This window comes from Saccoglossus kowalevskii, chromosome 20 (genome assembly GCF_978046115.1).
Source record: "Saccoglossus kowalevskii chromosome 20, keSacKowa6.1, whole genome shotgun sequence".
Taxonomy (NCBI): Eukaryota; Metazoa; Hemichordata; class Enteropneusta; family Harrimaniidae; genus Saccoglossus; species Saccoglossus kowalevskii.
In genome coordinates this window covers 18,909,111-18,978,247 of record NC_140660.1, presented here as the reverse complement: position 1 = coordinate 18,978,247, position 69,137 = coordinate 18,909,111, and the positions used below count along the sequence as shown (strand labels likewise).

The window sequence follows — 69,137 nt, the reverse complement described above, 5'->3', positions numbered from 1 at the left end:
TCACACGCCTTGGTAGTACTGTTTAGAATCAACAACGTAGACATTATAAACATATATTACAGGACTATTATGAATAGATTGTTTACTAATTGTATTTAGTAGTGACAACTTTGTAATGATTTAACCGTGAGACACGTCCATTGTAATCACGTGATCGCTATAGGGATTGCAGCGATTGGCTGGTCGTATATTTACTCTGTCACGGCTTGGAGTTTATGATAGTTTGTAAGACTTTGTAAGAAGGGGAAGCAGAGAGGGGGGCAGCAAGGCGTTATATCAGCTGGTCGTTTGGATGAATAAAACTGAACTATCTGTAACAAATGAATGCGTTTATTTCGCGCGTAAGTGTCATCTGCACGCTCTCCCGTGTCCACGCACCTCGACGTTCTCTTCGCAACAGTAGACTCACTAACACATTTACTCTATAAAAAATCACAGACAAAGTTAGTACATATGTCTATTTAATCCGAATACACAATTAATAAACGTAAACTACCATTCGCAAAATAACTGTTAATACCAATGGTTCACCTGCGGATTACTTAAGTCTTGCCATTTAATTTTCACATACATTTCTATATTGTGAATTGGTGACTGGTTGCGTCATACGATTCAATATCACTGGTCAAGGGGGCACAACATTTGTGCCATTTTTGTGAATAGAAAGTGTTTTAGACATTTCCTTTTTTAAGAGCTGTTTTCGGAGCTATGTATTGTACATCATGAAAAATAGAGTGAAATATAGCTACAGGTCACACTCGATCTGTCAATCAAATCTTATTTTGCCAGTTTATACAATAGTGCATATAATCGTGTCGTGCTGACCGGGTTTCAATAGACATCTGCTGCTCGATTTACGACTTACTGTTTTCCACAATAATGTTATAACCAGACAGACTGTCTGTAGTTTTGTCATACAATTATTTGTTTATCTTTGAAGAAGCTTTTGAAAAATACACTTGAGAGGTAGACTCTAAATGTAGGGAGACTTTCAGATTTTGCTTTATAGAGTGTGTAATCAATCCACTGGTACATTTCAGAACCAGATATGTGCAAAGGCAAATAAACATAAACATCGGACTGGAGTTTATTTATGAAGTTCAATCTATTTATTTGAACAAGCCAAAACAAATACATAATACACACAACTCATGACAAAGATGCAATAATAAACACACAGAAGGTGAGATAACCCAGGAATGTGGGACTTGAGTGAAATTAGAGTGATACTTTTTGTATAGCAGTGAAACAGTGACTGATGGGAGGTATATATTTCAGACAAGGAAGAGAAACAATAAAGCATGTAAAAATTGTATTTTTAGGGATTATTAGTATTAGTCAGTCTGCATGTTTGCGTTATGTCGTCGACACTGAATTATTTTCTTTGTGTGTGTGTGTGTTTGCGTGGATAATATATTCATGAATTTTGATTAGAGTTTTGTCTGGTTACTGGGTTGATCTTGTCTGTCGACACTTCTATTCATAGTGAGTTGAGTTACTGTTGTGTATGGAACACAGTTATTGCTGTGGGGAAAGAGAGTCCTGATAGATATGAAGAGGAGGGGCGATGAGCGATCTCCAGTCGCCAGAAGGCACGGGGTGCATACAGACCCAATATAAGTGAGAAGTGGTCTAGGCTGTAGATATGGATCACACTGTTTTCAAATTTGGCGGGGTTATAGTGGTATTGGTGAACTAAACTACTTGGACAGGGTTTGGTTGGGTGTGCTGAGATACCTTTAAAAAGTTAACCAGGCGATGATTATTACCTACAAGATGGGTACGATCGTATATACAGTGGCAAACAGTTTGGGCGAAGTTAGTTCAGTGAGAGCATTATGTAGTGAGAAGATACACTTTGTAAATTTGCCCTGCTAGTAAGGGAAGCTAGGCATGGCTGAGTAGAGTAAGTATAAAACGCCATATCCCAAAACCGACATGCTCATATATAAAGTTTGCTATTCAATAAACAAGCACACACATATATCTATTATAACATACCACGTATAGCCATACCAGTCAGAACCAGACTGTTAAACAACTGTCAATCATCTTTGTGTCTATTTTTTAAACTTCAATGGTTTCCAAAAGTGATTAAATTCTGATCAGGTGGCCAACTAAAAATAATCAGACAATTATGCAGAGTGAGCTGGTAATGGAGACAGGAACACTCCTCTATCACTCCCAGGAGAATGGACTGACTGAAATGTTTAATAGAACTGGACACTTAGCAACCAATGAACCAAATAAAGGTGTATATTTCACCTTTAGTACACACATATAAATATCAGCACCGGTTTGGAAGCATAGTATCTACTGTATGGGAGACATCCTCGATTATTTATAGATGTTTAGTTAGGAATTCATCCGAATGAGGCATAGGCATATACAACCAATGATTCCCCCATAAAGCACCCTGATTATGCATAACAACTGGCCTCAAAGGAAAACAATAGTGCAATGGTAAATGAGTTTGCATATGAGCAAAAGGTAAATGAATTGATGCTAGTAAAGATGACGGAATATTGGTAGGCGTTTTAAATCCGCATAGTTTGATATAGATTTTCATCCACGTCACGTGACCGAGGTTAAGATGTTAATTACTAATGACTTCCGCACAACTCTGCAGACGATACTGCTCTATCACCTATGCGTCGTTTGGGCTAGGTCAACAATCAAAGTTTGACCCGCGATGATGGGACCCACCCTAGGTAATAATTGGTAAAATACTTTTGTATTCTTCAGAAGTCTGCCATAATTACATGTACAAAAGGGCACCTGATGCAAGAGCTATTGAGTTAGCAATCACACAAACCTTATGCACTCGTACTTTGTCGACCCTGTGCTAAGGTCGAAAACCGGTCATAATCCTCAATTTCTGTCGAAGTGATCCACCTAGAAATGTAAGTCGGGGAAGCTGGTCTATCCTGCTTACCCGACCATAGCACATAAACATGTGCTTGTTGACCTGCCTCAACTCCCTAGTACATCTCTCGTAGCAACTCAAAACTCACTACACACTTGGACTCATATGCTGCAATGGTGGAACCCCTATTTGCAACGACCAGGACATTGACAGGCCGCTGAGATAAACCGTTCGTCGGTGTGAGTCTACTGAAAGCCTCCATGCATGAAAATGGTACACTGCTGAGCTCATTGGCAGTGTGCTGTCCTGTTGGGACAGCAGATCCGGAAATTAGAGATGCACTACCTGTGTTTCAACTAACATTTCCAACAGTAGTGGAAACCAGGTCTTTGTTTGCCAATTGTGTGCCACCAGCATCAAGATTCTTCTATCGAAGTTTCTCCAGTACCTTGTGAATCAGTGGGAAGAGAGGAAAGGCGTACACATCTATGTTCGATAATGTGTCGGCAGGAGTGTCACGTACATCGAGAGCTTTCCAGGGTGTGTCTATCTTGGGACCATCAAACAATCGAAACGGTGTGGAAGGTACCTGGTACGGTACTTGCCACTCCATATTCTGAAAACAAGATTGCTGTGAATGCTTTTTGCTTGATTGTTCCACACCCATGAAATGTGATGTGCAGTTAGCTCCACATTGTATTCCAGGCTACAATGGAAAATTTGCTTCACTGGACATCTGCTGTGTTGTCCAAGTGAAGCAAGACTCTGTGGTCCCGAACTATGGTTAAAAAGTGTATCAGTGCCAGGTGCACTTCTTACAGTTTGAGCCAATTGATATGGTGTCTCTGAATCCAATACAGGGGCCATATTTCCTTGATCATTCATTATGTGCGCACTCCAATCTGTGAGGAAGGAATCCATGATCAGATTCATAGCCAAGGCGAGTGGGTCCAAAGAGACACCCTGCTAGAGGTTGGTAATTGACATCCACCAGGGCAAGACATCCCTCGCTTGGTCCCAGAGAGTTACTCACTTCTTTTTTCCCATAAGTGAGACCGGTGTTGCAGCAAAGTGTGTTGCACTGGGCGGCTGTGCAATTTGTGTAGCAAATTTAATTTGTGTAGCAAAGCTAATTTGTGTAGCAAATCTTGTGTTAGCCTCACTTGCTTGACCAAAATTACCTTGCCTTGGTTGTGTAGCAACCAGTGGTCTTGCAAGGACCGCACGTTTCAACACTCTGGTGAACATGTATGGATCCATGCATAACCCAATGAGGAGCACCATGAATTTGAATACCTGGCCAAAATGGGCGAATAGATCTACTTAAGTCTAGCTAGGCTAGCCAATCGAAATGGTGCACAAAACGAATAAAACTGTCTTTGGAGACTGTATGCGGAAGCAATTGAGGAGCAAATACTGATACCTGTAGCCTTTGGAACGTGTGAGTACGTGAGAACGTGTTGTTTGGTCTTCCACCCTGCGTTTTGCAAACTTTGTAAGCAAACTCTCTACCTCCTGTTGGATTGCTTTCACTTTGAGAGGATCTCCTGGCAGCGATTGCGGTGGAGATAGCAGCGGAATTTTGTAACCATGTGTCACTACCTGGAGTGACAGGTATATGTAATAACAGGTTCTACATTGGGCAATTTCTTCACAACAGGGGCCAGTGGACTCAAGGTTTGTAAGAGTTAAAAACCTCTGACTCTGCCTCCCACCGAAGCTTGCCAATACCACATGTCACATCTGTAAGCATCAAACTTGCTTCCCCCATGACTTGGCTGTTGTAGTTTCTCTGCTTGAGGTATTCCATTAAAGAGGATGGAGGTGGTCCAGTCTGCATCACTGAGGCGGTGGCGTACCTTGTGGTTCAGTTCACAGGCGAAAACACACAATGCCAAAACAGCATCCCACTGCACAGATTTAGCCCCTGTGAAGAGAGTCGGATGACTGCAGGATATCACACATAGCCATGCGATTTCTCGCCAACAACTTTGTCAGCTGGTCTAGAAAGCCGATGCGTTTCACCTCTGAGATTTCAGAGTCCTGGAGACACAATACAATTCCAGTGTGCTGGCCACAAACTCCAAAAAGTTAATTCGTCACAACTCTGCTCTCAGAGCGTGGTGGACTGTTTCTGAATGAGATGCCGAATAACTCCATGGAACAAGGCCATCCCCTTCACCCATCCTGCAGAATCAAAGTTTGTGATACCTGGGTCAGAGGAAGGAAACGAGGGATCAGGTCAGGAAGAGAGGAACCGCGCAAGCCTGTAGAATCAAACATCATTGAATCATCCTTTCACTTTAAGTAATTGAGCAAGGGCAGATTCGATCAAATGTCTGGTAGTCGTGTTGGTTCCCTCTGTGTGACAGTTGGAGTCCATTATTTCAACTTGGTATCCTGTGTGTACTGCTACAATATTGTGTGGCAAGTGATACAGGCTACAACCATCATTCTGTGCATTCCTCTGCAAGCAAGACTCCTCTATTTCTTTGTTGTTGTGTTGCCGAAGCCATTGACAGTCGTCCATTGTCCATATTGTCTTGTCTATTTTAAGTCCGAAATAAACAAGGAACGCATGAGTAGACATACTACAATTTTTGTAATTTTAATCAGCTTCTTTAAGTCATATTTCAAAGCAAATACAAAATTATAGTGAATAGCAAATATTCTGTAATATTTATATGTAAAATGTATGTAAGAAATTGTGTGAATAGGTCATGAATTATTCTTAATATAATTCAGATTTTGTATAAAAATCGATTGGTTTTAGTTTTTATCAGAAAAACGAACGATTTTGACAATGTCAAAAACGCAAAGTCTTTATTGTAGTGTTTAAAACTAGCAATGACACTGTAAGCAGGTAAAACAACGGTGAAGATAGAAATTATGGGTACAAGTTACAAGAAAGTTCAGTCCTATGAGGAAGACGATGATTACAATTATGAAGAAAGTGAGGTCTATTCCGTCATTGCATGGATTGAGCAAACACCCCTGGATTCATCGGTAAATTTCTCCCCATCTGTCGTTAGCCAGAAATATTTCTTCCCTGAGTTTGTGTAGTACTATAGTAATTGTGTATTAATGTACATATATTTCTGTCAATGTGAGATTGACCCCCCCCCCACAAGGCGGTGCCAAGGGTAAATCAAAGAGCACACTAAAGGGGTTGTGTGTGTTAGACTCGTCAAAATTCAATGTTTTCCCTCATTTGTATGAACAGCTTGAAGAACAAACTCACCGTTATTCATTTAGTTTAAGATCTTGGTAGTATGGCGTGTAGTATTAGAATTGGCGTTATTGGCTCTGTAATCCCCTTTAATATATGAGAATTATGTAATGCCCTTATTGAACACAATACTGTTCTTTATTTTAGTCCCCATATACTTTTTTCCATATTTTCAATAACCGACTTCATGAATTCGTTCTTCTGAAATGGGGCATCTAATTAGTGCATTGCGGACCCACATCACATTTGAAATGCCAATCAAACCATTTTTACAATCACAGACAATGGTTGATGTAATCCTGTCATTATGCTGGCTGGGTTTGAAAGCACACCTGCATCCTGATTAACAATTCAGTACACCAATATGTCTACACTAGTGTTAGAACCAGAGGCTGAAAACAAATTTCATTTTCGTCAAACAGTTAGTCGCGTTATAAAATTTACTTTGAGCAGAATCTCATAAGTATATCAATGTCGAGTCTCTTTCATTCTTCATATGATACAATAATTTATTATTTATTTTGTCGTAGAGGTTGTTTTGTACAGTTGAGTGAGAGAGGAATTTCGTATGTTTCAAATGCCTTTGAAATATGAAACTACATAAAGCTATAGGTGCTAGTTAAAACTATGGTAAAGATAGGGTATCCGTATTTGCTGAAGTCTGCCACCAGTTTAGGGCTGTATATTGAAGCCTTAGCTATTGATATGTAAAAAAACAGGTTTGACTGTTTTCTCGTATTCGTATTCCTTTAACGTAACTTTGATTATGTTAAGGTAAATTGTCTTTCTTATTTTTCGAATCCGACGCCCATTGTAAGTTTACAAGTCATCAAACTTGTTATGCCCTTCGAAGTCGGTATGAATGTGTTTGTTATTATTACTTAGCTTTAAATGTTTTTATATTTACTAAACATCATTTTAGGTGATTTCACCTATACCAATGTGTAGGGAATTGACTACTGACAAAAATGGCAAATGACTCAGGTTGCCAACTGTTTTCTTCAGTGATGTGATCAAAAGACATAATTGACCTTTGTTGTTCACTGTTCACTGTTGGTCCTCGTCACAAAATCTAAATACATTTCTGCTTGAATAGACTTGTCACATGCAGACTCATTCTTGCTTTATAGTGAATGGTTGAGTTGAATGAGAACACATAAACAATGTATGGTTTGAAGTTATTGCTTTATACGGTGAAACTATTAGTGCGCAGTCTGTCTGGCAAATCTTAAAAAGCAAAAATAACTTAGTTTAAGGGATGGCAGCAAATTATCGCGATGAATAGACCAAGTACGAGTTAAGGATAATAATTTAACCCCCAGACTGAAAAAAGAAGTCCTGAACAACTCCTGTCAATATATTACCAAGTCAACTAATGAATGAATAGATTCATACCATTCTGTCACAATCCGCATTTAATGAAGGCGCGCCATGCAATAATGTTACCCACCATCAGCATTGTTTGGGCGAGAGGCGTTAGAAAAATGTACATACACTTGATTCAACTAAACACAGGCAGACAGACATTCTCATTTACTGGTGGCAGTGCTCAACCCCTCACTTTTCCATGACTACTGACTATGACAATATATGGAGAAATGAAAGAGATCAGTTTGTTCTAACAATGTCAGAAGGAACGACAACTTTTCCCCATAATCTATTTCTTATTTCTTAATTAATTAAATTATCAGTCAATAGGTTTATTTTATTTCATTTTTTGCTAAATTAGTCATATTTTTATTAACAGTTTTATTTAACAGTAAGTAATTGAGTTTTTATTGTTGTATTTGACATTTCCTTGTTTTGTGAATTATGTTATTCTGTGCTGATTTATTTTCATTTCTAAACTTATTTGTTTATGATGCTGTATATGATTTCATTTATTTTCTTTATTCGTTTGTCGATGAAAGCAAATCATGCCTTAAGTTAGCGAGGAATACATTATCGATAACAAAAATTGAAATATAGAATCGCCGCAGATGTCATGTCAGATGAAGAAACCAGATGTCAACAGTAATGATGATGATTGCAGGGATGGTGACGATGGTCATGACAGTGATTTTGAAAGTGACGCTCATTGTACCAGTGAAAACAATTACATTATCACACTGAATTAGGATCGGGACATTTATTTACAATTATTTTCTCAAATATAAATAGCATTACATGATTTAGTGATACTTTTACTGCGCTAAAGTGTGTCTTTAAAAACTTGTTTGATAGATGGATTAATATCACACTATTTTATTCAAATTGAATACCTGAAATTGAATACCCAAAACCTCTACAATGTATGAGGTCTTAAAACTGACTCTAAGTCTAATTATTTGTGAAATTGCTCATGTTTTACAATCTTTCAAATATTTTAATTTGAAAAACTATTTTATTAACATATGTTGGTACACTAAGATGCCTCAACCCAGTGCAGGGAAACAACAGCTAAAATGTATGAGTAGTCAGAATAAATTAAAACAAAAGAAGTGTTGTGAATATTACTGATGCATGATCCCCCAAAGTATACAGAAACATGGGCAAAAAATAGTTACTCACTAAATTGAAAAATGTCTCAGTATTGTCAGAGAGTAAGTAATTAAGCAAATGAGATATGAATAAATGAATGAATGAATGAATGAATGAATGAATGAATGAATGAGTGAGTCAGTTTACAGTTGCAATTCTTCACACACACAAATTATTTAAAATCGCATATTCAGCGAGTGTCCATACTTCTGACATAAATACTAAACTTATACTTCCACTATCGCCCATTGTAGGTGTATGGGTTTCTGTAAACAATTAACAGGTAAATAATAATATGATCAGAACAGAAGCAATCAGCATGGCGGCGAATGCAATGTTGTATATGATTGGACTACTTTAATCAAAGCCCAATAAATTGTTAATGTTGTTTTGTTCAGAAATACAAGCATACGCACACGACAATTTCCAGAAAATAATTCGACTTCTTAGCTTATTGAAAAAAATATGCCGCAGATAATGCAACATTAATAGTTTAGCTTGACAATAAAACGTCGGTGAATGCAACGTAAAAGATCACACTGTAGGCTATTTTTTCTCACGTCTGGGACTACGGTTTGGTTTTACATATGACGTCATCGGAAGCAAATATTTTGTTAAATGAACGTTCCTCATACTGGGACGTTGTAGCACAGAGGGGATTAGAGATGTCTCTATTTTGATTTTCAGTTTTGAGTTCAAAGTTCAAAAATCACATAACAGGCGTGTTGACGTAAATGTACCATAAAAATAATATTATTTTCCGTGTGTACTTTGTGCATTGCCAAACCAATAAGGCAAAATCGTGTAGTGTTACGTCTAGTCAACACCTGCAGATGAGCATAATATTTTGAGCAAAAAAATAATTCAATCAGTAATTTCGAGGAAATTGGTGGTATATTGTCGGCAACATATTTCAAAAAATGCTTAGACACAATTTGAACAACCAAAATGTTAACACTGATGAAGTGACAGATTTAAATCGTCTTAGTGAAAATACGGGAAAAGATACTTGACTCACTCTTATGTCAATGTATTTCTTATTTCTCTCTAGACATCATGACATACGTATTAGCTTTTTTCCTCAGTAGCGTACGTTACACATGGCAATATTTAGTGCATTTATCAGCTATCTACGGTTTACACCATTACCAGTAGTAGCTACGTAAAAAATGAAAATGAGCATGCGCGACATAATTCAGTTGCGTGTGCACTAGTTTATTTGTCCAATGGGAATGCTCCCAAATGGAGGAATTACAAACACGCGCGTCATCAAAAAATTATCGATAAAATCGAACGAATGGATAAAATCTACCAGTTGCGGATGTTTGTCTGAAGTCTCTGCACAACATTTCCCGTTGAAGAGTATTGTAGGAAAGACAGCAACGATGTTACGTTTATTATTGATTCTTGCGGTTACTAGTTTGACTCTAGCAGTCCCACACGAGGTATGTTCACTCTCATATTAAGTTACCGCTTATTGTGTACATTGTTGTGATCTCTAGTGTTGTGTTTAAGGAACTTTGTCTCGCTTGGCTGATAAAATTTCCACGTAGAGATACAAAGCGCCCAGCTTTATTCATCGAAACCGTCAGCTGAGATAACGCCTCGCTGCCCAATTCCTTTCTTCCTCACTTCTCCCTCCTTCTATTCTACAAAAAAATCTAAGACTTGGCAGAGAAAACGTGCGATAAGCCAATCGCTGCAGCCGTCTCATGGTTAAAGCTTTGCGAAGTTGCCACTACTAAATACATTAGTACAAAATCTATAACATCCTGTAATATATATTTATAATGCCTACCTTATCATTTTAGCTGTTGATTCTGACAATACTGCATTCTCGGGTGAATCACATATGTGTACGTGATGTCACTATACTTTTACCCCCTTACCAACGTCATTTTAGTTCTTTATATATATAGTCCCCTTCCTCTTCTAGACGACTCGACGCTTGGTGTAATCAGAAGGGTGCACATGAGATAATCTTTCACCGTTAAAATTGGTTTTAATTATTCCAGAAAATCAAAATACTCTTTTCGGACATGTAATGACGTTATATACAATCACAAACAATACAATTCTTTCACATTCGATCATGTTATACGTACATGTATTATTTGTTTCATCAAAAGTGCACATGTCATTCTTAATTCAGCTTTGTATCACAACATAAATGTTCGTAGGCCATTACCACATACTTTCGATAAGCTAATGTGCATAATTAAGCTCTACGTTTACTTGGTAGTAAGATAGCATATGTGGGGATACAGCATTATAAAATGTAATTGAATTCAAACATTTTTAATAATTGAAAAAGGGTACATAATACATGTATCGTAGCTGTGCCACTATGTGCATACTGTCCGCTAGAATTAAACTGAAAAAACATTATGGAACTAAAATATAAGCAACAGGGCCTTTTATACAAAAATAATATATATAATACAATATATTGTTCTCTTTAAGTTACATCACGCCATTGTTCAGATCAAACACACGCTTTAACAATTTCTGTTAGTAAGTTCGGGTAAATATGTTTTCAAATGTGACATACTAAAAATGCTGTTTGATGGACGTTAGCTATGCCTTTTATCAAAGCAGATAGAATGAAGGGGACAATACAATACAGTGTCATAATGTTTTTTTGTGAACCTAAGCTCATCTGTGTTAGATTTACAGCTATCGTTCCCATCCTTAGCGGCGGAACTACGTCATAGAACGCTGCACGTTGCTAGGATGCGCACCACTCTACCGTGTGTTTATATGGGCGAGCTGTTGTGGAACGCAACTTTGAAGTAGTCCTTAACAACCAAATTTATGTTTCACATGTAGGGGTAATCTTGTTACTCTCTTCAGGAGAATCTCAACAACTATCCTAATATACATGTTATCGGCCTTTGTTTTCACCGTGGTGGTTGCTAGGCAATGAAAATACCCGAATGTCCGCCCTGAGGATTGGATTAAAAAACTTAAATTCCTTCCTTTTTTTCTTTTCCAGAAATTGATTGAGAAGCGTAAGTAGTCCCTCTCTGTTAGCGAAATAATAAAAGTGTAATGCAAGTTTGTATATCAATTATTATAAACGTGTTCTAAGTTTCGACACTATCTATTCCATCAAGTTATAGAAAGAATACAAATGTGTGCACGGTGTTGGAAAATACAAAGATTTAACTCAACATTACAAAATTACTAACTTTCTGGTTTTAGAGAAAATATAGAATGTATTCATATGTGATAAACATGTAGATAAAATACATCTATCACTCTGAATTACATTGACGATTTCAAATGAAAATTATATTTTCAATGTCACTGTACCAATTTATATAAAGGCAGTTGTATTATTAACGTATATTTAAATTATAAATAATATAAATACTATCAACATATTTATCAGCAGCTACGCCAAATTTGTACTTCATTCAGTTGATAATGTACATCACACACATGGTACACAATGATGTTTTAAACGTGCTTGTTATTTAGGTGACTTGCCCGTATATCACGTTTTGAAAGGACCAATGACCTGGTACGAAGCAAAAGCTAGATGTGAAGCAAATGGATGGGAACTCGCACAACCCAGAAATCAGGCTCAAATGGATGCGATGATGCAATTATATATGATATATGCAGGTATATTTGCAGGCATAGATATATCGTAGTTGTTGCAAGCTCTATACGAATGTTTTAGTCATGAAACAATGGAAACTAATTACAACTTTGTAAATATTTATTTGTATAAAAGGAATTGCCTCATTGTATTTTAATTTTATTAGGTTTTCATTGGATTGGTGTAACCGATGTGGACGAAGAGATGAATTTCGTTTACTGCTCAGATGGCAAAACAATTACCTACAAGAACTGGGATGATGGCGAACCAAATAATGAAAATGGAATCGAGCACTGTGTTGAGGTCTGGTAAGTAAAGTTAGTGTCACTTAAAACACGAGGGGCTTGTATTGCACATGCTTTCACAAATAATCATTTTATAATGCCAACAGACTAAAGACTGCATGGTGATTAGTTGTGACTTACGCAATTATATTTAAGTTAGATCTAATATTTTACAGGAAATTAGCGGGCAAATGGAATGACGTTGATTGTAACATATCTCGAGCTAATGCATTTTGCGAGGGTAAGTATGATTTATAAATCAATCTCCACATAATATTAGTTGCTCTATTCATTGAGTGTGTTGATGCTAACCCATGCCAAATAAAAAAAAATCTTTTCTATATCCCTGATTAGATTGTTCAATCTCTGTCAGTAGCATGCTATATCACGTTTTGTAAACACCCGCACTTACTTTGCTTAACTTTGTAAACATGACTGGTGATTGAAAATAATATCTTGTGTTTTTCACTTGTAATTTAAATCGTGCATGAATGTCTTTATTAGAGCATGGTCCCCACGGTGATCCTCATATGAGGACATTCGATGAGCGTACTTATAATTTCCAAGGAATAGGCTGGTACTATCTTTTCAAGGACTGCAACGACAACCCTCGTTTTGAAGTCACAACCAAGTTTGAACCAAGAGAAGATAGTACACCAGACCAAATCAAAACGCGAACTATTGCAGTCAACGTAACTGTTGGAAATCAATACGCAATTATTGATGGACGTGATGTTACTACAGTAAGTTGTCAGTGTGTAGTATTGTGATAATGCAATCAAAATTGTTTTTTAATTCAGTGATCATAACAAGATGATAAACAATTATTCATTTAACAGGGACGTACAGGTGGACACGTGACTGACGCAAAAGTTATAACAGTCCAGGAAGAAGAGAAGGATATTAAACTGCATTTCACTTCAAAGGACACGACATTCTCTCTCAGATGGACTTTGAGAAAGCACGCATTAGATGTATCCTACTCTGGCACTTTTTACAGCGGAAAGCTATGCGGTCTGATGGGTAATGCAGATGATGATCCCCGCAATGACTTTCAGAAACCTGATGGTACTATTACCAAAAACGCTATTGAATTTGGTGAAAGCTGGAAAGTACTTAACAAAAAGTAAGTTGTATTTTCTTGTACATCACTAAAAAGTGTTGGAACAAAAAACTAGACCTCTCTTATTATTGTATGCTTTGTTTGTATTTGTTTCGTTTCATGTATTTTAAAATGTGTATTGTTCTTATTTTCTGGATATATTTTTGAAGGTGTGGACAAGCAAATTGTTTTGGAAATAAAATACAACATTTCCAATAACATATGTAGCAAGCACATCATCCATGGTGCCAGAGTTCTTTCTTTTAAACCAGGATCATTCCTTCAGATCAAATGTAACATATTGATCTGAATTTTTGATTTTACCATCTCAGGAAATTATTTCAAACCAATATGACATTTGTCATATTATATATGCTGTGTGTCTCTACTGTCTAATATCTTAAAGCAGAAAACAAACTTTGTTTCACCACAATTAATCATCTCCATGTTGCGCATGTAAAATGCACAGTAGAAACTTTTTACGAAATATATAAAATAATTTCTGACCAAAGTGACAATATGATATATGGCTCTCATGAATGATTTAACGATTGACTTGGTAGTTGGCATAGGTGGTCAAAATAATAAAATAATAGTCTGGGCATGTGTCAAACTCGGTATGGGGATGTATTCAAACCACCGTAATGGCAGCCATCTCGTTGATTACGAAATAAATGTTTCGAGCTTGGACCCAAATACTATGAGATGTTACAAAGGTAATTTGTATCTCAGTATTCTGAACTGTATAAGCTAATTCATTTTATCTGTTCATGTTATAGATAAGACTAGGAAGCCAACAACTGACAAATGGATGGGCGTCGTAACAGCTTTATTAGTTTTAACATTTTATGATGGTGGGTTTTTTTTTCGGGAAATTAGTAAATATGTTTTATTGCATCTATTGTGGTTAGTTTAATAAAAAAGTAAGCATAAATGTATCACAAAAATCCCCTGATCATTAACAATGATTTATGTGTAAAGCAGCAGAGTAACAGCAAACGAGATCAATATGATTCGGTCTCCTTCAACAGAGGCAGCATTCAAACTAAATACTATAACTCTAACCGTATTGTGTACACACAAAATGAAAATAACTTGTATTTGTTATATAACTTTGTTTTATTTTCGTTTCGGGTCTGTTTTTGGTCAATTCAAAATTTACCCTGGTGTATTTTATGAATTTGAAGGCTTGAGATACGGATTAGTTATGTAGTTTACATTCTTAACCATGACAGCATTGTAACCAGGTGGATTGATTGAATGGTTTGAAAACCTACCTTCCTTTCGTCTCTAGTAATGCTAAGGACTATTGACTTGCTGCATTTATCCAATCATTTGGGTTTGGGGCAAGACAGATGTCCGAGGGTGAGATTTTGCAAATTGCAGTTCAACATCTTGAATTGGAATATAAGAAATTAGATCAATTTGAATCAATGTTGACCAAAATAGAAATACGTATGATCTTGCCATAATTATGTGTTTAGTTCCCCCGTCCAGAAATTTGAAATGGCCGCCCCAATTTTGGAAAACATTGCTTCAGGGAGTAATTTCGGTAAAGTCCAAAAAAATAATGGCTACACTAACTATCGAGTTATGATTATGAATATGTAAAAAAAGATAGTGTTGAAAGCTTACGAGTTGGTGTCAGAAGCTTATTGTTTGAAGATTTGTAGCTTCAACATAATTTGAGTATGCACATCTGCTTGGTTGTTGGTGTTTTTCTATCAAAATTAGGGGTAAATATGATAGGCTTAGACAACTGCTCATTAGTGTTTTGATACAAAGTATCACTTTGGAGTTAAAATCATATATTGGTGAGCATAGGGAATACAAGAGATAGTCTTTCGCGAGCCTGGCAGACAATGTCCCCCATTCAGGGACGCAACACTAAAGGTCACACATAGACACTCAACTAGAATATGTCAAATAAATGATACTAATCTAATAGGGGTAAAATAAATTACACATCGGTCTACAAGATACATTACTGTAATAATAATAGCCCAGCTCGAAATTGTCTACTCTACCTAGGTCCAAACTCCTAGCTAGATTTCAGTCAAACAGATTAAGGTCGACGAGTTAACAGTTCAATATTTTCAAACGACGAAGCCTCAAGGCATGCATAGTACAACAAACTAACCTAAAGTCACGCTAGACAAAATCTGTGTAGCATCACTGCAGATTGTCCTGTTTCTATCAGTCCTACGTAACATATTGGCAAGGTATTATCTTGAACATGTGCGAACTGTCATGTAGACATTTGCACTGAACCCACGGCACTGGCCTGAAGCTGTGTGTCAACTTACTAACTCGTGTTCACGGCCGTATTGTACAAGCAAACATAAAATAATATTAATTAGCAATGACATTACAAGCTGCCTATCCTAATTCTGCAGCTGGGCAAGCCTCGCTAGCGCACTGGGTATTATCACAATACATTACTATTACAGCAAAAAATAGAATATCACAACAAAATTACATAACGATAATAAACCTGAGATATTGGGTTCTCAGAAAGGTTGATGACTTGGAATGTATTAGCACCCCAAAATTATATCATGAATAAAATTAAAAAAAACGGACGTTGCGTTGGTCAATGTGGCTGATGCTGATGTGGGGAACTCACTAGCATTTTCAGTTTACAACAATTTTGACTCTATTATCAGGTTTAATAACTCTTCTATACTTGCTGAATTGGATACTAAATTTAAACATTTGAAAGTAAAAACAAATTAAAGGGGTGAATTTCCGTATACCCTGGAGCACATCGTTGCTTTTGGTGCTGTTAGATTGTGTAAAGACTTTAGGAGAGTTAATGACGGCACAAAGCGACCCTTTTCCTATCCCGAATATTTGGCCAAGATGAGTTCTTAAAACGTTGCTCAAGTGCAAATCTAACTATTAATTTGTCTGAGAACGATTTTTTAACGCGACACGAAATTGATCATGGGCAAGTGAGCCCCATTCAAGCTAAGGTGGACGCCAATGTAAATAATGCTGCTCCAAGTGACCATAACTCTATTATTGAGAAGGAAGCCTTTTCATTGCTCTCGTCAGTGCAACATAGTTTGTATATAATGTTGCACACCAATATTCTCACTGCTGTTATTGTATTTATCTAATAGAATGTACACGCTTTTAGATGGGAATATATAAACCGTACAAAGTAGTGCCATATTCAATAGAATAAAATAAAAGTACGCATTCACTCAAATTGCCTTCCGTGCACCATGCATTAAGACGGCTCACCACTCACAGGTCACTATTTATATGTGCTGCCGCCTTGCCCATCTCCCTCAGTGACCACTTAACACTGCAGAATTACCAAGCACTACTTTGTATCACAAAAGCAGTCTCATTCATCACTCCAGCCTCAACTAGTGAAATTCCACTAACCTGTAAGTGCAGGCCACTTACCAAACTCATGTTCCAAGTCAGATAATGTTTAAGTTGACTGAAATGAAATAACAAAAATGCTTTGAAACAGCGCCCTTGCAGTTCGATTCTTTCAACAGTTAAGAAACGAAATAAACGAGCTCCCTCTGTATGTTGATCAGTTAAAACATTTATCACTCTCAACTCAGCGCGAACACACTACATAGAGTCAACTTATAAATTACAGGCATGCATTACTATAATTGATTTGCAGCAACAAATGATGATTTGACGCCTTATCTCTCCCATTGACAGCACTTCAGTACATTTCCTACACTATATTTTACATTTTTAAATGCTTAGTAAGTGTTTGAAACATGATTATGATGTTATACAAAAATACTCTAGATGATTAGCACGGGCTGTAAAACTGTTTTGATAGAACACTATTTTATACATCAGTAAAAACAACATTCACTAACAATCCTTTCTTGGTGCTCAAATAAGTTTGAAAAACACACCCTTCTGTCACCGGTATCTCATAATTGACAACACAAATGAAGAAAAACTATTGCATTGAACAACTACAACATATCCTGAATAATTGACGAGTGTTTTTTTTTAATTACAAGAAAAAGCGGGAAATGAACTAATTACCTTCGTTTAATGGTAGAGGACACATCAGCTTATTAGGAGAGATCGCTTCGCCATGTATTATTGTTGTCACGGGTCTTAAAAAAATCATTCTGCACATACACTTGCACTCAAAGTTTACAGCTTATTTTGAATATAAACTAAAATGCACTCGTAAATAAACTGCATATGTTTAAACCAAAATATCAAAAAGTCTCTCAAGTCATTGAACTAAGCAAAACGTCTTCCCAGGAGCATATTATGTGTATAACATGGTTGCCTTGAAAAAACTAGTCTCTCAATATCTCTGCAATGTATGCCCAAGCTCGGGAACAATAAACTGAACATGTACCTTCCTGTGAGCATCTCTTGTTTTATACAGTTGGCGTGATCCAAACAAATCACTTAATCCAAATTAAATAACCTACACAAAGTAAACGTATGCAGTTCAACAACATCGACCAGCAAATGTCCCACTTGTTTTAGTGCTGCCGATTCTTCTGCAAGAAGACGTATTCACCGACAAAGAAATTGCTACGTTACAGTACATTCATTTTTTGGAATTATTTATGTCAGTATACAAGGATACTTTCAAGGTTATCCTACAAAAAGCGGCGTTAGTTTTCCCTTATCCCATTTCAGGTAGTAAAAAAATATAACTATTCATTCGAATCAGCGATCAGGTAAATATATATATCATGTCACTTGTAAATAATGCGAAGAAAGATTCTCGAAATACATAAACGTAATTACTTACAAACGTTCACCACAAATGAAACTTCACCTGGGGTCACCAGCGTTATGCATGAAATTTATGTAAACAATTCAAAAACGAATTCTGTAAATATGCTGTTAAATGTAAACTGTGACGTGTTACTGTATTAAATATATTTCTTTTTTTCTCTTTATAGAAACGATCAATCCATTGGATAAAATTTGTAGGCAATTTCGCCATATTATCCAAAGAAATGCATTGGTTGTCAGATTCGGTAGTTGAGATGATGAAACAAAGATTTATGAACTCCGCCCGAGATTAATCATTACCTTCACATCAAATGAATTCTCAAATATCTGAAATCATACGACATATAGTATGAACAAGTTGTTTAATCGATTTTTTTCTTATTTATATCGTATTTCGCGGCGTTAAGAAATGTTTTAAATCTCGGAGGCGGACATCCGGGCATTTTCACCGCATGGTAACCATCACGGTGAAAACAGAGGCCGAAATCTCTCAGAAAACGGTACTTTGGGATGTTTTTTTAGACTCCTCTAAACAGTGTAACAAGATTACCACTGGGTGTGTAACGCATATAAATTTGATTGTTTAGGATTACTTCAAAGTTGAGTTCATGTCTTTTTCTAAAATTTTCACCGGCTCTTCGCTCGGCGTTCCGCGTTTCTCAGCAGCGCGCGCAGAGCCCATAGAAATACATGGTACAGTGGTGTGCGTTTAAGCAACGTGGAACGTCTGTGACGTAGCTCCGCCCCCGAGGATAATTTTATACTTCCTGTAATGATTTGACTTACTCATATCGTATTTCGTGACGTACTTAACCAACTTTATATTCACGTCTCTTATGTAATAAGCCTCATTAGTATGCAAAAACGCCTCGTTATTAATCTCACGATCATAGAAAGATCGTTGGACCGGGAAATTGTACCTATAATATTGTATTAACTACTCGTGTATATAAGAATATGATATTGCAAAACCTGTGATGATGGACACATTTAAAAGTTCTTTCATCTCTCCATGTTCATATCACTCTTCAAATTGAAATGGATTTTGCGCTGCATATTATATATTTGCCATAAAACGCTAACCATTATAACCATTACAAAACAAATTTTGTGTGGTTAACTATATAACCTTTGATATTGACAGTATACCCAAATAATCTCAGTAGATGAATATGATTAAGCTTGTCAGATGGTGCAAGCAGAGACAGCTGTATATTGTGTCAATATTTACTACTCTCACGGGCCTATATGAAAAGCATACTCAGTATGCATAATTCAGTATGTGTCTACTGACGGCGATAACGACGTATGGAACCATTACTAATCATAAACAGCGTGTTTTAAAAACCTAGAGATTCTAAATTTAGTTATTGAAATATATAATAAATTATTATTTGTATATTGTGGATATTTTAAAAGTATGCTTAGTTATAAAATGGGGTATATAATAACATTATCAATATTTTATATATATACATATCATGAGAATTGGCACAAAGATTAAAAATAGAATTTTCCAAAAAATGTCACAATCACCCTGGAAAAACGTATCGTTTCGCGATTTGAAAACTGTCATCCAGATCTAGAAGAACACGCAATATAAAAATATCATTATTTTTATGAATGCAGTTTATGGCTGTCCCATCCCCACATGTTTGTAAATACTATAGTTTCCAATTATGACACTGTGAATCTCAACCGCCTATATAATGACAAAATAATAACAAATCCCGTAATCGTAAAATACGGACACAAAAGTAGCATAAGTGATAATAATGTTGCATTGAAATAGTACGGGCATTTATTATACGAAAAAGCGCCAATATACGGAATGGTTGGAATAAAGTACTTTCTTATCATAGAGGAAGTACACTTGAAATAATTTACTCTACTAGTGTCGTATTTCTTCGAACTTTCAAACTTAATAATGCGATATTCTTTGACGATTTATTTCAGTTTCCCTCTGTTTTAGCTCTATATTTGAAATAAACTCATAAACAAATCTAACGTGGTACACATTGTCAGAGATCCCTTGTTGAGAAACAACAGTATGCTAAATCTGACAAGAAAATATTCAAGTCGATTGACTACCCTCAAACACTGAATCTATTGTATTTTTCTCTGTTTATAAATAAACGCACATATGTTGAGAAATGTTAGTTTGATGATATTTTGAATATTAATTTGTTTTAATTGTATATCACTAGTACTTCACTGCTGAATTGTGTGTGTCTAAACGTGTGTGGTTTCAACATTGTGACGATTTTCATTTAACTTCACTCCTACCAAGTGATGACCCTCACTATTTTCAAAATTTATATTAATTTTAATATAATTTAAGACAAGTTTGTGTAGCAACCCGTGCTATAATGAAGGCATCTGACAATGTGATATGACTCATGTATCAGATGATTGTATTTATTCAAATGACCTCAATAAAATGTATAACTGTGATATCTTAATTACTGTTCCAGATAAGGACATTGTACAAGTGCTATAGTCTTTATTTTATTGAATTAATTAGAACCACCCTGATCATTTCTAGCAGCTATACTTTTAAACGGCGTATATACGCTATTAAAACACATGTGCTCACCGTAAATGTTAATAAGAAAGGCTATGATCAAACAAGACATAATTCAATATTTTGTATTTAATGTGTATTGTAGACGAGCTTCTTATATTGTAAATACAGTATTTGTACATGCCCCCATTTACCCTAAGCTGTCTTTCATCTTACTCTACCAATATTGGTATTACGTTACTAATAATCTTCTAGGTTTTTATTTGACGTTTTCTTCATCATTTTTTCCAGTTTAACAAATGTCTCCATCCATTGTACACTAGATACCAGCTCATATATCCATACAAGTTAGGCGTACAGTATAACAAATCGTTTTGATTTTTTAGCGTGATTTTGTCATTTTCATAATAAACAGCAAGTAGATGGTACCTGGTAAAGTGGTACAGCGATTATGATTACAGCCTGAGTACAATACACACAAAAATGGGCAGTAGATGTACAAATGATGCCTTCACGTTAGGGAGTATTTTGTACACGGAGTAGAGTTCACCGGGATGACAGTTGCTATACAACAGCCACTTCCCATCACCATTAATCGCTCGCATTCACCTGGAACCTAAAAATAGACCGTATTGAAAAAGTCACATGATATATCGTCTGAACATGCAGGTTCAAATGGCTGACATTGGTAGGCGTGCTTTGAAGGAGAACAGTTTCTCGCCATTTAACTCGACACATATGCACATCATGCTCATTTGTTCGTGATATATGTTCTCTGAATTTATCTTGTTTACGTTATCTCAGGAAGATGGCACTGGCGACCAATGAGTCTTTGATGTTATGGCTTTAAGATTTGTAACTGCGTCTTCGCCCTGTTTTAGGCAGCATCATCACCGTTATCAAAGCTACAGTAACCCCAATCGTCATATTCATGATAATATTAAGAAAGCCAGAAAAGTTTTATTAATTTTTTGACACGAACGATTGACTTTTATCTCATTCAAAACCTTCATTGGAAACCTAGATATACAGGAACCCTTTTCAACAGACGAGCTAGTAATTTATAATTGTCGAACATGGTTCTGTGGGTTGCTATGCCTACAGAGTGATACACCATTGCGATAGCCATTGCTCTTATCTACGCTTATCTATCATTAGTCACTTTGTATAGTGTTGTTGTAAATACGACAGACCTTGAAATGCGATTATACAAATACCACGTCAGGCTGACTTATCAGGCTATATGGTTTAAACTGTGTGGACAGTACGCCGTCATCTCTTCGTCGCATCAACATTAACGTTAAGGGAATATGACAACTTAAACACTTATTATACAGCTATTATACAGCTATAGTCTGGATTTTAAATTATAGCTAAATAGGAGTAAAGAATGTTAACAGCCATGTCGTGCGATTTGTAGTTTATCATGACCACCAAATAAGCAAATGGGAAAATGTGAGGGTGATAAAAAAATACCACCACTAGATCCCTTAATCTTTCAAGACGACCAAAATACAGAAATCAGTGTGCTGTTAGAACAGTTTTGCGCAATATTACATCCTTACTCAGACTATGGTTCTTGTTTTGATTGGGTTATTAAGTCATATCACAATCACTCAACGTAATTCCTACGTTCATTTAATTACAGTTTATTCAAAATATCTCTCAGACTGGAGTGTTTTTGTGATTGACATTCAATCGATCATACTACCAGATGGGTTGACATGCTTACCGAATGATCATGTACAACAACAAAATAGTGGGGGAGTAATTCATCCACAGAGTGCATTAACATTCTATACACAAACTTTGGTTGTTGTCAACCCCAATCTTTAGCTTTGAAATATCATCTTAGCCCGGACTTTATATCCTTGAAGAGTTCTTGTAATCGGGCTTATCCCATACATACATGGCTTGTATAATATCTAATATATAACACAGAAATAACCATCATTTATGTTTGTTTGTATGTGTGTCATTACATTGATTAAACATAGCCTTGCCTCCCAGTAGAAAGAAATTCACATCAATATTCATAGACACCTGTAAATATTGCTTCAAATAATGCACTTCTTTAATTTACTGTAGAGAGCGATGCACAAATTTTGGGTCCCTCAGTTTGTATTCATATTTGTTATCAAGTACAAATGAAGTCAATTTCAACGCCGTGGTTCCTAGATTAATTTCTTTTGAAAAAAAAATTGTTTGATGTTTGTTAGAACCATCCAAATATCAAGAACTATGAATGTCATAAATATCAGCGTTGGTATAAATAGATTTACTTTGAATGAGTTTATACATAGACGACGCACAGTTGACTTATAAAGTTTATACAACCCCTTAGAATCATTCTTCTACAATACTGAGCTGTCGTCTGCTCGTCCTATAATTTTCAACTACGCCATGTACTGTGACAACTAACTAACACATCATAATTCTCATACAGCTTAAATGGTGAATTTTATAAATAAATGGGGGTAATTTTACTAACCAAGTCGCGCGACTCACAAGGTAACATGACCACTGTATAGTTGTGCAGACAATACAACCATTTAACCTCTGATTCAAGACAGACGAAATTCTATGTCATTTTAGAAATGTTTCGCGCAAAAATACAACTTTTATCAGACTATGGTTCTTATTTTAATTGGGTTAAGTATGGTATTGTATGTCATGGTCAAACATTGCAAACATTACGTTCAATTAAAGCGGTGGTCATCATCTGCGCACGCGTGGGAATTAAGTCCTAGGCGACGTTAACTAGGCAACCTTCGCTAAACACGCAAAGGTTCATGGGTAGACGTTCGTTTGGAAACAACCAAACGCTATGGCCGTCTGCTAGATGCCAGATTAAACAAATCACCCAGATTACCGTGAGTCTGTGATTGACACATATTCGACCTTGTCACCAGATGTGTTGAAATGACAGTCCGATAAACACTGTTCTTATCTTGGTCAATCATTAGCCATTTGTGTACAGCGTTGCTAACAACAAACCTTGACACGAGTGTACAGAGACCACATATATCTAGCTCATAAAGTTAAAACTACGTCTATGATATACTCCTCGTCAACATTATTCCGTCGTCTGCTCATCGCATGAACTTCAACTACGCCAGGAGATGTGACAATTTAAATACTGATTATATAGCTTAAATGGTGAGTTTTAGATTATTACTAAACAAGAGTAGAGAATGTTACCTGCCATGTCACACGATTTCCAGGGTCAAATGGACCACAACAGACATCGTAATTTTTGTAGATAGAAAAAATATGCCAATGAGTATTGTTTTAGATATATTTTGCGGACGATTACAACCTTTCTCAGACTATGATTCTTACGGCATGTAGCTTGTGACAACACTACGAGGAAGACTATCAGTATTCAACATGGGAAAATTTTTTCGTTTTATAGGAAAGAAGGTATTTTACTCTTTTACCGTGGATTTATGAAACAAGAGTTATAGGCATGCGTGTAGTCAATTAAAAATATTAAATTGACGCTTGTCTTTCATTATACTAAAGTAGCTAGAAAGAGGAAACATGTCGTATATGAGTGTAGATTTTTTGTTTTCAATTTATGCAAATCCATGAAATCCATGTAACTAAAAGCTAGGGCCAAATGTTTCAAATGTACCATTACGATTTACAAGACAATGCGAGAAGTGAACATTTCTGGGTTTGAAATAGATTGTGCTGTCACAAAATAGTGTTTCATATAATATAAATGAGTGGTGATTTAGTAGCCTGGGGGGAAATATGGTAAACATTGAAAAACAGTTTCTAAAAACAAAAAGGACTTAATAACCTTCAGTTTATACTTTTTCATTTATTTCGATAACTGGGAGCATTTCTCTGTCTTGTAACGCTATTTAAACAAATAGACTAAAATAAAGTATCAATAAAGTTATTGTATTTATGTAACTAGGAAGCATGGATTTTATTAAAACTTTGGTCTGCTGAGACAGTGGGGCTATTTCGATCATCAAGTTTCTTGTTACGCGATCTTATATTAACCACTCAAAACATATTTTAAAACATGGACAAATAAAAGACAAGTATACAGTTGTTATCCTACTCTCAGTATTCTTTGTTTTATGAGTTGGAGTCTAAAATCACAGACAACCATTGCTGCAGTATGGAGATTGTACATCATAAACACGATTCGGCATGGGGTCCTAGGATCGAACCGTTTTCTTTTAAAAATAAAAATAGGGACACCTAGGATAAGAAGTCACATAAAGGAGATTGTACAGCATAAACATAATTCGACATGGTGTCCTAGGATCGAACCGTTATCATTTTTTTTTCTCATTTTTTGGAAACGAGAGTTTAAAATGTTGTGGAAATTAGCAAAAAATTGTATTTCCAAACTGGCTTCTGTGGTTAGAAGAATTTGCTCGTGTCTCAGTGTCTCAATACTTGACTCCGTGAGATGTGATGAACATGTTATATATTAATATCAACATAACACCAAATATAATTCCCAATTACCGAGTTCCTTTGTTTAACGTCTGCGAGCGGAAGTTGAGTTTGGCTATTTGCAGATCAATTGTCTAGCGTACATGAATAAATATTATATTTATGTGTTTCTCTATATCATGATTTTCTAAAACATTAAGTTTGTGTGTACTGGAAAGACGTCCATTTCGAATTGCTCATGAACTGATTGTATTTAGAGCGGGGAGTCGTCACGTGTGTACGCTAGAAACTCAAAGGTTCATGGGTAGACGCTTGTTTGTAAACAATGACACGCTATGGCCTTCTGACGCATGCGAAGGTGATGACACCTTTGCTTTAACATAAGAATTGAAACACAAACTGTGCATGAAACTATGAATCGTTTCTTCACCAAGCACTATGATTTGTATAAAGTGGCTTTCAACTTAATTTATGGTAGGCAACATGTTGTATACTCGGTAGTAACTTCTATCGAGGTCAGAGTATTTATATGAAGACTTTGTACTGTTGCCTAATTCACGATCGGCTATGTCGATGAAGTTGAGTGGTTGTTAAATGACAAAGAGGCTGGAGGGAATGTACACACGTTTCTTTTTAACACTGACGAGCATTGGGATGTCAGTGTCCTATGGCAATAACAGTTGTTTCCTCCTTCAAATTGATGTTTGGTGAATGTAGACAAAAGTAAAGTGGAAACACCAATTAATAAGATCAGCAGCGTAAAACACCATTATTATATGCGAAATATCAGCAACTGCACAATGCGCACCAATGGTAAACACAGATGTTTGCTTCTATAGGAAAATACTGGTCAATCTGTTACAATAACCTAAGAGATTTAAAGAGGTCAATTATTTATTTACTTATTTCAACACTTTATAATGGTGTTTGTTTGTACATGCTCACACTTCACACGTATACGCTGACGCAGTAGAAGATTAAGGGGCAGTGACCCAAAAACTCGCAAATGAAATAGTAAACAGGATATTGAGTGTACACATTGACGATCACAAGCATCGTACAAATATATAAACAATTCTTTCCACGTAAATACTCGTGTATTAACTCCTCGTAATCAAGGTACAATACAAAGTATAATAACTTTTTTAAATTGAATTTTTATGAACCGATTTACCCCAGTTTACACATATTTGGCTGTATGTTATTCCGGAGATATTTCACAAAACATTAATTACATTTTGTTTTCAAATTTGTTTGACATTCCCGTGAGAATACAACTGGAAAATAACATATTTCATTATTTATGTACATGATACCGTGGATGTTATATGTTATATTTTACTAACGGTAACCTAAATCAAAGTAACTTAAGAGGCGGGGATAATTCTGACAATGCTTCAGGGTAAAAGATTAAATGTATCATCAACAAATACAGATCGTATAGACGTGTACAGTTGTAACATCCGTTAAGCAATACAATAATATTTTCTACCGATCATTGAAATTGAAGCCATTTATATATTTCTCATTTGTTAAACACGCTGTAGAAAGCAAAAATACACATTCTTCAGAAATCTTGTTAAAACCTAGTCAAAGATTATGACAATGTGTTGTCAATTGATGATTTATGATTGCCCATGAAACGTTACAGCATATTTTACAATGTCGGGGTTAGGTTAGACTTGCTCGCTTACACTGATGGCAAGTCTGTTCGCAGTCACATGACTTTCCCGTTGACCCCTCGTTTACGCGATTTATATTTATTTTTCAAGAATGTTTCATCGGAATCGCAAAAGACAAGCATGTCTAGGGTTAGGTTTAATCCAACATGGGGTTTCAGTTTAAATTTTGGAACCGAAAGAATTACTATTACGTGTAAGCAATTTGCTGACAATTTATTGAGTTACAATGCAAGTTCAACCAACTGATAAAATATCTTTGTATCAGGAGTTTATATTCAACCTGAAGAATTTCTATATTCATGAATTTGATGTGTAAACCTGTAGATCTTGTTTTTATTGGCCAAATTATATCAAAATCTTGGGCCAATAGCTTTGAGTTATCAATAAAAACCAATATATGAATAAATAATTATTAAAGTCAAAGTAATATTTTTGAGCTATTTATGTCTCACAATATAATACACATGTTTCTTGTAAATTTTTGTCCTCAGATAATCAAAAGGTGACAGAGCGATAATGCTTACACCCAGAAAGTTACTTCTACTTATCGCTGCACTCCCAAGGTATTTATATATATGTTATTAACATATGCGTCAATTCAATAGCAATTGCCATATCAGTACACAATAAGCAAACAGGTGTTTCAACATAATATTACTTATTAACAAAATGTTCAACTAGAACCATAGCGAACTCAAATCTTTGGTGCGAATAGCACACACCAATCTAAAGCAAAGCAAATTCTATAGTTAGTCCAACTATGCTTACCTTTGCTACATGGGAACATGTAGACGACATTCAAGGTAAATCACTCATACAGAACCACACATACGTCAGTTAATATTTATGTATTAGTGATTAAAAAACACAAAAACCGAATGATACGTTTGGATCTGACCACAGCTAGATTGAACGACAGTTGTTCCTGAGATAGCAAAAATGTCAAGTGAAGGCTGTGTTATATTGTCTGATTGATACATGTTTCAAATAAAGTCATTATACCAAGGTGTGAATTTTACATACTATTTTCAGGAGCTTGCACTTGTTCGTTGCTGTTGACCGCCTTCGTTCGCCATTTGTGATAACCACTTTGATTGTGACCACTCGCTACACACTGTACTGTCCTACTGAAAGACTTATATCGCTGCAAAAGCGACAGTGTCAATATGATTCGAATTATTTCATATAAAACAAATGGGAGATTCTTGAATTCAATGGTGTTTAAAATAATTGTTAATACATCTCAATATTTAGCTTCTAAACTAAAGTTAAAGTTGATTAGAAAACATGATTTCATTTGTTAATGTTTCTTTCATAGGTTAACCAATAAGTGTATTTCATTGCCAGAAATGAGTGGACAAGATGGCCGACTTCCGCCCTGGCCAGTGTTCCCCAGTCAAATAAACATCACAGGATGTGCCATAGAGAATGCATTGCATAAACATCTATTAAAACAAAATTTAATTTTGAGTTTATATTTTTCATTTTTTCACTTTTGTGTGCTTCGTAATAGACAGGTGACGTTCCAAGCTTTCGATATGTTATAGATGTTTCCATCAAAACTCCACCATTAAATGCCCAACTTGCCGTAAAACCTGATGATAAATCCTACACTGGCCCAGTGTATTACCAATGGACGATATGTAATTGTGTGCCAAACTCTATTTTTAAAAATAGGTAAATGCAGTAACGCAGGTGACTGTTCAAGTTTGTTTGCTTCGTTGTGGATACTCTCTGGTTCAATGAACATGGCGACGCAGCCAACGCAGTTGTAGACGCAGTATTCGCTGCCCAAATTAGAGTTAAAATTCATGCATTTTTTACACAGATGTACGATCCAGTTGTTAGCAAATATAACTGTTTTAATCCAATTAACAACAGGAAGTAACCTGAATCAAGATTTAGTTTATGTCCGTTATTCCATGTTAAAAATTATCCCACTTTTCGAACGCGAAGCACTATCGCCATACTGCTTTTGATGCTGAAGGTCAGACCACAAGATCAATATATTGTATCGGCCGTTTTTCCTCTTTGTAAAAAAGGGTTTCATCTCACTGTCTGTCCGCGAGTTGTGTATTATTCTACGACAGTCTAGACTTTTGTTTTGTAATGCGTCAGACAAACGTAATTTGCATACCAATTGCCGTTGACTGCCACAATGATATTTACAAGATTAGTCTGTCCACATATTTTTGTATTAAGTATATAACGGGTGGCTGTCTTCAATGCCATCTTAAGAGTGTACCTAAGGGTATCTCGTTCTCTGGTAACCACAACCATTTATTACATGGCTTCATATGATCAGCTGACAAATACAAGTGGACACAGAACAAAGGAAACAATAGATTACCTCACTTACTATTGTTTCCAACCCCAAGCTGTGAACTACTTAACATAACAATATACTCTCAATTAGGCTAAACAATAGACCTTAAAAGTCTATGACATCATCCGTTGTCATGTAATTATAGTCACTGCAATGGGATAGACAGGAAATCTCTACTTGACCAGATTCTATTGTCTATTTCTGGCAATGTGTTTTGATGCAAGGATTGGAAAATAGTAATTTTAGTATTTTAGTAATTACTAATAATAGTAAATAATAAATTGAAATTGTTTTTTTCAGCATTGCTTGGGAGTACAGGAAAGAATCATACATACGTGATATAATATCAGAAAGTTATGGTGAAATCCCTGCCATACTCTCAGATGATCATTTACAAATCGAGACAAGTGGCAATCCGCATCTGACAATCAACCTACATTGTGTATCAGATAAAAAAGAAGAATTTTTTAAAAATTGCATGAGAAAACTCTTCGATCTAGATGCAGGAAGTTTAAAAATAATTATAAATTTCCCTAATTTGTTCAGGCTGTTCATGTTTGAGAGTGCAGTCAAATCAGGAAGCCTAACAACAGCTTTTGAAAATATTCTAATGTCTAAGGAACTCAGATACGAAGCAGCTTTACGTAACATTCCTGTGTCATTGAATATATCATATAATAAAGAAGAATTCGATCTTCTTGTCAAGTATTTCATAAACCGTAAGTTCGTTATATTTATTTTGCTTATTCACTGTTATAACTATAAACAAATAGCAACGTGGAAAATATTTATTTGGTGCTGTAAAAGTAGATATATATTGAGTGATTGGTCAAATTGTGTACTCTGGGTGCTCTTATAATTATAGCAGCTACATTGCATATGTATCACATAAAACAGGATATTTATTTTAATTGTGTATATATTTAATTATGTCAATTATTTAGAATCCATCATCCGTCTCAGAGGATGCTTTCATCAACAAATTTTATTTTGATCGTTGTATGTTGGATTTCCTCAGTTGTTTATTGCATATGGTTATAGGAGATGGTGGTGGATTGGCAGTTAGTGGGATAGAAAATCACATTACAGAGGATGCTCATTATGAAATTGAGGATGACATAGAGCACACAATAGAAGAGGTGGAGACAATGACTGAGAAGGAATTCCATGATTTGATCCTTGCAAAACAAGTAAGCGTTTTCATTTGTTTACTAATTGTGCAGCCTAGGCTCGAAAAATTGATGAACTAACTAAGATCTTATGATTTTTATTGCTTATATTAGTTGTTGGTTTAACAAATATGTTTCTACCTAATATATTATGCACTATAGAAAGCTCGTTTTATGAAGACACACAATTCTTCACAAAATGGTCCGTAGTAAATTCTTGGGTAGAACTTGGTCATGTGTTTTCTTTTGATATTGAAAAAGTGGTCGCAGAAAATTATTTATGTCAACTTTCAAACATTGTAAATCAGATCGAATTTCACAATTCTTACACAGTTTATAGGCAACCTCTGGTTTCCATTCAGTACTCAGCACAAAAATGACGTAACACACCAATTATTTATTTATGACAACTAAACATGCGTATAGAGAGAATGAGATTGTGCCAGTGGTGGCAAAATAGTAAACTGTTTTGTAATACATAATTAAATTTATTTTACAATTATTGTATTTTGCAGGTTGAAACAGAAATTATGTTATAAAACACAAAGCAAGTAGTATTGTGTAGCAATCAATAGTGGCGTTCATTATGCAGAAAAAAAGTCGACAATAATGAACTATCATCTGATCTGCATTTAAATACTTATGTATACGTATTTGCTGTCAACATATACTGAAGTTTTATTTTATTCCATCTCTCCGCGGGGGTATTTCTGAGAATAACTACACGTCTGTAGTAGTTTACTAATGTTGCACAATGGGGCTTTCCAGTATAAGCAGATTTGAAGTTGCTTTGGTGGTGGCATTTCTGACTGGCCATTGCGGACAATTAATATACACCCAGAAAACATGTAATACAAATATTACAACCTGAATATACTCGTTAGGACAATTCGTTTGCTGATCCACACGCACTAACAATTTTTCTCTTTACAACTCGTTTTTGAAACTTTGCGACATTACAATTCGTTTTCAATGTATCATTTTTACCTTATTTCATGTATTGTGAATTGCTTGTCATGTTATATATAAATGAACATATCTGATAATATATGAACATGTCTCATTTATTATGCAAAAACAGGCTTTGATAATGTTGTCTAATTCCTTTGAACTTACAGGGTAATTATATTAAAATTTTTGTCACAAGGTATTTTGATGCCAGTGAGGTCACTGAGTTCATCTCTATGACAACATGTTATTTTGTTTTATTAATTCATGGCTGTTATTAGATATTTTGGCTAAAATAGTGAATATTAAGTTGGAAGAGGTGCGTGGAAACTTCTAGCATTTGGTCATTCCCTACAACCCGAGTGGAATCTCCGATCCTATTGTATTGAAACAGCACAAAGGAAATTGGGAACACCTGGACATATTCCAAACTACAATTAACACTGAATCAAACACCTTTTGGACAACCTTTTCCAGTTTTCGTACTACAATTAACCCCCCCCCCCCAGACGACAAAATCTCAGTTTTCACACAATTACACTCATCTTCGACGACAATGTTCAACAATCAAACTTCCAATAGACGACAGTTTCCATTAAACTCACCATAGAAAATACAAAGAAAAGCAGGAATATTTCACACAAGCCAATGAAACAAGGATTAAGTTTTTGTTTTGTTTTTAAATAGAGAGGATAAAAATTACTGGATTTTCGCCATGTTAAAGTGTGAAACATTAAATAATCCTGCCCGAATTACGTTAGCGAAAAATAAAATACAAGTCATATACATTATTTGCTCCAATAAGTTATTCCAATTTCAATGAAATAGACATTTAGCAATGGATGAGTTGCAGAAGTATTAAGGTAGCGAGAAGGGTTTTGTGACGTTTTCGAATAAAACATTCTCTGTCTGTTGTCTCGTTCAAAACAGTAATTTAGCTTATATATTTCAAAAGACTAAGTATAGGGGTACAAGTTCGTACAAACTGGACAGTCATTGTTTACATAATTATCACGTGACATCAAAAATGGCGAATCTTGTAAAAATGACTAAGTCCGCGATTGCAAGAGCACACTGCGGAATTTCCTGGTGACATTTACGTCATGCATTGTCCGTAATCAAGTCCATTGAAATGTGTCCCCGGTAATCAAAATACCTATTATTCCGATTTCTATGCAGGTTTGTTTTTTCTTTCCCCAAATTATTTCATACTTGGCACCTTTAACAAACTATTATTCTATGACAAAGCATTTTCTTAAAAACCCAGACATATTTCGCACCATCATTATCTTTTGAACGATAACTGCGAGTTTGAATGTCCTAGTCCGAACGCACTTGATTTGGCGGCCGTCCCAATTAGTCGTACTCAGTCAAAACCTCAACTCGAGAATAACGCGAAAAACAGTTTTGGTTAATAAAACACTGTAGATTTGCTGCATTATTATAAATATACACTAAAAATGGCCAAAAATATTAAACTCTGATATCATAGAACTCATAAAGAGTGTCAGATAATGAATAATTTCAAGCTCGAGCGTGAAAAATTAAGAAAACTGCTGGCATTTGAGTCCGTACTCCAGGAACGTTCGGGTTTCCATTGTTATGCAAACGCACAACGAGGGATAATCCTCTGACAAATATTACTGTCCCACTGTACACGCTGACAGTTTACAAACAAGCTAATCCTTCAAGTGTCTCTGATAAGAGATCTAATAAAACGGTTTTCATGGTGAAATGGCCTATGTTTGAAAAAAAATTGCTGTTTCAGATTGCGACACTGAGTGGCAGATTTTTCTTTGCCTCGTCTGTCAACGCTTTCTTTTCTTCGCCATTGCGTTAGAAAAAATGGTATTATTAAAATAGAATATTGACTTGGGAAATAAAACGATTTAAAAGAAAGTTGCGCAAAGTTACAGAACTTGTTTCGCACAACCCCTCACCCGCTTCCGCTTTCCAATCACCTTTTTCACTCGCTTTTGCGACCGCTTGTTGAATTCGACCTGACAATTTCCGCTTTATTTTCGACCTCGTAAACCCCGAAATATCACCGCCCGCTCGCTCGCGCGCATTTGAAATTAGTATTAATAGAAAAATTTCCGAGGTTCACATTGTCTTATAATTGTCTTTCTGGTTTTTATGAATGTTCAACAGCTGACGAAAGTTCAAATACTTTTTGTTTAAACTATCTATAATTATATGCACGCAATCTGACCCTTGGACCTCGATTTGGCTTGGACTGAATATTTTATTTTGAACAATATTCTGACGTGAAATACAAAATGTATTTCAACACAAGTACGACATGGTTGTCTGGGTTTTCTTTCCTGGTTGTTGAGTCTTCGCAATGTGTTTTGTATAATTATTGTTGTTTTTCCCCGAGGCAAAGACAAGGTGAAGGACCATGAAGCTAAATGGCAATTTCATGCATGAACTGAGTGAAAGGAAATATTTCTAAGCCTAAAATAAAACCTAATATTACACCTCTTTGTGTATTTGTTAATTTTACATATGATTTTCATGACAGTATGTCTGTAAATATCTAGAAAAATCTCGTTTTTCGTTGATAATTTTGATTGTTTAGAATGTCTATTTACCGTGTCCCAATATTTTGTTTGGAATGTCGATCCCAGTTTAGGAAGAGAGTCGATCAACACAATCAGCCGAAACTGGACAAACATTTACCGTAATTCATGGAGATCATGTCCATAATTTGTGGGCTGAAACCCCAAATAATTAAACAAGTACTATTATTATTATAATATATATTTTATTTTACATCGCAAAACTACAACAGAGCTAGAGTTGTTCGCGGTGAAACAGTCGCCTTGAAGTCGATGCAACTTCAACTAGCCATTTCTTACCTTGAAATAAAGAAAAAAAAACTAAAAATTCGAATCCATGAAACTCACGAGTTTTTTTGACATTTGTTGGCAACTTCTGCTCTAAAAAAGATTGAAAATGTGGGTGTGGTTCTTTTGTGAGGTCCTGTTGATAATGCGGACAAATATGGTTCTGTGACCCAGTCTGTGCTCTGATCATGTGACTTTCAACCAATCAATGATGTTGTAACAAAGCATATTTGACGCTAATTGAAGGGTCGTCGTACCGTCCAATTTCCGGCGTCGATTCACGTAGTGTTTTTGTGCTGTGACAGGCTTCAAAATTATTCGCGGAAAAACATCGGTATATTTTGACAAACAGGTGGAATTTGACCTCAGTTCAAAAAGAAAATACTAGGCTTAGATACATTAGAGTCCACGGCGAATCAGTTTTCTCTGCAAGTTGGGAAATAAAGTAAACCAGAATAGGGTCGATGATTTTCAGCCCTGGAGGACGTCCGTGTGAATCCTGAGTTACTAATTGTTCATCGACTGACCACCAAATATTTATGGCTATAACTAAATTTGACACGTTTTTTTTTAAGCCCAATAAATCATTCATACATGTCAAGCTCTGTTCGATTTTTTCAGGGCATGTGGCCGTTTTTAGTAGAAAATATTTGTTGTGGGAACACTTTTACGGTACGGTATAGACTGAACTCATTCAATGATCGTGACTTATTTTTGAAAACTGAATGTTCAATTTTACCAGACTTGGACCGGCGTGGATTATTTTTGAAATTAATCATTAACATTTCCTCTTTTCTCTGCTCTGTCCAAATGAGTTACCTGTGCTTTTTTCAAGTAACTGTCATTAAAATAATAAAAAAATATTACATCTAGAACAAGCACCCAAAACACGTAACAAGAGGTCACAGTTCAGTTGCTTTCACGATACAAGTGTCATACAACTATTAGATTTAGATTTGAAGTGTCATTTAGAATTTAATAATAGTTAATACTAGTTGTATGTTCACACTTTACTATCAAAACCACCATTTCGACCACTCATGTGCCAGTGGTCCGTGTTTGGGTGAGCGGTCGGTGTTTCAATGAGCGAGCTAGCGAAAAAAAACGCGATTAAAATGCGGTTGGTTTCCGGTCGGACAAGACCGCGTGGTCGGAAATTAAGGGATTAGCGGTCGATGTAAAAGCAGAAGTTTGGGCGAAATGAGTACTGTATGACCATGTTTCTCAGACGAAGTCTCGACTGACAATAATGCTGACAATAGACGTTAGATAAACACACATTGTTTGCGACGGAAAGCTTATCACCCGTTATATCAGAATCGTCAACAACAGAGTATACAGATAAGATGTTATCATTTAAACCCATTCAAAAATAAACATTATGCAAATATTCACGAAACGGCAGTTGTAGTCTTTTTTTCCAGCGTTTTAAAACACTAATTTAAGCAACGTTGTTTCGCAATTTCGATCTTTTGTAAACCTGGGATGGCGTATCAAGGTCTAAAGTAACCGTTTTATCATTTTTTGAAAAATCAAGAAAAAAGTGAAAATTTCCCTTCTCGCTACCTTATGAACACGGCTAGAATGAAAACGCCCCCAACCTCTTCGAATTCAAGGAATGGTTTCAACAGCTACCTTTTGCGGCAACGGAGTTTGTCTAATTGTTCGCTTATGTGTGTTATAAAAAAAACACGTTAAACGTATATTCATTTTTACGTGTTTATTTTTTATGTTTTTATTTGCATACAGCGACAATCTCGCGCATACATTATTTTGCAACCACTGCGTTTTGTGGTGCCATATGACCAAAATAAATTCGATTGGCCCGCGCACAAATTCATGTCCAGACGAAGGTTCATGTTATTTGGTATGGGAAGTAAATTAATCAAATGGTGGAGACAATTAGTGTCCTATGATTTGTGTAACGGGTATGTCAAGGCTTGTTGTGATTTGATCACTAAAATATCTATCTTACAAATATCTCTATCAATTATTAGAAAAAAATGTATAATTTGAAACACTACACACTCATAAAACGAAACTCCGACACATTTATTTATGTACGACCTTGCCTGGCACAACCAAACACAATATCATGTACTCTGAAACTGGCTTATGCATATGTGATGCATAAATGTTATGTTGCGTATAAATAGATACAAACTAAAATTTGATGTGTTAGATACATTCATTAATAATTACTCTAGTGGTCGTTCGAATTCTAGTATTCATTGTTACCCTTTCAGGGCTGGCAGCTGTTGTCTCATCAACAACACATGTTCTTAAATAACGCCAGTTACCATGAATGACAGTGGCAGTTATTGACAGAGAGGGCGCTGGCACTAATTCCAGGAATGATATTTGTTAAAATTGGGAACTGATTAAGTTGGTTTACAAATCTTCACATTCAATTTAGTCATTTACTATATTGCTAAGCGCATATGCCTCTCCTACTTATATTGCGAGATGGCGCTGTTGAACACAGTATTTGGAAATAGTTCAATATAACAGTATGCTTTATTGAGTGAACTTTCACGAATCTACTCACTCTATTTCAATTGTTTTTTTATAAACCGAAAGCAATTGTGGTGACCTCGTGTGCCCTGCTTAAATTTTCTTCATTGCAAATAACTCGGTAAGCGTCAAATGTGACAAGCTGCATTGACTGTTGGAACACGAGATCCAAACTTCCTTTACTTTGATCTCTTATTCAGGTTAATGATGATAATGATCCAAGAAACCATAAATAAACAGTGGCTACTGCATTGACAAACAATGAACATATGTTTATTTGACATCACATTTATTTATTGAAGTCTTATTGAATTTAAATCACATTGAAAAATAACATAACCAAAAACCATAATAACCAACTATAAAGTAAACTTGAAGGAAACAGGAAGAATGCAATAATAAAATGTATTTCTAGATATTGATAATGTTGTATGTACTTAGAATATAAATTGCAATCATATAAAAAGAATTAACAGTAATGCCGAAAATGATATCGTTAACACCCAATTGAACAAAAACTGAATTGACAACATTGGGGCTAGCATTATGTAATTCGCACGTGCTTTGTCAAGATATGCGTTAAATTGTTGCTTAAAATTGTCTTCTTCTCGTGGTAACAATAACTGAAACTGGACAAGGATTAATATATCAAATTTGGCTTATATATTAAAGTCTCTAATTTGGCCATCGTTCTCGTCATCTTCTTCTCATGAACCCATCAGTCGAAACAATTTAATATAATGCAAGAAAATAACTATAAATCTAATCAGAATGTCTCCTAATATAATGGGCATACATAATATTAATAACACCACACACAAGTATAATAATTTCATATAAAAACAGAAAACACAGCAGTTTGCAGTTAAAATTTGAATAGTACATTAAGAGTTTAGTTCATAACTTTATGTCTACACTCACCCAGACATTCCATTGAGTGCATATGTATATCCGCATTTGACAAGTTATTTTGTTCCAGATTAAATTTACACTTTCAAATCTTCACTAAAATAATTGACCAAATCTTAAGAAGTCACAAAATTGCATTGCATAGTTTTAAATTGTTAATAAATGTCTATGAATATGCAACAGCATACCCCGCTGGTAACGAATATATGGTATAGGTAACGTATGTTTCCTCAGAACAGTGTACATTATTAGGTTAACACATATTGGGTAAAACTGCATTTCAGGTATTCGTTGAAGTTAAAACTATAAACAGGTGATCTACGGTTGGGCAAGTTATTACCTCTTCACTATTACGCTGATATTGCACATACACCAAATACATAAACCCTCCAAGATTACTAAAACGTGCAGGCGTAAAAACAAATTATCCCTGTTTTGAAATTTCGTTAAATTAACGATCATGATATCATAATACGAAATGGCAATTACGACATTTGCAAGCAACAAACATTGAAGTATGCATTTTTTAGTTGTTTTAGAATAGTATGGTTAGATAAGATGCCTAGTTTGTGCAGAGAAAGAAACAACTGTTATCTTGTATTATCACACATTTGATTACATGGTTTTAACAGCAATATATATTTTGCACAAATATTTACACATCAAATGCAGTGGTAGTAGGAATAAACATAGTCTTTATGGAGTGATAAAAGCTTCTCCAAAAATAATTAAACATGTAACTCCGAGTGTGACTTTAACTGCATTTGCGACTGTTATATCTGCTTCCATGATTGTGACTGCGACTGCGATAATTCCTGTTGATGAATAAACAATAAAATAACAAAATACACATGAAATATAGTATTTTTTTTTCAGTTTTCTGGATCAATTTGACAGACCGAATTGCCCGAAACAACGAATATTTGCATTGACGTCATGTATTTATTACAACATTAAATAAGAGGCAGGTTCAAATGCATACACATAAACTCGACATTCATTGTGAACTTGGCATAATGACTTACCTATAACATAGAACACCATGGTGCAAACAGCATAAACACATATGGCAATAAGTGAAGCTGTAACTGGTTGATCCTTTTTTTCCTTAGTGTTAGACACGTATTCATCTGTCACTGACATAGAAAACATATTATGAGATAAACAATCATATTGATCATAGCCCTCTAGTGATATACTTAATCTGGTTCACATTGTCCGTGTTTACACAATACATTATAGATTGTGAAAACTTGTAAATGTCACCCATACCAGCAGAGGTAATACCATCCCAGACTTGGGTAAATGCGAAATGTTACCTTCATTACCACCTACTGGCCTGAATATATATAGCTACTAAATGCTTTGCTTTGAGTTAAGTTTTATTTCATTACTATCATAGCTCTTCTTCAATTGAATGCACAATTATTAGATGCCACCTGCCAAGGTGTATAGTTGAATTTTGTATCAACGTATAGTTCGCATTGAATTGAATTGATATCGTGGGTTTCACCAGAAAACCAGGTGACCAATGTTATAATTTCCAATTCTTGACTTTTCATTTGAACCGAGAAGTTAAAAGAAACGTACCTTTACAATTATCTACAGGAAAGCATTCGCTTTTGGTATAAAGTCTTTTATTCACATTCTTATTACGTTGTGCCTTAAAACGAAATTAAAGTTCATTATTCAATGAATATTTAAAAAATATTGTGTTTTCCAAACACCCCACTGCTTTTTGTCTGTGAATAATCTTCATCAGAATATTCCTATCCACTATGCAACGTAAACTTGAACTTAACTCAATAATAATATTGAATGGAAACTGATTGCAGATCTCTCCCAAAATCTACTCGAGTTGCCAATGCCTCAATATCAATCCCTCCAAATTTTCCATAAGACTTTCCTGTTGACATACAGACATAGAAGCAAACCAAATAACCAATGCCTTCAATAACATAGCCGTTTCGGTGAAGACAATAAAACAATCTCAGTTTAGTAATAAATAATAACAAATTTGATGATCAATTTACGAGACGGGTATTATGACAAGTCTATAAATAAATGATGTGTTTTAGTGCACGACGTACAAAAGCCTTACAGGGTTACTAATCATAAACAACGTGTGGAATACAACTGAAAACGCCTACTTGTTACTCAAGGATCAAATTATGGAATTCCGTCTCGGTCATTCTTTCAACCTCTTCTATTTTGTCATCAAGAATTCCATACAGACTATCATCTGAACTGTCATCAGCTGTCACAGTAATCGAATCCCCTCCACCATCTCCTAGAAATATACACATAAGAAACATCGGAATATAGGAATTAATATAACATACAACAATAATATTACAATTGTTTGGGAAATCAACATGTGCCTTGGCATGTATTTTGTTAATAATGTTATTCCAAAATTAAAAAAAAGAAATTATTAACTTACGATTTATAAAAAACGTGACGAGAGAATTGAACTCATGTATATCATATGATATATTCAAGGCTACGGTGAGGTTACGTAAAGCTGCTTCGTATCTGATTACCTTAGATATTAAAATATGTTCAAGTATTGTTTTCAGTGTCCCAGATTTGACTGTAGATTCAAAGGTGTAAAGACTGAACAAATTAGGAAATTTGATAATAATTTTTAGACAACCTTCCTCTAGTTTTATAGCATTTGCATATAACTGATCAAACAAGTCCTTAAGTATTTAGAATACTTTCTTTCCGTTGTTAAATAAAGAATCCGAGCATTTTTTGGGAAAATCGTCAAAAATATCTGAAAAACATTGCACCTTGAGTTCTAGGGATAACTTTGCAGTGGACCCCTTTTGTAAATTTTCGCCTGCAAATAAAGCAGCGAATTGACCATAACTATGTGATATGATTTGATTTGTGTGAAACCTTTTCCGGAACTCAGCAGAACTGTTGAAAAACAATTCTAAATGTTCGAGGATATCAATGATACGCTCTTCCCAGTCATCGGAATTATTTTTTACAAAGAAACGATCCGTATAATCTGCACTACTAATGTTTTCGATAAAACTGGCAATTTGCGAGTTTTTTGCAATTAATACAGGAAGTCCCATTGCCAATGCTTCTAGGCCGTTGAAATTATACCCATCGCCATCATGTTCGGGTATTATCAAAATGTGGCTTTGCTGTAAAAGTTTTGAGTAATCATTTGGATTGTTCACTTGGTACATTTTCATTTCTGGGTAATTGGGTGAATCATTTTCACTTATTTTGTTTAGAATATTATTTGCCTCGACTGACGACACATTCAGAAACCTCCATATCGGGGGATTGAGTTCCACTTCGGTACGCATATCTGATATTTCACTGATGGCTTTTGCAATGAAAGTTAATTCTTGAGCTTCTGTTTTGTCATTAATCTGTCGATACGTATATATGTCCAGGATGGGTGTTTTAAATGTACTCGGTGGGATTACAGATTTCCTGTAGAAAATTGGCAAAGGCTTTGGATATAGTAGTAAATGTGGCTTATCGTAAAGATCATCAGCTCTGAATGTATTTAATAATATGTCATGTGTATATGGTCCCAAGGATATCAGTGCAGAAGCGGATTTAGCGAAATTAAGAATATTCATATCATCCTCATAGGTAACTGGGATCACATCATGGATCAAGTACAGTTTCGCTTTCTCGAAAATATTTTCTTTCAAGTGCTGTGTGGCATTATCAAGTGAATAACCAACAATATAATTTATATTAAGATCACTCAAATGTGGGAAAAACGATTCATGCAGAATCAGAGCATCTATACTGGGTGTTTTCACGGGTTTAACTAATGTAACATTTTGTTCTTCCGCATTCTTTTCCTGTTCTTTGGTCACATTCAGCACAGTACTGTAAACCTTGCATCTGTTTTTGGTTCTATTTGCCACCTCTGTTACAAGTGTTATATGGAATCCATCCAATCCACATTTGTTGTTTTCCCATGAGTGGTATACAAAGAGAATACCTTGGAGACTTGAAGGAGGTTTTATTTCCTCTGCAATACATAATCTACCCAAAATAATGTTTATAAATAAATGTTCAATAAAACACAAATATATAATTAATTATTACTTATTCAACAAACGTCAGTGAAACTACTGCGCAACAAAAGACTTTGAATAAACCATCAAGTAAAATACACCCATTGCATCCATCGAATTTAACATGAGTTAATGTCATGGGTCACTTTAAACTTAATATGTATTTAAGAGTCCAGTAGAAAAGCCACATCTCCTTTGTCATCTATATTGAAATCCAATACTATTGAAAACAACAAACTTCATCTACAAGTAACTTGACCTAGTTGCAACATCACACTGGCTCATGACGTAGGTCATGCACAGTCAATGTGCAATGATTCACAATAATAATTTAACATTAAATGACACATGATGGAAAATATACACATCGCTGCACAAAGTTGATTTGCATAAAACTGTGCCAATGAGTTTCAATATCCATATTGCCTCATTCAATGTATTCGATGCTCTGATTTTTCATATATATTGTGTTTTACAGTCGGGAATTAACAAACAGGTTGCATCGCATTGATTTTTAAGATCATTATTTGACATACCAATATACCTTTCTCAGTATTCGCGCCCTCTATCAATGAGACTATTCGGTGACTTCAAAATAACGTAGTAATTTTGTTCATTGTGAAATGTTTTTGCTTATATATAGTCGTTCATGATTGAAAATACAGAAACACATTCAATAAAAAATATCGATTATGTGAACGAGCTCTGTGTCATAATATTACGTCATAGATGCTATTGACCACTAGAGGGCGCTGCTTGTATCTTCTGCTTATTATCACAATTATTTGTTTTTTTTAATTGGTCCGTGACCTCAATTCATGTTCATAATCATCCACAATGAAACAATTCCTTGCAAAATATAAAAAAAATAAAGTCCACCAAGAAACTGTATTCATCATTCATAATTAATTAAAACTAATTAATTAAAAAACGTTAATCAAAAATATCTGGTTCGTGACCTCATTTTTGTCATGTACATGTATGTCAATACACGATATATTTGCAAAGTATCAGCAACCTATGAAATCTTTCATGAAACTATATTAATTTGAATTAAAGCTCAAAAAAATCATTTCTTATTTGGTATAAATTGATTTAAAAACATATATTGTTTAATCAGATGAGTTATGTAGTATTGTGCAAAGTAAAACTGAAAAGAAAAAATTGTACTGATAAATATTACCTTGGATGTTGGTCACAATAGTAAGACACGACAGCAAATAGAAGTAATTTTCTGACTGCAAACATTTTTGAATCGTCACAGACGGGTTAATTTAGTTTATCGTAAGACAATCTAAACCAAACTAACGTTCCCTGTTGGTGGGTAAACTAACCAGTGTTCCAATAGAATACCTGGGATTAAAAATACAAAAAACAATGGGTGATGTAAGTACAGGCAAATTACCAGAATATAAAGAAAAGATTTAGAATAGAAGGGTAGAATCCCATGACTCCGAAAGCAGACGCACACGTCAGTACATCACAGTAACAGATATGAAATAAAGTTGGCTTCAAACAGTGTCTTAATTTACATGCACTCAAAGTGACAAGGTTAAAATGCATCGCTGACAACGACATACATATAAAGCCAGGTATTCCTTCAAAATTGGGTTCAATTAATATTTATCTGGATCAATCACAGACAAATATTAGTGGCGTTCACGTTAGAGAACTCGGCACGTACCGAGACTCGGGACTGAGACGGCACGAGATTTGCTGCCTGAACGCTCGGCACGAGCCAAAATCACGTCCTCGGTGGAAAATTTAAGAGAACATATGCTGATTCATATTAGTATGACATGACGATGATTAACCTATAAAAATGTGAATCATGTTGTCGCCCGTCATTTCGAATGATTGGATGGTTATCTTGGCCTAATGTCAGTCCAATGACGACCTTTGTCCTGTCGGCATTTGTCTACGTGGATTTATCTCAGACGAAAAAAAAATCACCCACTGATTTAGATGTCATTATGGACCTTCCTATTCAAGGCATTTTTACAATGTAAATTTTAGCATATTGTTTTAGTTAGTAGATGATTCAACGTTGCAATGCAACGTCTAACGTCTCCACATGAATAATGTATACTACTCTATCGTATTGCCATGTCTATATAACTTTAAAGCACTGTACTACCAGAGCAGGGTCGATCGCCATTTCTAATTGTCGCAATTATTTTATTTAAACAGGCATTTACTTTTTTTAATAACTGCACATAAGTGGTGTTTTCACTGGACGAAATAAACCGTTATGATGAAATTATTTGCACGTATCTGTTAATCGACTTAATTAGCTGATTACTAACGAATAGATGTGTTATGTCTGGCATCGTTTAGGCCCATGCGAGGTTCTGGATGGAACTCGACTCGGTGATTTGGAACTAATTATGAGATAACCGTCGCTATTCGGACGACTATTTCTGACAGTTAGTATTCGCAATTATTATTGTAGTGAACGATTAATCAAAAGATATGACGTGATCAGTACTTAGTGTGATTGGCTGTATGATTGAAGGCCACGCCATAATTATACTGCTTTGTAATTGGTTAAGGTTTTGAAAGTGAATAAAGTTGTTTGAGTTGGTCTTAGTACACGAGAACAGATGCAGTCCCGGAGAGTCTTGGGGCGAGTCTTGACGCAGTCTAGAGGCAGTCTTGGGTCAGCCTTGCGATAGTCTTGGGGACTTTTCCCCAGGGCGCTGTGTCTTATAGAGTGCTCGACTAACCGACTAAGACGAGAGTTGAAACGTGTTTCGTTGTGTGCGTCTATTTGACTGTAAAGTGAAAGTGACTTTCCCGATCCTGCACCTAAAGGGGACGTGACAGAGAGACGAGACCATATTCCCCCTGGCACGTGTGGAGAACCCAGAGGAGAAGAATCCCCCCGTGATACCGTTGTCACGACGCCTTTTATTTGAGAACGTTGTTAATATGTGTGTGTGAACAGAATACGTCGTTGTGGCGTTGACGCCGTCGTAAAAGGGGTGGACCAGATTCTAAACGCCGTTGCCATACCGGCTCTTACACAATGCAGTGTGCCGCGTGAACACAATACGACGGCCAAACGCCCACTATCGCCGACTTATTTATGCTTGTCATTACACAAGATGGCGTCAGAGGTTACAGGTCGAATGGCGAACTGGTCAGACGAAGAAACTAGGTTACTGATATCTGTATGGAGATATTAGAATATTCAAAGAATGATGGACCATGGATGGACGGAACGTCTAGGGATGCTGGGTCTATTGTTGCGTTATTCATACACGCGAATAGTGTGAACATGAACCAATCGTTTCTCGGTTCTGTTCGACCTAACAAGTTTGCGATTTCTTGCTCTTTGAATTTTCGATAAATCGTTCGTCGATGTCTTTTTCTCGAGCGTAAAAACCAATGGAAAAACAGGAACAAAGCAAATGCATTTACCAAAGGGGATGCCATTTTGTCGACTGACCTTTGTTTATTTGATCTTTCCGTGATATGATTCGTTGAGGGCGCAAAACACCGGTGTTTTTACAGAGAACGCGAGCAGATACTTCGGCAGATTATCTAGTATTTGCATAACAAAAAAAACAGTGTTAACACCGGCGTTTTTTATATTCATATCGCACACGAACAAACACCAAAATGACAAATAAAGGTTTTTTTTCACTCTGTCCATGTTTGAGAATTATTACTGTTGCACACCGTGACTTCTATGTCAAATATTGCCCCTATAAACTTTGTAAATCAGACTAGTAAATTTAATCAATGCACGAAACAACGTGTTCAATGAAACTGACACCGAGTTACGTGAAAATACGCCAACCACAGGACAGTTAGACGTCGCTGCCAAAACTATTAAAATATTAAGAAAAACACACGTATTCTTTGCTTTGAAAAAAAAGAAGACAGTTTTTATAAAAGCAGTTGCCATTCTATTGCAATTTGTCAACCACAGATCAATAATCGGATATATTTGACAAGCATGGTTACTAAAAAGCAAACATCACACAAGTCTGAAATATCTAACTTTGCAGATACTCAAGTCACTCTGAGTGCTGGAATAAAATATTACGCCCAGTAATAACAGTATTTGGTAGCAGCGAGCCGCCTGTGTGATGTCTTACTATATCCTAAAAAGGTGTTTTCAGTAAAAAAAAGATTATTATACACCTGCCACCGTAACGGCATAAGTTACAGCGTGCCGTAATTTTGCAGTATTTTACGGGGTATTTTCCTCCTATAATATTAGGAAATGCGAATTCCAAATATGAAATAACGCGCGTAAGCGTTCTCTAATAATAAAAACAAACATGGCTGCCACCAGGCTTTTACCGGACTCCAATCAAAGAAGTTCACTGATTTTGTTCTAAACATTTCGTATTTCGGCATTCCCATGATGTATTATTGGCAGGAAAAGATGTATAATAATAAGGTTATTACGAAGATACCGCAACGTATGCACTCAACGGACGCGCAGACTCCTGTTGTACTGTCTTCGTGTATACTTTTTCGGTATCCTCGTAATAACCACATATTATCGTAATGAGAGGTCCACGCTAGTATTAGTTATGATTAGAAGGTACAATTACAGCAATGTAGAATTTAGAAGATATGACATTGACTGAAACATAATCAGGAGTTGGTTTTGTATTATATAACATATACTTGGCTATCGTGTTGCTAACACACCTTCCTCAGACAGTGTTGATTTCCCATACGCATGCGTGGTTAGTTGTAGTCTAACTGACCGACGATTTTAGTGAATATTACATGTCTGACTAGATACTAGCGAGACATCCGATATGAGGTAGATAATATTTGGCAATCTATTCAACATATCTCACATGTTACTCACATGCATTCTTTTCATAGCAAACTGGAGCCTCTGGAACTTCTTTGTTCAAGAAAAATACTATTTTTTATTTTGTACTTGTTGGGCTGTTCCCTTGTCCCTTCCGAACACTAAGCCTTCTGTGTACGTTTAAACTGAACTTAAACAACTATCACGTGCGTTTGAATTACGTGTGGTTGCTATAGTAACGGTATTATATAATTTGGTGAATCCTCTGTTTGTTTTTTCTATTCTTGCCTAATGAAACGATATCCATGATATTATGAAGGAATTGCTTCTAATAGGGGATATATGGGATTGGACATTTTAACACCATTTTTGCCTGAAAGGCATGTCTACGGGATACCCATATACAGTACTGCTAATGGCAGGCAGACGTGTGGTTTCAAACCATATATCCCCACCTTTATAGAAATATGCACATTATAAAAATATATAGTACATATTTGGTACACTCATTTTATAATAACATTATCACATAGTTTTAGCGTATTGTTCTGCAATCACTTAGGAAATCTATATTGATACATAAAACTTACATTTGTATTTATACGCAGTGATCTGTAATACTAAATACGTTTTACATTGGTGGACTTAAAAACTATATTCATTAATAGTTTTATAAAAAAATCAATCTAAACTCACCATTTACTGTCGGCAAATCTGGTGGTACGACACAGCATCTGCGAGTGCTTCACACAAGATGTCAGTCGTCAAGTCAAGTGTGACTAACTGAGCTAATAGGGTGTTTGTGTACAGTATTTATAGTTTAAGATAATTGTCATTGTTTCTATAACAATGACAGTTTTATCTATTTAGGAAATAAACAAAAATATATGCATTGTCTACCAAATCAAGGTGGGTGTTATCAACAAAATGCTGACGATATACATGTACATTGAACTGATACATTGTGATAACAGTGTGGACAATAATCTATTAATACTCATTACGATGTTTTACAAAATATCACACTGCTTTCAATATCATTTGCGACATTTGTGATGATAAACATTGATTTTCCCATAATGCAATTCGCCACCGGTGACTTCTTCGATACCTTCCAATCACTGATGAAATTACAAAGCTTAGTAACGTCTCAGTTTGTATTTGCTGGTCTACTAAACAGTCAAAGTTGTCATTTGTTTTCGTGAGTCCCATGTCTCGCGCATGCGTGGCAAGATGACCACCGCCATTCAAAATACGTTTGACATTGGTGTGCTTGAAGGCTTGATGAAAACAAACTAAACTTGTCGATTACGTTAGCTGTCTGCAGGCGACGATTGAATTTGTGTACAAATACGCTAGCCTAATATGTCGTCGACCGATAGTTGTCACCCACAGAAGACTTGCACTGCTGGAAACTGTACGGAGTTGTTGGCACTGGTCTGCTTGTGACCTTATTTACAAGACAAGTACAAACTGTACAAAAATGTACACTTAAGCCACTTCGTTTTAGTTTTCAAAGAGAGGTTAGTCCATGGAGTGAAAAATTTTGAAGCTAACAATTGTTAAAGCGGTGCGTGATTTCATTATTATGACTGGGTGTTTATCATGCGGCTTTGAGTCTGCTAATGACCGGGCACCATGGCAATTTTTGCCTTGGCATTTGTCTGCGTGGATTTATCTCAAGTGAGACAAAACATCACGCCATGACTTTCATACCATTTTGGACTTTCCTGCCCAATACATGCACAATAATTAATCCACAGTTACATTGAGAACGGAGTGTATTTTTTTGTGTTTTTTTTACAATGTTAATTTTAGCACCTTGTTTTGGTTAGTGCATGTGTCACCAAGTTGCATTGATGTTGTCATGACGATGCTATGGGGCGACGCCCTCACTGGCGGAGTCCACATGCCGTCATGACAACGCATGCAAAGTATTTAGACTATTGCTTGAACGATTAACACTGTCGTTTATAAAAATGGGGGGTTCTAGCGTATTAAGAGAGAAGAGGACCGGGGGCGTATGGTGACGATTGTAGTTGTAATAAATATCCGGCTATACTATATTACTGGTGTCCTTATGATTGAATGGTGCGTATAAGTGTCGAGCGATCCTAGTGTACCACTCACTGCCTTGCGAGTTACCCATTCCCCGTTACAACCACTTCCCGTATATTCAACCTGACGAACCATCCACCCATAACAACCCCTGATAGACGAAACCCGCATTGTTTACACATGAGCGAAACTCGTCTCTACACGGGAATTGTGACAGTATCGTGAACCCCGTCTATCGGCATGGCAGCAACATAACTTTAAGACATTGTACTACCGGAGCAGAGCCGTCAACCGCAATTATTTTATTCAAATGCAAACATGCATGTACATTATCTAGATACCAACACATAGTGACGTACACTTATATCAAACACAAACTTGACAAATAATTTAACTTTCCGGGAATGATTATTGTATCACACCATGACTTGGCAATGAAAGGAAACCTATACATTGTACCGAAAAACTTTGTAAACCGAACTAGTGGATTTAGATAGTCAATTCAATCTGAGTGCTGAAAATTAAATTACGTTCAAGCAAAAACTGGAATAATGTTGCCAAATCAGATAGAATATGTAAAATGCCGACACACTGGCATGTTCCTACCTTTACAGAAATCCCCACTCGAACGCAGGGGGTCGCCTCTATATGCGTCGAGTCGGGATTTCTTTCGCGGTCACTCTCGTTTTCGCAATCACGCTAAAAAGGCCAAATAAGAAATCCCGACTTTGCCAATCCAATCTGCAATCTATACTTAGCAATTACTCTCAGCAAATCAGGAAGTATGGCATAATATTCGCTCAGTGCGACTGATTTGTCAAGTATTTATTTAGTAACAAATGTTGCCATTGTTTGTTCGATTATTTAATAAATAAAAAAAAGTATGCATTGTTGACAATGTACATATATATACGTGATAAGATTGTGGGCAATGATCTATAAATACACATTACGATGTTATACACATACCACATTTCTTTCAATACTAGGGTGGTCAGTATACAGCCACTGGTGGCGCTATATGCAATCGAGATCTATTTCGGCAATCTCCACACAGAGGGCGCTCGCCCTCAGCATGCTTCACGCTCACAAACATAAACCTTAATTTGTGAGCGTGAAGCATGCTGGAAGCGAGCGTACTCTGTGTGGTGAGTGCTAATTCGACTTGCCGTAGCTCATTTAGATTGTATTTTAAAACGAGAAAGCAGTTATTACATTTGGTGACCAGTTTAGTATGATAGAAAGCGTTTACAGTCTTCAAATAACCACCATAGACAGAGTGGGGGTCAAGACCGAATATACGTGATTCCGGCGTTTCATGATAAATGCTTTCTATTAATAATTTTAATATTCGTGAGATATGTTAAAGGTTATAAGCTTTTGACCTATTTTCCGTATTCCACAACGCATGCGTCATCACAGTGAGGTCAATTAAAATTTACGTTACATGCATCGTCACGCTCGGCACCGTCAATGTGTTTCTCTATACTGATGGTGCTGAAAGTTGTCTTCGTGTTCAAAGCCCTCACATAAGCGACGCTACCAGATATATACAACAGCTAACAAGCCAGCCACTGCTCAGTATTTCTACACACTCCCACCGTGTCATACGCTGTAATATTCAATGACAATCCTGGTTTCCCCAAAACACTGGATTTCAAGTACGGAACCGTATCGACTTCCACTGCGCGTCGGTCAATACCAGCACTGTACTTCCTTTGTGCATATTGCAGTAATTACGTGGTAACCTCACAATTTCTACCCTAAAGTTTAATGAGAAATGTTCTATCCTTAGGTTTAAATGAGATTAAATGTTATAAGGAGCATAACACGACTGCAATATTTGTATGACATGTTTCTCGCCGATCAGATCATATACTGATCAAGACTGGGTACGACAATGGTCAGTCAGAAATGCCACCACCAAAGCAACTTTAAAGTTGCATTTTTAGATCGTAAAATCTGTTAACAGACTATTGTGAGTTTGTGTAAGCGATATATGCATTTACGGCGATGCGCGAATGACGGGAAATCGAGCCTGCTTTTACTGAAGACCCAAATCTATCATCATTATTAAAATACCACGGACACAGACTCGGAAGTACCCCCCCCCTCATTTGCATATCATCAAAAACACACCCACATTAAGCTAGTCATATTACAAACAAAAAGATGACATGTAATGTCACGTGACACTGTTTGACCAAATGACGAATTATTGAAACACTCAGCCAGAATAACCTCCATTAAAGAGACGACAACAAGAAATACAAACATAGCTAAAATATTTTGGTTACCGGGTGCAGAATACTGCATTGCATTGCACCGAATCATTCGTAACTGAACTGGGCGCAGCATATAACCCTTGAACACTTCGTATTTGAGATAATTTGTCTCACTTCCTTTTTAACCTAGGTGTTTACATTGGATCAAGTTGTTATCAATGGCATCTTTTTCATTTAATATTATCGTTTACATATAGCAAACTATTTGACTTAACCAGACAATAACAGAGCAACAATATTGCTTAGTATATTTAATATTTATCAATGGCTTTTAAAATCTGACCATTATATTGTTGCTTTACTGCTGGCTTTGCACCTTTTTCTAAATGAGTAGTAGCTGGCAATTACAGGCAAATGAAACTGCATAAACAATACACTACATTCAATCTCACATACCCGGCATAGCGCCCCCAACTGCTGGCGACTGTGCTGTTCACTCAACTACTAGCTGACCAACTTAAACAAATCAGCTCAAAATGTTTTATAGTAAAAAATACCTGCAAATTGAGTAGATGGAAATACACAAGCTGAAACTTAGACAACAGAAACAACGTATAATATTTTAACCACACACAAAGATGGCCTATTACCATGGTTCATTACTAACCACTATTAGCCGAGGCCGGGGAAAGGTAACTAATTCCAAGCAAGCAAACATTCACATAATAAAATTAAACACCAGATTCGTACTTTCGCAGACGGCGTAGTACATTTCTACTGTAGTTCTGTAGTATCACTCCGCCAAAGCCATGAGATGGAAATACGCAATCCCAGACAATACAAACACACATAAGATATTTGAAATATACACATAGGAAGCAAAGTACTATGAATAAAATAATTGCCAAATATATGAATACTAAGTAGGTGTAATATCAATAACTGAATTGCGTGTATAATAATGTGTATAAGATTACTGATGATACAAAATAGAATTGACATGTGCATACACGTACAAATGTTGTATATCGCCACCAAGCGTCTGGATTGATTAAGTTGTTGAACAATGGCTAAATATAAAATTACCCTTGGTCACATGACCAAGTGTCTGTTGGATCTACAAAGGTGAATTAAATGTTTGGTCAATGCCAAGAAACGAGTAAGTATTGAGCCTACGAGGGGATACTTGACTACTTGGAGGCAGCAGAACAAAGCACCATGGTGGTATAGGTATATTCAAAGTAAATGTGTTCAATTGAGTTCAGATCATTACACATTGAATAAGAGTTTGTATGTCAAAAATACACTGTATAGCATAAGTCGTGTAAAGTAATTTACAATTCGAAATTCGTTTGCTGAACAACTGAGCTTAATTAAAAATTGGCGAATATTGCTTTCTACCACCATTTTCTAAACTTGTTTGTAATTGGATGACTCATGATAAGTCTGATATTTTGACACGTGGTAATGTTCAGGAATTAAAAAATAACACGTATCGTCGTCAATACAATGCCCAGTTTAAACAATCAGCACTCCAGTTATAGAAACGCTAGTTAATTCCAAAGAGGTCGCTATTATAGAAATGTTCCGCCTTATGAAGAAACCATTTGCAGGTTACCGTCCACGTAGTACAGAGTTACACTCAATTATCGTGTCAATATCAATACATAGGAATTTGAATTGTATTCATAATTGCATTTCTAATTCATTTTTCTTTGGACATTTTAGCTTACAGTTGCATTTGTTCAACACGCTTGTATTTTATGTTGAACCAAACTATGTGGTGATAAAAATGTCATCAAAACTGTTTAATAAAAAATGGAACTGATTAAATATCAGTTGGTTTTATCAATCGTTCATATTTAAATTAGTCTTTGACTATATTACCATGCGCAGGGACATTTCTTACTTTCATTGCGAGATGGCTTTGTTAAAAAAATGATAATACAATGTGATTCTATTCACTTCAGGTCAAGTTCATGATTACAATCCTTTGAAGTTATTGCGGTGTAGCAAAAGTACTAATTGGATCTCGTATTCAGGTTAATGATGATATTGATCCAAGAAACCATAAATAAACAGTTGCTACTGCATTGACATACAGGAAACAATGTTGATTTGACATCACATTCATTTATTCAAGAAAATCTCATGAAATTTAAATCACATGTAAATAACATAGCAACAAACTAACAATCAAAATCACCGAGTAATACAGTAATACAGTAATACAGTAACTTAAGAAATACGAATATGTAATAAAATAAGAACTATGTAATCCTAGATATTGATAATGTTGTATGTTGTTAGAATATACATTCCATCATTATGAAATAAATTAATAATTTTATTCTAAAATTACACTATCAATACCCAATCGATCAGTAGTGATGAAAATACCAGACTTTGAACGAACATACATGTAATTCACATGTATTTGTCGAGATATGTGTTAAAGTGACCCATTCTTTTTGTGGTTACAATAACTATAAATTCTGATAATTTTCAAACCTCAATATAAATGATGACTAACCCAAATACTCTTAACTAAAATAAAACAAGACTTAGAAAACACACAAGGCAAATATGTAAAATAGTATATGAATAAGTCTTTTTTGTACCAATTTCTGCTTATATATATTGTTCTGCTGAAATAACTTCTAAAAGAATCCATATTATTAATATTGTACATGTATTATTAATTATACGTGTATGTAATCAGTGATAACTTCGATGTTTTTATTCATAACACATTAAACCCAGAATTCATAGCACTATCGCTCTATGTATAATACATTGTTTTGGATAAGAATTGTCCCACACAAATTTTAGACGCTATTGGACTGCCAAGGTGAGTTTTGAATTGTTATACAATTTCCATTATATTCTATGGGGGTTTCAAATTAATTTAGTTCATGTTATATTAATTCAGGGACCTGTGGATTAATGTTATGAACAGAGCTAGTTAAATACATATTTGTATCATTTCAGACATTTCTCCATTCGACGTATTCGTAGATAGTTAAAGTTAATTTTTGAACCGTACAAACATACATTTGAAACCGAATGAATTCGGTCGGTCCAGATAGTTCTGATATTTGATTTTGGATGGATAGATGGGCGGACAGAGTCCCTACTTCGAAATAAACTAAAAGCTTGTTATTCAAAACAATGTAGTCTGATTGATGCAGATAAATGACATTGTAAAGCGTTCAGTCTAATATTATTGAAAAAGTAGTCGAAAAACAAAACTAAATATAGTTGCAAAACAACGTGTATCAAATTGGTGGAAGGTGGATAATATATTGCCAAACAGGTCAGCAGACTCAAACTGTGATATCGTTAGTAGTGACCCGGCGAGGTAATCAGCAGATAGTTGATAACAATTCATAAGGATTCGGTGAACACCTGCGAGGAAACAACGGCAGTGTGACTCAAACGCGATGGTTGATTGCCACCCCTTTTTATAAACTCGATGACGTCGATTTTGATGTTTCATTAATCAGCTGCCTGGACTCTAGCGCAATGTTATTAATTCAATGTACAAGGTCAGCATTTTGCACTTCGGTATTTTATTTTTAATAAGTAATTAATATAACTGCCATAGATATACAAGCGATGTGTCAATTTTTAACCTGTAAGTACTTTACACAAAAACCCTATTAACACAGTCACACTCGGCGTAGTGCGGATGCTCTGTCGTACCGCCTGATTTACAGTTAAAGTAATTGGTAAGTATATATTGTTCCTATCATAAAAAAATATTTATAATTATAGTCATCAAGCACACCGATGTAAAATTATAGGTACTGCATATGTATAAGCAGTCACTGTATCCGGATAGTCATTCTCGCCTTTCATGTATCTTTGGTTGTTATGTTAACAATTATGTCCCTATTAGTTTTTTTATTGAAATCCGTGTATAATGATTACACAATTTAAATAATACAAGATATGAATGTTGTAGTTCCCGTATTTAAAAAAGGGTACTCAAAAAATGAAATATCTTATGTCTATATGTTTGTGCATTTAAGCGTGAACCATTAGAAACTTTTACTTTGGTGACTAATCCATATTGCTCAATGCATGTATTAATCAACTAGTCTGGTTTGCAGTATAACTCTGTGATGTATACAGAATGAAACGTAATAAATAAATATGCATATAAAAAATCTTTTGTCAATTTTGTGTGATATGAGTTTATGTCAAAGTCCAGAGGAAGATAGACGTAACCACGTGATGTTTTAATTTACTTGAGATAAAGCCAAGCAGACAAATGCCGCCAGTGCAAGGGTTGTCATGGTGCTGACTTAAGGTCGAGATAATCATCCAAATATAGTTATTAATTTACGTACTGCTTTGATTCTTTGAATCAAATGATTCGCTCCCGGTGTTCCACTTTAGAACTATCGGTTGTGCCTGTCGGCGACACCATTGTCACTTGAGATCACATTCCATTTAAAACACACAATTGTGATAAAACCTCGATTATGAAGTTATTAAGAAAATAATGCATGATCCATTCAAAAAATGCAATCTATTGAAACTCATGTAACCTTATAAAGTTGACTTAAGTTAAAATCCGGCTTTGAAAATATGATCCATGGAACCCCATCAATGAAGGTACTATAACACTTGCCTGGTAACCCTGACTGAATATACTTATTTCCAAAAAAATTATAGAAATCATAGAATCATGACTTGTAAAGGTTTTTTTTAAACTAAGGATAGTAACAAATGTGTCAGTTGCTTATTAATCGTTGCTATGGCTTCTTTAATCAATGACTTTCACATTACATTACATAATAGTATATCAATAGATTTTCCCGTTACATTCTGATTATACATAATTATTCATAATCGCGAATAAAATAATCCAGATTTGTTCATGGCATACACCACAATTATAATTACACTAAATTCATATACGAATATGAATATGCAATTATATTTCATAAATTTCATCTCTGTACGTAGTTTGGCTAAGAGTTCTTTAATATCCTTCTTATATTTCTTCGTTACAAATCTGATGACCTAAAAATATAATGGTATGTCACATTATAAGTATTGATGTGATAGTATTCTCTGTGTTTTTAGTTTGGATTGGCATCAATAGCCAGTCACATAGTCTATATATGCAGGCAGCTTGTGAACTCAATAATGGTAATTTAAGTTCTCAGTTTCAAACTTCGTTAAACTGCCAACATAATATACCATATGTATTTGGGAAGGCTGTGGTATTTTGTGATAACACCTATACACAATCGTCTTGCCTACAGCGTTACGAACGCTACCTAAAGTGTAAGTACCATTTCCTTGTTGTTTTTCGAATTAGGCAAAACATCTCAGATAAATGTTGATGCGACAAATGCATTATCATATGTATCTATATTGGTTGTAGGTTTTTTTGGTAGCGTGCTTAGTAACTTTTAAGGCATGTCGGAATCACAGATCATTTATTAACTAGTAGTTCAATTGTAACAGCATATCTGTTTATGATAAATAATTCTCTCAAAAACATGTCAACAATCTAACAGAAACAAAGTAGGGGGAAGTTTTTAAATCATATTATGTTATTTCTTGTTACAAAACCAAGGGTTTTCTAGGTTACATCGAGTTGAATTGATGTACATTTGCTGGTTGGTTAAGTTAAACGCCTGTAATCAGTGATTAATAGGAGCTTTGGCTTAGAGCGAATAGTCAATTTCAACAACATTCCCTTACATAGATTCGTTTAGATTTATTATACATTGTTTAGGCAAATATGTGTGACGTGTTACCCTAAGAACAATTCTGTTGCAATTAGTGGCAAGTTTACATATTTGCAACTGAACTACTCTTTACCGAACACATAAACTCTAACATTCATGGTTAATTTGACATATTTACTCACCAGTAACACTGAACACCATAGTGCAAACAGCATTAGAACATGTGGCAATGAGTGTTGATACTGAATCTGAAACAGCTGTAACTAGTTGATCCTTCATTTCTCTAGGGTGATATATGTCTTGGTCTGTCATTGACAAAGAAAAAACAAATTCAAATAAATCTTATAGTACAAAACACATGAACTCAACATTCTCTTCATGGTCAATTCGATATATTGACTTACTTGTAACATAGAACACCATGGTGCAAACAACATTAACACATGTGGCAATAAGTGTTGATACTGAATCTGAAACAGATGTATCTAGCTGATCCTTTATTTCCTTGGTGTAAGACATGTTCATCGTATAAACCTGCATATTGATCATAGCCCTCTAGTGATATACTTAATCGCGCTCACATTGTGCGTGTTTATACAAGACATTGTAGTGGGTAGATTCTTGTAAATGTCACCCAAACGTGCCGAGGTATACCATCCCAGACTACTGGACTGAACGCATTTACTTACTAATGCTTTGGTATGCTATTATTTTAAATTGAATTAAATATCAAATACTCATTTCAATACCGTTTTTTTCTATTATGATCCGTATTTAGTCGATATTGAGGGTTTTACCAGGAAAACAACGTTGCAGTATGGATTATACTGAAAAAACTGTACGTTTACTAAACCAAGTATTAACACAACGTATGTAATGGTTCCAAACTATAAAAACACCAAAGATTTTCCAATTGTTTTCGTTTCATTCGGAAAGTTAAAAGAAAAGTACCTTTACAATTATCTTCAGGCAAACATTTACTCTTGATATCAGGTATTCCAGTCACCTTCGTGTCACGTTGTGCCTTAAAATTAATTTAAAGTATATTATTCAGACAGTTATGTTTGCGTTCAACTAACAACTAACTGCATATTTTTTAATTTTAAAATGCTATACACAAAATACAGTCTTTACTCTATCTACTATGTAACATAACTTTAAGTTTAGATAAACAAATCAATCTTTCATTGATCAAATCACAGAAATTCTTTTGTAGCCATTGTATCCGTCTCTTTTATGTTGCACCCTATGTAACCAAGGTCTTCTTTCACACTAACCTTTAGAATAAAATTTAATATAATCAGGCTCATCAAAATTAGAGGTTGTTATTTACACAATTATATTACAATTCACACATTTGAAAGTGTCTCATATAATTTAAAAGAACAGGCTGTTTTCAAGCATGGCAACTGACCCAAGATCTCCCCCAAAATTTACTCGACTTGCCAATACCTCAACAGCATCATCTGCACAATATTAACACTATTAAACTACATAACCAATGTCTCCACTAAGACAATCCCAATTTACTTTCAAATAATAATTACGCCAGATCTATAAATAAATGATGTGTTTCAGTGCACGAAGAATAAATCCCTTACAGGGTTGCTAATCATAAACACTGTGTAGTATACAACTAAAAACGCCTACTCGTTTCTCAAGGATCAAATTATGGAATTCCGTCTCGGTCATTGTTTCCACCTCTTCTATATTGTCATCAAGATTTCCATACAGAATATCATCTGAACTGTCACCAGCTGTCGCGGTAATCGAATATCCTCCACCATCTCCTAAAAATATATACATAAAAATCTGAATATGAGAAGAATATATAACATACAAGTATGAAGCAATACTAAAATTGTTTGGAAAATCAAGCAAAACAATGTGCTTTGGCATGTAATTTTTAATGATGTTATTCCAATATTAAATAATAGAAAATTTATTGACTTACGATTTATAAAATATTTGACGAGAGAATTGAACTCTTGTATATCATATGATATATCCAAGGCTACGGAGAGGTTACGTAAAGCTGCTTCGTATCTGATGACCTTAGATATTAAAATCTGTTCAAGTATTGTTTTCAGTGTTCCAGATTTGACAGTAGATTCAAAGGTGTAAAGGCTGAACAAATTAGGAAAGTTGATAATAATTTTGAGACAACCTTCATCTAGTTTTATCTTGCATGCATATAGCTCATCAAACAAATTGATAATTAATTCCTGTACCATTAATCCGGTAATCAATAAAGAATCCGAGCATTTATTCGAAAATTTGTCATTTGTATCTAAAAAACATTTTACTTTAAGTGCCAGGGGCAAATTTGTAATGGTTTCCATTCCCAAATGTTTGTCAGCGAATAAGGCAGCAAATTCACCATAGCTATTTGATATAATTGGATTTGTGTGAAACTCTTTCCGGAAATCAGAAGAAATGTTGAAAAACAAATCTAATTTATTTAGGACATTTGTGATATGCTTTTCCCAGTTAACCGAATTATTCTCTACAAGAATAAGATCTGTATAATATAATTGTGTACTTGGGCTTGAGCTAATTTCTTTGATAAAACTGACTATTTGCGAATGTCTTGCAATTATTACAGGAACTCCCATTGCCAAAGCTTCTAAGCCGTTGAAACTAAATCCATCGCCATCATGTTCAGGGATTATCAAAATGTGGCTTTGCTGTAAAAGTTTCGAGTAATCATCTGGATTGTTCACTTGGTACATTTTCGGTTTGCGAAAATTTATTGAAACATTCTCACTTATTTTGATTAGAATATTATTTGCCTCGACTGACGACACATTCAGAAACCTCCATATCGGGGGATTGAGTTCCAGCTCGGTACGCATAGCTGATATTTTACTTATGGCTTTTGCAATGAAAGTTAATTCTTGAGCTTCTGTATTGTCATTAATCTGTCGATACGTGTATATGTCCAGGAAGGGTGTTTTTAATGTACGCGGTGGGTTTACCGATTTTCTGTAGAAAATTGGCAAGGGCTTTGGATACAGTAGTATATGTGGCTTATCATGAAGATCATCATCTCTGAATTTATTTAATAACATGTCATGTGTGTATGGTCCCAAGGATATGAGTGCAGAAGCAGAATTAGCGAAATGAAGTAAATCCATTTCATCTTTTAAGGTATCTGGGATTACATCATGGATCAAGTACAGTTTCGCTTTCTTGAAAACATTTTCTTTCAAGTGTTGTGTTGCGTAGTCTAGTGAATAACCAACAATATAGTTTATATCAAAATCACTCAAATGTGGGAAAAACGATTTATGCAAAATCAGAGCATCTATATTGGGTGTTTTCACGGGTTTAATTAAAGTAACGTTTTGTTCTTCCGCATTCCTTTCCTGTTCTTTGGTCACATTCAGCACAGTACTGTAAACCTTGCATCTGTTTTTGGTTCTATTTGCCACCTCTGTTACAAGTGTTATATGGAATCCATCCAATCCACATTTGCTGGTTTCCCATGTGTGGTATACAAAGAGAATACCTGGGAGACTTGAAGGAGATTTTATTTCCTCTGCATTACATAATCTGGAAATACGTGTATTAAACAAATGTCAAAAATACATGTTCAATGTAACACCAGTTAGTAATAATTGTTACCTATTAAACAATCACTGAAGCTACTGATTGTGTTGTCTAGTTTTAGAATGTGTATGAGAGTCAGAGCGAAATCTCGCCATTTTGGGGCATCCACACGTGGGTTGTTCTCATATTTATGTGGTAAATTTAAAATTGTCTTCTTTTAGTCGTTAATCATTTTGTTTTGTAAGATATTTAGTAATAGTAATTGTATTATGGTAATTGATCAATAGTTTCATTTTACTTTTTCTAAAATTTATTGTTCAATACAATTTCCCAAGCATTTGGTGTTTCAGATTGAACGCACAGTTTTCACATAAGTACACGTGATATCCCCCATGCATCAGCATAGGGCAAATACCTGAAACTGGTGTGTATTTAGACATTGATTCGTATCCCCTATTTGGTTTCAGACACGTTTATAATTTTATTACATTATTACTAAAAAAATAGATTTTCGAACTGGTCATGTATTGTGATTTTTATTAAACCTCACATCCATATATTATCACAATTGTAAAATAACGTTTGACTGAAAATTATCCACAATCTAAAAACCATTCTTAAAATATTTAAACAATTAAAAAGACTTCCGGAAAACAACATTGATCAACTCCAAGTTCACAAAGTATCAGCAATTTATAAAATCTTTCATTAATCAATGTTGACTAACTATTATTCTTTTCCATTCAAGTATCCCAGTTATTTATTTATTTAGAAACATCTATTGTCTGCTCAGATGAGTTATGATGTATTGTATGTTATTGTATTGTGCAGGGTGAAACTAAAATAACACAAACTACACTAATAGATTAAATATGTACCTCGAATGTTGGTCACAAAAGCAATACACAACAGCAAGTAAGAATAATGTTCTTAGTGCGATCATTCTTGAATCGTTACGGTAAATCTCGCCTGTCGTCTGACAATCTAAACCAAACCTTTTTCTGTTGGTGGGTAAATTATCCAGTGTCTCAATAGAAAACCTACAAGAAACAATAGGTAATATAAGTACAAGCAGATTACAAACATGCAGGCGAAACTTTTTAACTCGTGACAAGGGCAATTTCCCTTGACCTTAAAAGCAGACGTACGCCTTAGTAACTGACCTAACATGAAGTTGGCATCAAAAAAGAGTCTTAATGAACCTGTGGTGGCTAGATAAATCTGTAACGTCACATACAACGACATATATATTTATATTTGATAGACTTGTTTCAGATTCATCAAGTATGATGTCACATACAATGGTACACATCTACACTTAAGTACAAAATATACATATAGGATTATAACACATAGCTTGCTTATACTGATCCCTGGTTGGTCGAAACCGTGTCACGTGGTGTCGACTATTTGACCATAGTAGCGCCAGGAATATTACTATTTCCCCTTAAAAAACTACTACAACAACTAGTGCCCCGGGATAATGGTTTTCAATATGTTGTGTGCGCCTGATAGTTTGGCCTCATGAAATGGCAGGTATTTTGGTACCCATAGTCCCTCGAGAAAATAGACGTATTCTAGTGCCCCCGTGGCCATGCATCAATTCGACTTCCGGTCAATTGAGATATACAGAAATAGCGTACACGTCAAGCGTCGACTAAAACTTTGCTTATCAAAGCACATTGGTACACGGATTTCTACTTCAGTGGCACACACACAATGGATTTAATTCACACTTCATAGAAGATTCAAATCATAGTATAGTCTCCCTGAAGTCTGATATGTTGTGGCCTTTCTAAAGTGAGAGGTTATCAAGTACACCAACTGTTTGATTTAATATGAGTTTTTACATTTACGACACCATTTTGCCTGAAAGGCGCCAATATCAGAACAGAACCTCAATTGACAGGCAGACAAACGTGTGATTTCAAACGATATGTGTGAACCTTCATAAAATATGATTATTTATGCTCCTTTTATAATACACAATTTTAGCTTCAGTCAATGCCTACTGTTCTGCAATCACAAGGGAAAACACATATAACTTACACATATTTGTATTTATACGCAGGGATCTGTTAAAATTCGTTTTACATTGGTGTTCTGAAAGTCAACAATTATCAATATGTTCATGATAAAAAAAACTATCCAAACGCACCTATTACGTTAACTGTCAGAAAGTCGAGAGACGCATCATCCACGACTTCTTCAAACAAGTGTAATAACTAAGAGAACCGAATGATTGTGTAAAGTCTCTATAGTTTAAGATAATTAAAATTGTTGGCATTGTTTCTATTATTCAGCAAATGGAAAAAAACTTTGCTTATCATATCAAGGTGGTCAATATCAACAAAAAGCTGATAATGTGAATGTACATTGAACTAATACATTGTGATAACAGTGTGGACAATGATCTATAAATACACATTACGACGTTTTTACAGATACCACACTGTTTCCAATAGCAGAATGGTTAATATATAACTAGGATACAGATTATATGTCAAGTTCGCCAAAAAAATTGAAGGAGTTAAACATCAAATCACCTAACATCACTTCGTACTTGTATACCTCGGGGTCTATATGAGTTTGGGAATTGTAATACGATGCTCGTCTGGCAGGTACTTCGCTGAGATAGACATATACAGTACCGTTACTGACGAACAGACACGCGTGCGATTTTAAAATATATCCTCCTGCCTTAGGTAATCTACATATATGCACATTTTCTTACTTATAAATATGACATATCCGGTTTACTTTAGAAGAAATGTAACACAAATGTTGTGCTTATTTAGAAACTTTCATGCACACGTACGACTTACGTTTGTACTCATACGCAGTGATATGTAATATTAAAGGGTGGTTATCGCAGCACCACCCTTTGCAATATTTCTGACGATAAACATTGATTTTCCCACAATCCAAAACACTCTTCTAATGGAAATCACAAGTATGAGATTTTATCTTGACGCAACATACACTAATTACCACCGGTTAACCGTCGATTCCTTCCTTCTATCTGCGCAACTGTCAATGTGCCTCCTTTGTTCTCAAAAGTCCAATATCTCGCACATTCATGGCGCGTCGACCATCGCCATTTAGAATACATTTTATAACGGTGTGCTTGAAGGCTATCATTATCAATGTGTTTCTGTGAAACAAATCTAAACTCGTTAATTACCTTAACTTTCAGCAAACCAGGAGGTACTACAAAATATCCACGGGTGCTTTACGCAAGTCAAGTGTGACTGAACTGGCACGGTGCTTGTGTAAGGATTCTTTTCTGTACTGAAGATAATCAGTCTATTTGAATTAGTAAATTATAAACACAATTAAAATGATAACAGTGTGATATAATATGGACAATGACCCATGAATACACATGAAGACGTTATACGCCAAAGGAGGGTTAGTATGAAAAGCCCAGTACAGGGTCACATCAAGCTCCACTTCGCGGCAGTCGATGTGACCGTGATAATGTCGTAATGCATACATTGTGGTGTTTTCGTGATAACCAATAATAATTATTTATTATTATTATTATTATATATTACTTATGTATTATATTAAGAATGACAATGACGCTAGGGAGTCTGTAGTTTGTTGTAGTATGTAATATATTAAGAATGACAATTACGCTAGGGAGTCTGTATTATGGGGCAGTCTGAAATCAAGCTTGGACGTTGCCACACGTGTTGTACCGGTGTATGTCTTTATTGGCTCACAAACATCATTATGGCGTAGTCGGCAGAATGCAACCACCTGGTAGACGTGTTTGAAATATGGATGGTTGAATGAGGAAACCAGCATGGCTTTACTGGGGAAAATAGAAGAGTCTACAGAATACAAAAATTATTTTTCGTACACCAAAAGACTGGTCCAATACTTCAAGGCAAATGAAGTTACTGATGAGGGTAAGCAAGTCGCCATATTTCTTACCGTCATTGTACGATACGATATTCTCAGAAATGCTCCTGAGAAACCTTCACCCAAACCGTTCAGTGAACTCGTGGAAATATTGAATACTTATTTTAACCCAAAGCCATTAACAATTGCGGAGCGATTTAAATTACATGGTTGCAACCAACCTGTTCATGCACCTTGCTGAAAAATGTGAATTCGGAACCTTTTTGAATGAAGCTCTGTGTGACAGGTTTGTGTGTGGAATGCGGGATTCTGTTACACAAAAGAAATTGTTAACTATGTCAGCTCTAACTCTTGAGCGTGCTTTTTGAACTTGCTCAGAGTTATGAAACTGCAAATAAACGAGCCAGTGAGTTGCAAGCCAATACTAAAAAGCATGAGGTGTGCAGTGTAATCCAAACCAAATAACTATGCTAGAAAACCATGTTTTCGTTGTGGCAAGACAAACCATTATCCCGACAAGTATTATTTTAAAGAGAAGTGTTGTAGAAAGTGTAACAAAAGACGTCACATAGCCATTGTTTGCCGTGTCAATCGTATACATCAGTGAACAAAAGGAAATCGCGTATAAAATGCATTTTGCAAGAAGTATCCACTTTATTCGGACAGTGATACTGACGGGGACCTTATTCCTGAATATTATATTGGTTGTGTTCATAATACTAATACTTCTACAGCTATAGTTTTACATCCAGATGTGAAAGGTGTTAAACTTAGAATGGAATTGTACATTGGTGCTTCTGTCTCTATTATTTCTGAAGAAACATGGAAACACAGGTTTGGCAGTGTCAAATTAAATACACCAACAGTGTCGCTTAAACCATATACTGGGGAGCCATTGAAAATACTTGGTCAGATGACAGTGAAAGTACATGATAATGAACAGCAGGTATATTTACCACTTACCGTAATTCGGGGTTCGGGTCCTTCTTTATTTGGCAGAGATTGGTTGTCAAAATTAAAGGTAGATTGGTCAAGTGTTAATCGCGTATCAAGCGATATGGGAAGTTTGTTAAACCAGTACAAAGAATTATTTCAGGATGAGTTAGGTACAATGCATGTATTAAAGCGGATTTGGTCATACAGCCAGATGCTATGCCTATTTTTTTCAAACCTAGACCTGTGCCATATGCCTTGCGAACAGTAATTGAAAACGACTTGAATAGGTTGGAAAGAATGAAAGTAATTGAAAAAGTTGATTATAGTGTTTGGGCAGCACCGATTGTTTCTGTACTAACCAAAACCCAATGGTGCCATCAGAATATGCGATGACTATAAAGTAACAATTCACCCAGTGTTATGTATTCGCCAATATCCTCTACCTATTCCAGAGGATATGTTTGCAATCTTGAATCGCAGAAAGAAATTTACTAAATTAGATTTAACCCATGCAATTGAAATCCTTTCTAGGAATTTTAAACTATTATGGCATATTCATTCCAAATTTGGCAATGTTAGCCCATCCACTCAACCATCTATTGGGACAAATGTGCCCTGGAAATGGACAGATGAGTGCGATGCCTCCTTTCGATCACTGAAAGATGAAGGTGATGAGTTCAGCCCATGTCTTGGTCCGTTACAGTGATGAATTGGCATTGAAATTAGCTTGTGATGCCTCGCCATATGGTGTGGGAGCTGTTATATCGCAAGTTATAAATGGAGAGGAAAGACCCATCGCATTTGCATCTGTAACACTTTCACAATCGGAGAAAAAATATTCTCAAATTGAAAAAGAAGCACTCGCATTAGTGTTTGGAGTAGAGAAATTTCACCAATATCTATATGGTAGAGAATTTGTACTAATTACAGATCAACAACCATTAATTAAAATCCTTGGGCCAAAGACTGGAATTCCCGCGTTAGCAGCCGCTAGATTACAACGTTGGGCTATTCAACTTGCGGCCTATAATTACACCATTTAATATAAACCAACTGCGAAAAATCAAAATGCAGATGCATTATCACGGTTACCACTAAATTATATCTAATGTAACTCAAAATTGTCAGAATCAAGCTTGTTTAACATCACCAAATTGAATTGTTACCAGTTACTGAAAAACAAATACAACAATCAACCAGATCAGATCCAATTTTGTTAGATTTTGTGGAGAATTGCAACCATATTTTAGAAGCAAATACGAATTAACTGTGAAATCTAGATGTTTATTATGGGGAATTCGAGTAGTCATCCCACCAAAATTTCGTCATCGCGTGTTGAAAGAACTCCATCAAGGTTACCTTGGAATTGTAAAGATGAAATCGCTTTCAAGAATACATGTTTGGTGGCCAGGTATTGATAAAGACATTGAAGAGTTGGTGAAAGGGTGTCCTGCTTGTCAAGTTGTCAGAAACAACCCACCGTTACAACCTTTGCATCCATAAAATTGGCCTACTAAAGTGTGGCTAAGAATTCACGTTGATTTTGCTGGATAGTGGTTGATAGTGGTTGATGTTCTTTTAAAAAAAAAACTTGTTGGTTTATATATCTATATAATGATAGTGTGATTCCAATATGGATGATTCTTGTGTAGATCGAAAAGTATAACAAACACCAAAAAATACAAAAACACTGTTAAAATATTTATTATAACGTGTAATGATAACGCTCATGTACTCATGTACGTAATTTATCGTCAATTAATTATTATAATACTGTGAACATCATTTTTTTTGTCATTTGATACATGCAAGACAATTTATATCAACTTAATCAGGGTGAAATAATCTATATCATATTTTGGTATTTACCTGAAGTTATCTAATACTGGAAAGTTCAAATTTGTAGGGCATCCTTATTAAAACAAAAATGCTGAGAATAAATACATTTTTCGTTAGGAACAAGTAAAGCTTTTTAAAAAATTGCCAAATATATTTTCTAATCAAATAATAAACAAATAAATAAGTTAGTGTATTATCAACTAAAGAGCGTGTTGAACCAAATGACAATATGGTTGCTATAATTGGATAAAAGAGCATACAGAGGAGCAGATGCAGCTAGTGACCACATTTCATCATGACAAAGTCGGACAAAGGAACAAAACTGTGTTTAGATACGAAGTGAACAAACTGAAATTACCAGAAATCAAACAGAAGCTTAAGAAAGAAAATCAAAGGGCTGTTACAATGAAACTGCTAAAGGGGTGATTGGAGAAAAAGAGCAGGAGAGGTAAACATTGAGGATAGAAGAGAGTTAAAAGATAAGATGGAAGTGGCACATTCACACACGTTCACAAAAATGTGGCAGTTAAAATACACAAGAAAGGACAGAGAAGTGAAAAGATTCATAAGACAAGACAAAAATAAATGGGTAGCAAAGGAAGCGCAAAATGTAGCTGAAATGGCCAAATGAAAGCAGTGTGTGGAGCAACCAGAAAGTCATGCAATGATTTTCCAAAAAGATTGGAATGGTGAAGGATGATGATGAAAATTTGCTGACAGATGAACATAAGATCAACGGAAGTGTTAAAACGAGAAGATTCGGAGCGAATTGCAGAAATTGACAAAGAGAACCTAGAGTTCAAAAATACAGAACCACCCACACAAGCCGAAATAAAAGAAGCATTACAAGATGAGAAGACAGGAAATGAACCGGGGACTGACAGCATCAGTGTTGAACTACTTAGACCTGACAAAGAAATCACAGTACAAATTTTATAGCAGCTTTTCACAGAAGTGTGGCACAAAGAAATGGTGCCGGAAGATTGAAAAAAAGGACATTTGAGAAAGTGTTCTGGCTTACAATCACCAGAGTGTAAGATATTGATTTGGTCATTCATAATGCAAGGCTTTAAAGTGCACGGGTAAACAGGACCAGAACAGCAAATCATAAAAGCATATACTTGTTCAAGCATATAGATCTATCTACCTCACCATGAAATGCCACGATTGTAATGCCAGAAAGGGTGTAAAGTTGTGCCAAGGCGAAATGATGCTATGCGCAAGTTGTAATATAAAAAGGTCAATATCAACAGAAAGTGAAAGTAAAAGTGACAAGACGTCCATGTCCATTGGTATGCCACCGGCTGACCAACTACATGCCATGCTGCAACCCATCAGTGTACAACTATTGAAGATCGGAAATGAAGGTGAAAAAAAGCAAGCGGACTTGGTCAGCTCATTTGATTTTTTAATGAGAAATATGAAGCTCTGTCCGCTCGTCTGGACCAGGTGTTTCAATGTAACAAAGAACTCAAACAAGTACACAAAGATTTGGGTCAACGGGTGATAGCGCTGGAAAGAGAAGTTACAGATCTTAATCAGTATCAACAGAGAATTAACCTGGAAATTAGCGGCGTGCCTGTGAGTGAAAATGAAGATACAACAGCTATCATATTGTCAGTATTTAAGAAAGTCAATCCAGAGATACAGGCAAGTGATATCGACATTGCCCAACGTCTTCCTACAAGGGAAAACAACAGTGAAAATGAAAACACCAAACCACGACCAATTATCGTTATGTTTACCACGCGAAGTTGTAGAAATTCCATTTACGAAAATAGAAATAACTTGAAAGACATTACAGCGAGGAATCTTTATTAATGAAAATTTAGCATTAGCAACACGTCAACTTCTGTTTAAGGTAAATATTGCAAGAAAGAGAGCTGGGTATAGATTTTTATGGACAAATAATGGAAAGATTTATATTAAGAAGAATGATAATTCAAGAGGTATGCTTATCCCAGGTGAAAATGATATACCCCGCATTGTTTAATACATCTAAATTGTGGTAGTGAAATAGCAATGTGAAATCATTTCTATTTTCATGACAGTCTTAGACTCATCTTCATTACATAAATTCCAATGTAATAAATACTCTGTACAAGACTTCAACACACAATTTCCAAACTCTCCACCAGGTGCATTGTCAATTTTACACATGATATTCGATCATTAAACAAAAACATTGACCAACTAAAATTATTATGTGAAAATACATTATCTCCAAAATTCCATGTCATCGCTTTATCTGAAACTTGGCAAATCAATGATTCATCTTATTTCAATATCCATAATTACACTCTTGTCAAGAAATGTCGTACTAGTGCACTTGGGGGAGGAGTGGCAGCATATATCCACAATTCGGTTGATTACTGTGTATTGAACTCTAACAATATTCC

General features: G+C 35.4%; 1 protein-coding gene and 1 long non-coding RNA gene across 2 annotated transcripts; both read left to right on the top strand.

The window, feature by feature from the left end:
• Positions 1-9,909: 9,909 nt before the first annotated feature.
• On the top strand, positions 9,910-14,555 carry LOC102802445 (uncharacterized). The gene is made up of 8 exons (XM_006822960.3): positions 9,910-10,060; positions 11,611-11,626; positions 12,099-12,245; positions 12,389-12,530; positions 12,683-12,747; positions 13,011-13,249; positions 13,346-13,632; positions 14,388-14,555. Exons 1-8 carry the CDS (start codon positions 10,001-10,003, stop codon positions 14,389-14,391), a joined length of 960 nt encoding a protein of 319 aa, XP_006823023.3. The 5' UTR covers positions 9,910-10,000; the 3' UTR covers positions 14,392-14,555.
• A 15,765-nt stretch (positions 14,556-30,320) lies between these two features.
• On the top strand, positions 30,321-31,082 carry LOC144361785 (uncharacterized). The gene is made up of 2 exons (XR_014927943.1): positions 30,321-30,504; positions 30,999-31,082. It is a non-coding gene; the product is annotated as an uncharacterized LOC144361785 (long non-coding RNA).
• Positions 31,083-69,137: the final 38,055 nt, after the last annotated feature.

Bases quoted from the DNA above. Each gene is read 5' to 3' on its own strand.
- LOC102802445 (XM_006822960.3), top strand. From the start codon at position 10,001: ATGTTACGTTTATTATTGATTCTTGCGGTTACTAGTTTGACTCTAGCA. The intron at 12,531-12,682 runs GTAAGTAAAGTT...AATATTTTACAG, and splicing joins GAGCACTGTGTTGAGGTCTG to GAAATTAGCGGGCAAATGGA. The intron at 12,748-13,010 runs GTAAGTATGATT...TGTCTTTATTAG, and splicing joins AGCTAATGCATTTTGCGAGG to AGCATGGTCCCCACGGTGAT.